This window comes from Diadema antillarum, unplaced genomic scaffold (assembly GCF_040938485.1).
Source record: "Diadema antillarum isolate AM-2024a unplaced genomic scaffold, OU_Dant_1.0 seq00000912_RagTag, whole genome shotgun sequence".
Classification (NCBI taxonomy): Eukaryota; Metazoa; Echinodermata; class Echinoidea; order Diadematoida; family Diadematidae; genus Diadema; species Diadema antillarum.
The window spans coordinates 901026-973114 of record NW_027271768.1 but is presented as its reverse complement, the minus strand read 5'-3'; the positions used below and the strand labels follow the sequence as shown (position 1 = coordinate 973114).

The 72089-nt window shown below is 40.2% G+C and overlaps 1 protein-coding gene across 1 annotated transcript; it reads right to left on the bottom strand.

Annotated features, from left to right (window-relative positions):
* Positions 1-30070: 30070 nt before the first annotated feature.
* LOC139741272 (uncharacterized) lies at positions 30071-71878 on the bottom strand. The gene is made up of 4 exons (XM_071651868.1): positions 71707-71878; positions 57550-57975; positions 45221-45964; positions 30071-30372 (listed from the first exon to the last, which is right to left on the bottom strand). Exons 1-4 carry the CDS (start codon positions 71876-71878, stop codon positions 30071-30073), a joined length of 1644 nt encoding a protein of 547 aa, XP_071507969.1.
* Positions 71879-72089: the final 211 nt, after the last annotated feature.

The window sequence follows — 72089 nt, the reverse complement described above, 5'->3', positions numbered from 1 at the left end:
TGAAAATAAGATGAACATCTATATATTCTCCACATCTGATACGACAACTCAGCAGCTAGAACCTTTAGAATGCTGCTGTTTTGTATGTGCATGATGTACCGGAAAACCAGAAACATTCGCTGCATGAAATTTTCACGAATTGTAGCCGACGACCTTTTTCGCGGCATGACATTTTTTAGCAAATTGCCACTGGCATTCAGTGGATATAGTGCAGACAAGAACTTTTGCATGCACTTCAGTTCTGCGAATCTTCGGCTCCCTCAAAATTCGTACAAATTAAAATGCGTGCGAAAATTCTGGTTTTACAATACTCTGCTACTGAACCCTTGTACGCATGTACCGCTACCTGCATGATATCATTTAACCCACCCAGGACCGCTCTCTGGTGAACTTCATTGTATTTCTACATGTTTATCTTGTCTCTGGCTGTGACAGGCTTAAACACCTGTCGTAGGAATGCAGAGAATCCAGGGGATGTTGTTTATTTCAATTAAGGAATGCAGCACTTAATATTCCATCATTGTGATGACTCTGATCTGGCGGGATTTCATTTAGGGATTAGTTGTCCCTCTAATAATCTGGTTTAGATAAAGCCATAATGAGTCGAGTTGTTTCTACAGGGAACACTGGTGACCACATTAACCTTAAATCAAGGCTCAGCACTAAGAAAAAAATGTAATCAAACTTTGTGAATGAAAACAAATGCTCACTATCAGGTTCTACTGTGATTATTGAAACAGGTCTAAACCCTTGCTACTCCAAACTTGATTCTCTGATAGGGGGAGTCTATTAGAGCTGATCTCTCCCCATCAGGGGGGAACAAATGAATGATTAGATGCCATGGATTAAACTTGAGAGGGATTGAGAGGGATTAAATACCAGTCAAAGGGGGGCTATTAAGTGGTGGGAAGACCCCCCTTTCTTGAAGCGGTAATCACTTCCTGATCGCTAACCGGTGATGATGATGAAGTCTTGTCACTAATGAACTTACTCCTTGTACTTTGAGATGGAAGAAAAAAAATGCCCTCTCCCTCCCCCTCCCCCCCCCCCCCCCGCCCCTCATCCAGATGATGCCCTTTGAAAGAATTAAAAATTCTCCAATATTGCTCTCCTCAAAGCACAACCATTTCTTCTTCTTTTTTTCAAATGAGAATAGCCTTGTTAAAGAAAGAGCATATCTTTTGGGGAAAGATTATATCTCACAAGAAAATTAAATTTTCAAGTAGCCTTTTTATTAAATGTATATGTTGGTTGAAACTTTAATTTTGTTGCAATAAGAATAACCTTGATGTATCATTGTCATGTATCTGATTTTTAAAAATGTGCATATCAAAGATCATCGGTTGCAGAGTCTTAAGTCTTCGTTCACAGGAGACAGGCATGTGATGTATAAAGTCTATGGGGAATCATGATAACTTAAAGTTAGTGGGTTAAATGGCACCTTCTAATTTAATGATGTCATGCTTGGCTGAGTAGAGAGAGACCTTCAGATGCTCCTGTATGATGTGTAATGAATGACTTTGGATACTTTCCCCGAGGGATAAGTTTAGTTGTCATTTGCACTTGATTCTTTTAGTATTCTAAATTTAGTTTGAGATATGATTGAAGGAAGGTTTGCAGAACTTTGACCAAAAAACAAACAAACCATAAACACACTTCAAAGTGGCAGAGAAGAACATCTTCCAATATTCTCAACATTGATCAATATTTCAGCCATGAAGGAGCTTTTCAAAAGTGTCTATCCCAAGCCATGCCCTACTCAGTGCCCTGTGTAGTATAGGAAGAATTGAAATCAACTGTAGCTCTGCATTTGAGAGTATTTGGCTCATGTTCTGAATGGCTTAAAGGGTGTGTACAGTTCTGGTCGGGGTGAGGATTTAGCTTTTAACGTTTTTCGAGATATTCAGAAACCACTCTATGAGATGTCACAGAGCATGCATTTCTAATGGGTATCAAAAGTTTATTTGATGAAAATCGGTTTTGAAATGGCTGAGATATCCAAAAACAAGGTGAAACAAAGATATCCTAATAAAGGTGGGGCATGTCGCCTTTTATCATTATCACTTTTGGGGATATCTCAGCCATTTGAAAATCAATTTTCATCAAATAAACGTTGAATCCTTCTTAAAATCACATGCTCTTTCATATTTCATTAGAGGTTTCTCATTATCTCACTTAGGAATGTTCAAAACATGAATCCCCACCTCAACCACTACTGTACAGTCCCTTTAATGTAGTGAATTCCCATGCATTCCTAGTCCTGTAGATTCAGGAGAATTACAACGAAATTACTAGACTTTGCTGAGGATTATTCCCACTATAGAAGTGCCTGCATAGTTCAGAATATGTGTATCCTTGTTTCATAGTTATGATGATGATGAAACAGCATTTGTGTAGCTCCATTTATCTGTAGAAACATTTGATTGATGATGATGGCAGGCCAGCAAGGAGATAGTTGCAGAAATCCAGTCCAGATGATGTCAGAGTTATCACACTCTTCAAGTGATTTGTACATCAAAGTAAAATTCAGCCTGAAAGTAATTGTCTCATTCAAACCATTCAACGCAGGGCTAAATCTTTTGCGTGCTGGGCTAAACCTTTGATGAGCCACTTCCACTTCAGATTATGGAAGGAACCAGAATGGACTGAGGATCAGAAACGGGCAGGCTTTGAACGATCCTCTTTAAAGACTTATACCCGGTTAATAGAGCTCTCTCCATGTTCATTATCATGGGCAAATGTTTCATGGACTTTGCTAATTTGTGTGAAACAAGCCAAAACATGTTGTGGCCTTAAGATAGATGATGGAGCTCCTCCCCCACCCCCACCCCCCTTCATTAAGGGTTTGATCTGGGATCACTCTAGGATTAAGGTTCTCAAGCAGTATACACTCAGTATTACTGGAGATTAGAAAATGAAAGTGAAGACAGGAGTACCTTAGGAAGCTCCCTTTAAGAAGAAAGAGGGGGGGGGGGATGGGGAGAGGGAAGAGAAAAGGGGTCTATTAAGTGATTATTTCCTCTCACATAATATGATAGGCCCCTTATTGGGCAGGTATGGTGAATGCTGCTGGTAGTATATGATGACAATTCGCCTTGGTTTTCCAGGATGTCCCAAGCACATTAGGCATGCATGGAGGTGTTGTGCCCGCGTGGATGTACCTCCTGCATTAGATGTGCGGGCCCTAGGTTCAAGCCTTGTTTTGGCCCTTTGTACAAGATACTTGAGCCATGAAACTCCTCTCCCTACGCAGATTTACAACTTTAGGAAGCTGAACGTCCTTGTAGAAGGATTTAAAGGCAAAATTTAGCATTTGCAGATGAAACAAAAACCCGGCATTAGTGCGTCAGTATAGTTCTAAAATGTGAGTCAGGGATAAAAACAACCAATGTAAAAATTTGAATCAGTACAATTGATGTTAACTATTGTTACATATGCAAAATGTGAACAGTAGTTGTAATAAAAATGTTTCCAGACTAAACCATCTACAGTTATGGTTTATTGAGAAAAATAGTGATATCTCCTTTTATTTTAGGCTTCACTGAAAAAAAAAAAAAATCCTATGGTAGCATGTTTTGTGATACAATTAACCTACACATATGCATCAAATGTGATATCTTGGAAAAATTTTTGAATCACTGCTCCCAAAGGTAAACAGGACCTTTAACCCTTTCTGTGCCAGGGACTTTATACAGTATGTACAATGCTGTGGGAATTTGATGTGCCAATTATCACTCATAGCATACAAAGGGTTAATATGCTTACATCATGAATTGTCAGTCTGGCTGGAATGCTCCTCATAGTGTATGGAGAGCAAACTGTACTTCAGGGTTTGATTCCAGTGACTGGGATAATGATATGTTGAGTAATGAATTTTCTTCAATTTGTCTCCCTCTACAAATGAAACTTGTAAGATTGCAACTGCTAATCTGTAAGTTAAAGGGGAAGTCCGGACGATTATCAGCCGTTTCGTGTGTAAAGAACAATATTTCATGAACCTATTACCCTTTTCCCGACGAGAAAAGACCATCAGATACATTTACTATGATTTTTTTTTAAAATAAGGTAATTCTTCATGTTCGAATCCGTCGCGAGCAGCCCTTCGTACTATCTGTCCCAGGATGCATTGCGCGTGACGTATCAGGCGCAGTTTCCTCAGCTGAGAGCACCGCGAGCGAAGCCCAGCTACGCATCGATCTCCCATTGCACTGCTGACTGCGGGCGGTATCTGCATGCCTGCATAGGTGTGCCTTGTCGGCGCTACTGCAGGAGACCGTACACCGATTTAGGAGTGCTGTTGCCAAACGCTGTATTCCTTTATTCAAATAATCTTCGTTATATATCTATATAAAATCTTCAAAGATTAATGTAAAATAGTTGCAGTGCTATAACATTTTCGTTTAAACTGAAATATGTATGTATTATAATACTGCCGTACTTATTAGTGTCCACCCCATCACTTACAATGCATTAGCTGTTGTCGGGCTGTTCAGGCATACATTTACGTCTGCTGCTGCCAAGTGCTATCACAATCCGCGATCGTTTTTTCGACTTCTGAGTGTGAACAATCTGAAATCAGTCTGTCAATGTCAGAATTATTGCCTCTTTTGTTGTCCGAGACTGTTGAAAAGTGTGTCTGACGGTGATAAAATACGACAGTATACATGTAACTTGAACCGCGGAAGAAACGCCAGCGCCAGCTTGGTACCGCTGCCGCGCCGCGCCGGTAACTCGACCAGCAGCCCAATACACACAGCGTAATGGGGCTGCGTGTTGTAGCATTCAGGATCATGATAAGGTAGTGTCGTGGATAAATATCAATTTAAAATCGAAATATTTCTTCAATTTGAAGACTTACTAGTAAAGTTGAAGTATTGACAACACCCTAACACTTGACACATCAGCATTTTTTTAATGAAGCAATAGATCATGCCGCGTGCATCCGCTGTGTGGTCAGAGACTGTTGAGCGGTACGCTACTACCGCTTGCTTGGCCCGTATCACCGTTGCTCAAGCAGGGCTCCCCCGAGCCAGCTGACGCTCCAAGCAAAAAGCAATGTGAGGAGGATACGTCACGCTGTCACGTGATCTTTCTTGCCGGCGTACAGAAATCGAACGGTTACGATTCAAAATTAGTGATGCTAAAAAATCGATTGTGGCGAGTTGGGAGGGTCTTTTTCAATGAAACTTAGTCATTATGGTCCTTTATTTATGTAGATTTTGGTTAATTTTTTTCAAAATCGTCCGGACTTCTCCTTTAACATACATGTTGGAAAAAATTTTTCAAACATTTATCACACGATTTACATGATCTGAGCAAAGCTTGGAAGTTTCCCTTCAACATCGCTCTTTACATGTCCAAAGTAACAAAAATCTATTAAAAGTTACGTAGATTTGAAAAGAAAGGACTGTTTTCCCAAAGCATGACTACTTTGCTGTGTCAGAATAATGTGTAGCACACACGGGTGTTTACACCATGGCACATAAGGAGTTAAAACATTCTGTAGTCCTCACATTGTGAGGTTTGCCCAAGAAGAGATTCTGGCCCCAAAGGAGGCCAAATGGATGGACTGACCATACAAAAAGGGGGCAGAAAGAAACAAACAAAAAGTGAACAGTTTAGGTGATTACATCCTCACCTGATAATGTTTATTTGTTTGGGAGGCAACAATATTTTGTTTTGGTTTTTAAAAAAAATGAGCATTAAGGTATTTGTATAAAATTCCGGGGGTAGGTCATTGGTGTGTGTATGGGCTATACATGTTTTATGAAATATGGGCTTTCAAGATAAGAATCTATCAGATTTTGTGCTTAAATAGTGTTGCCATACACTAGTAATCCCGGATGACTCCATTTCTTCTATGTAAGGACCACGTGTTTGCAAAATAATGGCTCTCAAGGAAAATCATCCAGTAGGTTTGTGCTTTGGTCTACTTTCATTAGAAAATGTTGCATGATACACCTTGCTGGTAAGCACTTTCTGAGAATTTTTTTTTCTCCAATTTTACCTACCTCCAAAAGATTACCATTTTGGTAACGTACTTGCGGTTGTTCTCAAGGCAGATGGGCTATTCTTCTAGATTACAACTTGATTCTTGGTCAGGGGTGCTTGAAGAATAAGAAAGAAAGATAGAAAGAAAGAAAGTGTCGGGTGCCATTCAACATAGCAGATGACATCGTATACCAGATTTGTGTATCGTAAATGAGGCATGACACTTTTTCATGGGACCGATTCTGACGAAATGTTACATAATTGTGAGGAGACGAGCACCGTGGAGAAAGTACCTGCATATTTGTCTGTCTCCCTCTTTGTCTCCATGGGTCTGTCTGTCTTTCTGTCTGTCTGTCTGTCTATCTCTTTCTCTTCTTTACTCCCTGTTTATCTTTCTCACTTTTGTCCCACCAAATGATACTGTCTTACAGAAAGAGGGCGACAGATTTTACGCAATAGTGTGCGTATAAATTTGATGAGGTTGTCGTTACTGTCGGGAACCTGTGTTGCGACACAAATTGTCGCCCCGTCACAAATTGTCGTCTAGCGACATTTTTTGATGCTTGTGCAGTTCCCAATTTTTGACCTTGATAGCGACAATTTGTGATAGCAAAAACAATTGTTGCGACATATATTGACACCCCGTCAAAAATTGTCGCCCGCCATGCGCTGTGAATTTGATGTGGTTGGGGTGGTTGCTCCAGTGTTATGCTTTGGTGGGATGGGTATGACTGGTAAGTTATGCACGTGTGTGTGTGTGTGTGTGTGTGTGTGTGTGTGTGTGTGTGTGTGTGTGTTTGGAGTATAATAATACAATATGTGGAAACTGCATGTGTGGTGGTTGTATAGTGGTAGTGGTTTGTTTGTCTGTGTGTATACGTGTGCCTGTATGCATACATGTGTCTGTTTGTGTTTGTGTTTTGATGTTTGTGCGAACTAACTTTTTGAGCAGCAGGCACTACTGTGGCAATGAAAATGCCTTCAACATGTATGAGCACGTGTTTATAGAGTTCACAGCGGCGTTGATTTCAAAATAGTATGGGTGTGTCAATTTCAGCAGTGAGGCGGGCTAGGAGAGAGAGGCTGAGAGAAAAGGCATACGAAGGAGGTACCCTCCCTAAATGTTATCTGTCTTTGTTCATTTTTTTTTTCACTACATTTATATTCTTCCATCAGTCTTAAAGGGGACCTCCGGATGTTTTTCAGACTTTTACATTTGAACAACTATAAATTAGTTATGCCGAGTACAGAGTTTCAGAATTTGTAGTGATTGGGTTGAGGAATAAGAATGTTTTCAAAATTTACAACAAATTGCAATGAACAAGGACGATGACATGGCAGCCTCACCATAAGAATGCGAGAGTTGGGGCTCAAGGAAGCAGAACAAAAGAAGATGGCATGCATACATTCTACACAGGTGAACTTGTTAAGCAAGTGGTATTGTAATGGAGTTACACTGCTACATTGCTAAAATATGTGAGGCTCCTACGTCATCAACATTGTTCAGTGTAATTCGTTTAAGATTTTTCAGAGTATTGTTTCTCTGCTCAAGGACAACAATAAATTCTACAAATCTATACATGGAGCCGTTGATTTATGTACTACTTGATGTGAAATTATGAAAATCGTCTGGAATGCCCCTTTAACTACAACTTCCATATCACTATTCTTTGTCCCAGAATAAGTTTGGCATGCTTTATGCATGAGCGAATGATTTTGACACGCTGTAAATAATTTCTCAATCGTTAGTTGATTTTAGCATAAACGAACTGTGTGAAGTTCTTTCACTCACCTTACTAATGAAGACGTGATCCATTCTATTACGAAAGACTAGTGAAGTTTAATAGCGAGCAATTTTTTTTTTTTTTTTTTTTGTCAGGTTCTACTGTATTTCAATTTTGTAGGTTTTTCTCTTTAATTGGATAATGCACAACTTCAGCTGCTTTAGTCAAAGCGCAGTTTACTGTGAAACTGATAAGAAAGTTGGCCACTAGAAAACTGCATTTTTAGTAATGAGTTTGTTTTTTACATCAGTTGTAATTAACCCGTTGAGGATGAACTGATTTTGCTACAACAAGCATTTCCCGTACACACCTGCCGAGTATACTTGGGAATTGTCCTCAACGGGGTAAGTTTGTGTGAAATCAATCACAATTGACTACAATACATCTCTTTGAAACAGTACACAGCAATGTTACCTCTGGAGAAAACCCCCCAAAACTTTCATATTTTGGGAGACAAGTACTCTTTGTACTCTGGTCAGGAGATACTGATTTTTATACAAATTCAATATTCTTTACTTTTCAGCCAAATAACCTCATATTGCAGTTACCCGAGCTTGAATGTTTGTGATTTTATCAAGGTGCAAGTAGCATGGTGGCACCTTGCAAACTTCCGGTCTACCTTCCAGCCGCTTCTCTCACCTGTGGATAACCACCCACATCCCTACATCGTTACGTATTTATGGGACTACAGGATTGGCATGCAGCCATTTCCGAGCTCATTTGTGACATAAATCTGGCGTCTCTGATTTCGGAGCCAAACAACGCAGGGGGTGCGGACACTCAATGATTCAGACTTTATGAAGAATTAATCGGGCTGCAGATGAAATATACACGACGCTGAATTATGCATCCCGATCTGGGAAGCGTAGAAAGAAATCAAGTTACTTTTGTCCTCTATGGTACTTTTTTTTTCATGTGTGTGTCCTGTAATTTTTATTTTCCTTTTGAAGTCCGGTAGTGTCAAGGAAGTGAGAAAGGAGGGCTCTCGGAGGAAGATCATAAATTCAGTCAGAGTTAGAGAGGAGGACTGACCTAAATAATATGCATACATTCCCCATTTTGATGCTAAATTCTTTAGCAGTACTGTATTCCTTGTATATTTACAGTCCACTGTATTGTTTGCTGTGTATTGTTAGCATGAAGCATTTCTTCTTATTGAATTATTTTACTTTCAATTTTTTCAGAGGACTGTCTTTCACCATTACAAAGAAAGGAAATTCTTTAATTTGTATTTTTCAATTATAGGCTCAGAACAGAAGTGTAGTGTCCTTATCAGTTGGAAACCAATTTATTTTTTTTTTTTGGGGGGGGGGATCATTTCATTTCATTTCACTTCATTTCATTTCATTTCATTTCATTTCATTTCATTTCACTTCATTTCATTTCATTTCATTTCACTTCACTTCATTTCATTTCATTTCATTTCATTTCATTTCATTTCATTTCATTTCATTTCATTTCATTTCATTCCTTTATCAAGCACAGCACATGCTTCAGTCCAGAGATTGTTCTTCTGCAGATACATGCGGATAAAATACAACATGAATATATGAGAAATGAAAACAAATCTTGTACATAAAAACAAAAACAAAAAAACCAAAGAAAATAGATACACATTGATGATGAGACTGCTATACACATTATATATGTGTTTATCTTTACCCACTTAGCTCAATTTGTTACTTATGAATCATACATATTTCTGGTCAGTTTCCCTTTGTTTGAATTTATTTTATGTCTTGAGAACACACTGGCCATACAATTTTTGTCCTCAAATAAACTTCTCAATACCTGTGCATAAGGATTGCCTGTTTTCAAAGGCCCTTATTTGGTGCCCCTAGCTCCTCCCCCCCCCCTATGATTCTTGATCTCATACAATATTTTCTAACCAGAGTAAACATTTGTTGATGCACAACATACATCATGCACTTGATTTTCAATTAGGAATCTTCTTTGATTGATTCCAAGACATGTATTTGTCTAAAAAGTTTGTTTATGAGTTTATGAAGTTACTACTTTATGAATAGATGGATGTTACCCGTGGTGGATATTAACGTACCTAAGGAGGGGCGTGGTTGTCTTTGACATGTCACACTGCTACCACAATATAGATCCACATCTTGAAAGTGAGAGAACTGAATTTTGACGAAAAATTAGGAATTTGGTATTTGTTCGAAAAGTCCTCAATTTGATAGCTTGACTGTCCCCTGAATTCCATGTTTTGAGAAGGTTTTGAAACTTGAAGACTTGTTTAAAGTTCTAAATGAAGCATGCTACTATTGGGTTTTGCATTGAAACATTGGAATGTGTTTAAATACCTAATTTCCAATATATGTCAGTTCATCTTAACTCAAAGCTTATTTTCTCAAACATATCTGTGTGTGGTTTCTGGTCTCTTTTCCATTTTCTGTTGGGGGGTTTTAAGAAGAAAAGTGGAACATGGTATTCAAATAATTATTTGAAAGCATAGAGGCTTGGGAAGTGAAAGATACCGAAATTAGGAACTTAGATGTTATGCGATTTCATCTGGCTTTGGCCATTGTTTGAGCACTCAAAAGCAAACGCAATGGTACTGTATCATATTGTTTATCTGTCCTGAGGATCGCAACTGACAAGATGGATTCTCTAGATCCTCACCAAAGGAACTAGAAGAAAGTTCTTTGGAGCTTCATGGTTCATTTCATCAATTTAGCAAAGTTCGGGTGACGGCTGTTCGTGGTGCATTGTGAAGGAGGACGGGAAGAGTTTCAAGCCGTGTATCATTCGTTGATGTTTCCACCCAATTTGTCACAAAGTGAATCAGACCTGCTCCTGCACTGTTACATCGCTAGGGAGACCCATCAGTGGCAGAAATATGCCTGCTGCAGTATTGCCGTATGATATCAAATTGCTGTTCAGAGACAAAGGTTGCCTTGTTTGACATCAAACGCACTTACTGCTGGTTGACTGCAAGATTAAATTGGTGTTTAATTTGGGCATTCTTTCTTTTTAATGTCCTTCTTATGAATGACTAAATAAGGGAATAATTTATCAGTGGGAGAGCAATGTAAATGAAAATTGGCAGAAAATAATGAAGAGGGGGAAATAAACTTGAAATACTAGGAATATTGAGCATGAATTAATTTTTTCCCCACCTGTTTAATTTCACTTTGGAGGTCGTGTGATACCAGAAAGTTTGATTTTTGTAAGTGATGGAATGATGTGATGGAATCAACACCTGCAATGCAGATGGTTAACTTCAGTAAAAGTGCTGATGTTCGTGTGTGGAGTCAAATGTGGTCTGTTCTGTTCATGAAAGTTTGTGAAATATCAACATAAATGTGCACCAGTTTCTTCTGCATTTTGATGATCAACTCAGCAATGCATCACTAGCTCATGTATCAAAATGTAATAGTTACATTGTTGGGTTTTGACCCGAACTTGATTCATTGGTATCTAAAAAAAAAATTATGTCTCATTCCGATGAACATTTCACAACGGGTGTGTTGTGATCATTGAGCAGTGTTTAATTTGTTATTTAAGTTAGTTCTATGTCATTTGAGACTTTAAGATATTTCAGCAAGCTTTTGAAATAGGTAAAGAGAAATTTCAAAATTGCTTTCAATCTTCATGAGTTTTAATGTACAAGATGATAATTTGTGCTAGGTTAATTATGCAATTGTGCCAAATATGGAGAGAATGTGGTAAAAAGTGTGATGTCTTAGTAAAGGGTGGGTAGGATGATGTGTGATGGCTGCTGCCTTGTACCTTAGGGGTGCTGGGATTATTGAACCACCTAATTCTATGTGTACACCAGACTCACCGTATGACAACACCTTCAGTGTTAACACTTTACACCAGAGCTTATACAGTGACTGTTGAAAATTTAAATCAGACTGTGCATTTTGTGTTTTTACACTGTGGAGCTTTTGATAACAACACCATCATCGCTCTTGACAACACAGAAGATGATGACAGAGTATGATGTAATAAACTGAAGAAGTGTATATCATTGGAGTGGAATACCACAAGGGCTTTAATGCCAAACAGAAAGAGCTGTTGGAGTTTTATGCCTTTCTGCCCCTCAGCTAGTATTAACGATGTACATTGTTGTCTCATAATATATGCTGTGTTTTATCCACTCAAAGGAAATCCCATCAAATGTCAGGTAAAAAAGGTTTCCATGTTTCTGCCTTTTGTCACATATATTTCTTTGGTGCTGTGGTCTTGTTGTAAAGTACCTTGCTCCATCAGTTGAGATTTTAAAGGTTCAAGTCCAAGCTGACGCGATGTCACTGTCATATTCCAAGCGAGGAACTATGTAGGCAGGCCACATGGTTGCACCTTATCTATAGGAGTGTTGTCCCTTTTCACAGTACCCAGTACAGCTTTCTCAGAGTGTTTACTAGGAATTAAAGATGGTGCACTTATGGTGTGCTGACATAACACCGTATAATACTGGTAGTCAGGGCAGATTATTCTGTAGTGTATTTAGAAAATTACTAGGAAATTACACTGTGTTGTCATTATAAGCATTGTCCTTTTGTCCAATGCATCTTTAGTGCCAATAGAGATGTTTATATGCATTTAGTCATATGATTATTTTTTACCTGAGTGCGATGGATGCTAGAATTCTACAGAAGGAATGTATCATTTTCTTCTAATATTCAAGCACATACTGTAGGAGTATATCTCTATTAAGTGCTTCTCTGTTTTGCTAGTTTAGGGCAGAGAGAGGTAGTAAGTCTTCAAATGCAACACAATCTGAACAGGCTGATACTTTATACAGCAGATATTCATTGGTTGGATGAACATGAAAAGTCTGTATGGAAACAAATACATATCTCTCTTCCTCTTCCTTCTCTCTTTTTTAAAAATCTCTTTCTCTTGTCCAAATTACACTAATATGCATATGCATTATGCACAGCTTTCTGTATATATATATATATATATATATATATATATATATATATATATATATATGTATATCTCCCTCTCTTTTTCTTACTATCTTCCTGTCTAGCTCTCCCCTCTCTCTCCTTCTCTGTCTGTCTGTCTTTCTGTCTCTCCATCTCTTTAATTATTATCTATCTCCTTCTCCATCTCTCCCTCTCTCTTCCATTTCTACATCCATATATCTCTCCTTCTCTCTCTCTCTTTCCCCTCTCAATCTCTCTCTCTCTCTCTATGTCTTTTTGTCACTACCTTTCTACATCTATATGTCTCTCCATCCCTCTCCATCCTCATCTCTCTCTCTCTCTCTCTCTCTCTCTGTCCGTCAGACTTTCTATTTGTCTCTCATTTCACATTTATATATATATATCTCCCTCCATCTCTCAACATCTGCATATATTATGTCTTCCCCTCTTAATTTGTTTGTCTTCTTCTCTTTCTCCACATCTATATATCTCTCTCCTCTCTCCCTCCTCCTTCTTCCAATCATCCTTAACTATCTCTATGCTCATCCTCTGTTGACATTGTAGTATACCTGTTCCTGCATTCTGCACATATCATGTATCTAGTCCATGAAATCATGCAGAGAATACAAATCCTCAGCCTGCATCAAATCTCTCTTCCCCTCCCCCCCCCCCCCCCCATCTTCCACTGGATGAAAAGCAATTTATCCAAAGTCAAAAACCTGCCCGATCTCCAACTCTGCGCATCAAGTCAAAAGACGGGAAGAAGGAAGATAACAGGGAATCAGAGAGACTTCATTATGAACACAGTTGACAACTGGCAACGGTTGGCTCCCTCGGGAGGGAATTGGGGTAAGCTAATTTCTGTAATTGCAGACAGATTGACAGGGTGATTTTCTAATAACAAACACCGTCACAGCCACTGGGTAGAACCGACGAGGCCGGGGAAACGACTCGCGAAGGGCAAATAATTCTGTGATTTGCGATGCGTCCGGGGGACTGTGTGGAGGAAGAGGAGGAGGGGTTGCCGTGCCGACGGGGGAGATGGAGATGGTATGGGGGGGGGGGGGTTGTTGGTGAAAGGATGAGGGGAGGCTGGTGTTGGTAGGGGATGATGCTATTTGGATTGAATCGTGCAGCCACTGTGCCCGGGCTACTTCACTGAGCCACACCCGGCAACAATATCCAAGGCAACAGAGCGTGCAGTGAAATGCTGTGAAGCGTCACAAGTTCTAATAGCCAGGGAGACAGGTATCTGTCACGGGGTGTGTGCAGTGGGAAATGGCGAACTTCTCTTTCCCCTTAACAACTGCAGGGTGTTCACACCATTGCCATCCTAGGGGGACTATACCGGTATAACCCAGTTGGGGAGGGGTAAAGCAGGTACCATTTCTCTCATCTTGGCTCATTCCAAACAACAAATAACCCCTTCCCTAAGGAGCCTAGACGAGATATTGATGTCCGTGGATAGAGGGGCTACTCTAATACGGGTTGCTCTTGTCGCAATTTGCGTATGCCATAATTAATGCAAAGGATTTTAATTTCCACTCAAATGAATTTCCACTGGTTTGAGTAGCACCCCACCAACTGTATCCCATCATAACAAGGGTTGTGGGCTGATTTTTAGCTTTAAAGTCAAAGTTTATTTAACTTTCTTGTGCAAGTTTTGTTTCTTATATAGGGTATGGTTTCATTGCATTTTTGTTCTTTGCTCTGTACTTTTCTTGACATAACTGACAAATATTGATATTCATAGCAGCATAATCAATATCAATATCTTATTGTAATCAAAATATTTACGAGGCTTGGTGATTCATATTTGTTAGCTATCAAGTATACACTATTACCAAATGAATATGAATTCATCTTATGATGAGCATATCTGTAATCATTTGAAAATAGCTTCAGTGTTGAAACTAGCAATTATGTAGGATCTCTTGTTTTGGATAGAAGGCTGTAATATGTGAATATTCTTTTGTAGCAGAGGAAATATTTCAGGCATGGGATGCGGTAGCGGTCTGTCAGAAAATGAGCCAGGAGCGAAAACCAGAGAAACGGTCATCTTCTTTATGCAGTGTGAACAAGAAGTCTCAGTCGGTGGTCCCGTGGGTGAGATTGACACAAGTAAGGCGTATCAACCATTCTCAAGTCGGCCGGAGCACTCAATCTGACAAGCCGGCCCGTGGGACCGAAGGGGGAAACCAGGATTGCAAATCAAAACGCGGGGCTCCCTCGACGGTCGCAGCGACAGTGGCGCTACCACCGATCGGCCACCCCGTCTCCCGCCTCCGCTCACTTTCCTCTCTCTCTCGCTTCATCCTCTCACGCTCCCTCTCCGTCTCTTCTCGCTCCTCCGCCGTTCCGCCTCCGTGAGCAACGCCATGATGCAGTCATGAGGAGAGGATAAATAGCGGTAGAATTTCTCATCAGGGCAGCGGTCTGAACACATCTCTGCCCCTCCCCCCACCCCCTTCCCCACCCCCTCCATGTGCATATCACACACACTCACACACTGTCTACCGTATCCAGCCCATTTGGGCTCAATCTTGCGCTGAATTCATGGCAGAACAATCACATCAGTCCCACCGCGTCCGCTTTTTTAAAAATGGTCCCTGAACTGTATGTTGATGTTATGACTATGCATGTCATTAACTTGGCTGTATATATTTTATGTGTGGATGTCCATGCTTTTCACATCCAAGGTGCAGCAAGAGAAGATTTAATTGTCTATTCAGTTTTTGTCTCAAATCCTTCTTAAATCCTGCATACGGTGTGGATGCAGTCGATATGCGAAGGAGAAATTGTCCAGGATGTGTCTGATTAGGATGGTGTAGATATTTCAGATTCCCATACATTTTGGACATGCGTGTGGATCATCAAATAATCAGCAGCTTCATCAAAGCTTGCTAAAGACTGGTTGTGCCCAAACCTACTGATGTGACCACCAGGAAACTGTTTTTTTTTTTTTTTGTAGGGATACCATATTGGATCTTGTTGATTTACAATTTGCAAAATCCATAGATGTAAATAATGATAATGATAATATTAGTGGCTACTTGTATAGCACACAGATCCACCTTTCAATGCTCATGGCACTTCAAAAAATTCAAAGATAGATATGCATGTTCAAACATGACAACAGAGAAGAAAATGGCAAACAACAAACAAACACGTATCAGATAAAGAATAAAATCATAACAAAATATAACAAAACATTTGAAACGCAATCAATGATATGGAACAAAATGAGTCGGAGAAGACAGTGCATCAAGTCATATTGCCTTGCCTGTCTTGTTGACAAATATCTCTTGTTTTGTGTTCAGTTTTTTAATAAAAAAACTCTCTTTCTGATTTCTAGCCTAACTGTAAATATAAAGCCTTGATGCTGTATTGTTTGGTTTGTATAGAGGAAGTAACATCATCCTGTAGATCAAAATATGGCATCAAAAAGTATGTCTATGAGATTCACACAGTTGAAATCATCTGTAGATTTCAATTCGTGGACTTATGTGTAAAATGTGTATCGTGTAATGTGTACAATAACATTTTCTAAAAATTTCCAAAATGAACTCAATTAGAAGAAAGATAAAATGAATGCAATACAGAACCAACTTATTTGCAAAAATAATTATTCTAACCAATTTTCAGGAATTGTGGGTGAATTGTGCATTACTCTATAAAGAATTAATTCTCATCATTAAACATTATCTTGCCATATATACTTTTTCACAATGTCTCTTACAAAACAGTTTGTGTCCAAACATGACCAAAACACTAATGCCATTTCATGAGGGTTTTTTTATGTATTTGTGAGGAAAAACTGAGCTCTGCAGTAGTTGATAAGTCAACATCAGATGACTTTTCTTTTGCTTTTAATCGTGTAGAGTATGCAAAGCACTTCATTCATGGAATTCCTAGTCCATGCAGCAGTCGCTTTCTTTGTGAAATTGTGCATGAATGTGAAGGTGACTCCCATCCCATCCTCCCATCCAGGCAAAGTGATGCGTTGCCATGGCAGCAGGATGGGAGATGCATACAATCTCCTCTCGTACCCTCCCCTCCAACAATCCCCTTCACTCCCCTTTCCATGATCGTGGCACAGGGACGTTAACCCGTTGAGGACGGTTTGATATTGCTACAACACGCATTTCCCATAGACGCTTGCCCGAGTATACTCAGGACTCATCCTCAACGGGTTAAGGATTGTGCCCAGGATTTGCTCTACACTTGTACATAAACCTGACAATGTATCTGGAGATTTGAAGTGTCGAGCATCTCGACGTCTTTTCTTGGGAATATTTGCTCCATAGTCTCACTCCCTGTGTTTAAGACCCCTCCAAGGATGTTCAGTTTTGATTCTCCACGACAATCTGAACGTGCCCTGGAGAATTTTCCCCGGGTCCTTTCTCTTTGTGCGAGTATTCTTCAATGCATTTTCCCATTGCGTACAATGTATGTCTGGAGACACGATTAATACCATCTTGGTTATGAGTTTTCTTCTTATTGTCCAAGTCATCTTTTGTCTACTATCTGATAGTTACGATCCCCCCTCCCCCCCTCCCCCCTCCCCCCCCCCTCCCCCCAACGAGCATGATGGTCTGATAGTCAGTAGGAGTGTGTTCGACCTTGCCCTTGATATCTTTCATGCTCTAATCTTCGAACCAGACTGATGTTAATATTGCATGATTCTGTTTAGGACAGAATGTTATTCACATATACGCATAGCTGCCAACTGTTAATAAAAGTTTTATTTTGTAATTAGCATATGACTATTGTATGGGCCTTGTAAAACCCTATGCATTATCAATGTACCGTGTGCTTCTATACAAAACAAGCCACGATTAGTTATTTTCATAAAAATGTGTAAATTGTATACAGGTATGTTGGCAGCTATGTATACATTGTACATCTTTTCTTTCTTTTTTTAAATTCATCAAATGTCACTGTGGCTGGTGTGTAATATGATTTCTGCCATTTGCCAACAGCAGAAACAAATCAGTAGTTTAGCTGTAAGATGAAGTAAATGTGTAGTAACTTCGTGTAACAGATATAAACAGACTCTGGATAAATGTTTGCCAGTACTGTATATGCCATATATTTCGCGAGGTTTTTATTTTTGCAAATTTCGCGAGTCCGGTGCCATTCACAAATTTAACAACAGGTCAAAATGTTAACACTGTTATTATTTTCATTATTATGTTTTTTCTTGTTTTCATTGTTTTTGTTGCTTCAATACCATTGTTAATGCTTTTTCAAATTGTTCATATATTTTATGTTGCATTGATATTGTTTGTGGTTATGGTACATGAGAGAATTTTAATGATATTGGAAATGCAATTTGAATTGTTGGTAGCAGTATTAGTATTAGCAGTAGCGGTAGTAGAAGTAGTAGTTATTGTTATCTTATTAAATATTTCATCACGACTATCGATATTGCGATTACTGATGATGTCATTATTACCAACTGATGCTTAGGCTTGTCAAATCTGCTATATTGTGATTGCTTGTCCTTCTCATCCTCTCCTTTGTGCATACAGTGTAGCTGTGAAAGAGGCGGCCATTATGGAGGCATTGCAGTCACAGAGCAGCAAGTCATTCCTTACCTCGATGTTCAAGCAAATGGACCTCGATGTCGGTATCATCGAGGTCATCATCAAGGAGTTCAGACAGGGGCCAGTGGACGGTCCGTCAGCTGCAGACGTTTCATCTTAACATTTTCATGTTGAATATTGTATTTTGTTAAAGCGTCAATATTTTTGCGCAATTATTATTATTTTTTGTTGTTGTGCCGAGCGGCTCAAAAACATACTCACAGGTTCTTGAATTCGCACTGTGCAATTGTCAATCCACTCAAGCTGTGCAGATAAAATTGTGGAGATATCTGGTTGTAGAATTCACTCTCGCCAAAAGTAACGTCAAATATGCAAAAATTTATGTAATGCAAAATTTCTGCATTTACAGTAGTTAATTCTATGATAATTCTGCTCTGTCAACCCAGTGCGGATGGGCTGGTTTTGCTATAACACGCATTTCCCATAGACACCTGCCCGAGTACCGGTATACTCGAGACTTGTTCTTAACAGGTTCACATTGTTGTATCATTTTTTAAGTGTGTCTTAATCTGGTATTTTTTGTACCCATGTGAGTAGCACATATCAGGTTTACATAGTACCAAAATTCAGAGAAAATGATTGGAGGGGAATTTACCTCAAATAAACATGTGAATTTAGTCAATGCAGAAATATTTGATGTACAGATTAATGGAGTTTGGGGAAAAAAGGGGACAGTCCTTAAAAATAAGGTTTGATTTTGCTAAATCCATGGGCCATCATTGAATATGAAAACTACAGCAATTCACAGCAATGCAACAATGTAAAGAAAACATTAAAAGAAACTTCCTCAGAATCATATTTTAATGAAAAATACACATTGCTTCGAATTGTTACTGAAATGATAAATGTTAACCCATTGAGGAGTAGCTGATTTTGCTATAACATACATTTTGTACAGACAACTGCCCAAGTAAACTCAGGAGTAGTCTTCAATGGGTCAAGGGTAATATTATTCCATCTGCTTTCTGAAAAAGATAAGTCAAGTCATCTGTCATTATGCTGGAAAAGTGAAAATATAAGCTGAGGCAAGGGTCTATGATGAAATTCATGAAAATGACAAATAATGGTCAGTCTGAATAAGAGACTACAACCTACCATTCATCCATTACCTTTGTTCCTGAGGCGTCCTAGAATGATAAGTTGTCTTTTTGTTCAATTGTCTTGTCAAATTTTAGGTAAATTTGACCATGTGTTCTTCCACTGTTCGATGAGCTCCTTTATCTGAATGTTGAGACAATGTTGATGTAACTATGAAACAAATGTAAATTTCTCATGTAATCGTACGGTAAAAGTATGGTTTTATTTCCATTTTACTTGCCAATGCTGGTTTCATGTTTATGGCAAATATTTTAAAAAGTCATCATACTACATACAAGGAATATTCTGTGCCAGCGTTTCGTTGCCATCATCAGTTAGCAGTAGATCTTCTGCACTGGTTCTTATTGTGAGTTCAATCCTGTTACATTGGTTATGCTTAATAATAATGCAGGCAAATACAATGTAGTAGCTTGCCACAAACCACTGCAGTATACGTCTGCATTGGTCAGCATTGAAACTGCGGGTTTTCTTTTCCTACATGATCTGGTGAGCACCTTGATGTGAATGAGCATGAACATCTGATACTGTCAAGAGGCTAAATTAATGCCAAACCGGGCCTGTAGGAGACACAAGGAAAGCAACAAATGCACATTATGTATGATGTCTTTGTGGCTGCTATACTTAAAAAGACAAGGAACATTTGTAACAAAAAGAACGGAAAAGAAAAGACACAAGGCCTTTAAAAAAGGAACAGCTTCAGAATATGAATATGGAACATGCTGCACGCATGATTACATCATGATTTAGTAAGACACAAGCAAGGACTGTGGGGAAAAACAAATGCTAAGCAACACAATACCAACTCTTTTCGTACTGCATCAGAAGTTGCTTTATAAACATATTAACATTTTGCTACTGACTGCCAACTTGATGCTATCCACAGTCAGCTATTTATATGTCCAGTCTGTAGGGACTGGGGAAGAATGTTTAGTTCCTTTAATGGTCAACTGACATGGCATAAAGGACACAGGCTTATTACATACCTTGCTCTGAAAATCTATGGGGACTAAAGGCTGAAATGTGCGACTTACACAAATTCAGCTTGAGGCAGAGTTGGCTGTATTTCCTTTATCCATGCAAGACTTCGTGTGATGAGCCACTACGTAGTTCTACTTCGTGCATGAGCAGAAAAAGGTCATTTGTGTAAACAAGCATGTTGGTTTTTTAAACTCCCTGAAATAAACATCTGTGAGGTAATGATTATTCATGATGTAATCCTTTAAAATGTAAATGGTGCTTGCCAGCACATCCACCTGACAGCGATAAGAGTGTTCATTTAAGCCTAGGATTCAGCAATATTAATAGAAAAAGGTTGTTAATGCATTCACTACAAAACAATGAAATCGATGCTTTCTCAAGTGTAAATTGATGGACCATTGTAGTCACCTGGTCTACGCAGGTTCATTCTTTGTTTGAACATGAATTCCATGAATTGTTAGTCAGTCAAGGTTATGCATTATATCGCTTTGATGTGTGAAGTGCCTTGCAAACTGAGAAAAAAAAACCAGAAAGGTCATTTTCCCAATAATATGCACATGAGCTAATTACAAACTGGTGTACTGAAGCTTGAACTGACTGCTTTAAAATCCCAGTCACATAGACATGCTGGATCACCCCGGATCTTATCCGGGGTGATCTGGAGAGAGATCCGTGTTGATGCCTTGGGCATCCTTGGACATCCGGGATGCCAACACGGCATCTTTTGATGGTCAAAAATATATGGTGTCATCCGGAGACTGCCATGTTGGCAGAGCAATCCGGGATGGTCCATGTGGCTGCTGTGTAGCTACCGTATTGATCCGTGTAGCTGCCATGTTGATACAGTGTGTACAGTCATATCAATGCTCGTCGACGCTCCATCGAAGTCAAAACTATCCCGGAACATCCCGGATCATCGTGCAGATCCTTGAGGATCCATGTTTACATGTATGTGACTGGGGCCCTATCAGAAATTGAATTCTAATACATGTATTTAAGTAACTGTGCTCAGGTCTGAGTGAATTAGCAATTCAGATATCCTGTTCATGCCATCTTAATCCTCTGCATCCTACATGAATAACCTGTCCATAGGTATGTGTGTGACATTTTGGCACAGAATGGGTTAAAGGCATGTCAAGAGATTTCTTGCTTGAATGTTGATTCTTCATCAGTTTTGGGCAAGAAGGTAATTGTTGTTGTTGTTGATGTAGCACAGATTCAGCAGCCTTTTCTCACAAGAGGCATGGGATGTAAGCTTCAAAGAATCTGTCTCTCTATTTTTTCTGTGCGTCACAGTGTGTGTGTGTGTGTGTTTTTTTTTTTTGCCATAATTCATGAACATACATAGGAATTAAAGGTCGTGTTTACCTTTGGGAGCAGTGATTTAGAAAATTTTCAAGACATCACTTTTGATACATATGTGTAGGTCAGTTGTATCACAAAACATCCTACCGTATAAACTTTTTGCAATAAAGCCTAAAATATAAGGAGATATCACTATTTTTCTCATTAAACCGTAATTGTAGATGGTTTAGTCTGGAAACATATCTGTTATAAGTATTGTGCCATTTTGCGTATTTAACAATACTTAACATTGATAATGGCGGTTCAAATTTTTACATTGGTTGTTTCTATCCTTAAATTACATTTTAGAACTATTTTGAAGCACTAATGCTGGGTTTTTGTTTCATCTGCAAATGGTAAATTATGCCTTTGAGGCAATTTTTTTTTTTGTAACATGAATGGAAGATGTCTCAAAAACCTGTTGAAAATTTAACAGCATTGCGTGCCAAACTGAGAGGCAGTTTCAGCTCAAATCGAAGAGGTGTTGAAATAAACCCTGCAAGAAACTGACAGACTGACCAAATAAATAAGCTCTGTGTCTTTGACGTGTGAGTTGGAGTATTTTGAAATGATACATGTAATCATAATGACAGGATATTCCTTGTGCTTAGATATTATTTTGAACAGTTGCTTACACAGTGCTTGTACCACATTGGCCAGCCAAGAATACCACCCTACACTAGAAAGTTCATGCAAACATATGGAAGAGGACACAGGGGATTGACAACTTAGGTGAATTTTTAGGTGTTTTTATAATTATTGTTATGAAAATATTCACGCACATAGCCAATGGTTCGTATGAATCAAAGTAACTTTCAACTCAAACTTTGCATTTTTTCCTGCACATGTTCTTAGATTAGATTGTAATACAATGTATATAATTTTTCATATGAGAATCGTAATAAATTTTTATGATCATTCCCAACATTACAATTCTGGCATCCATTGAATGATTTCAATGTATTGAGTACTTATACATTCCTTTATGACAAAATGCTTAAAAATAATAAACTAAAACGGTAAACAGGATTTAGTCCTTCACATCAAGATCTAACTTTCTTAGTTTCTGAAGCTTGTGATCAGTCGATATGTTGTAATACCGTGTTGCAGTTTTAGGTGCTGTTGTGTGAAATGTTGATTGTGCTGGATATAGGTTCAATGTTTGCTCAAAATATGTCCCAATAATAATACACGCTATCTGTGCAAAAGAAGATTCAGTCTTAGACAAGACACACAATAATGCACTCGAAACTGGAAGTAGCAAGGGAACAAGATTATCAGCCCCGGGAATCCGCGGGGACTCTTCCCACACTCAAGATTCATCGATTTTGACTCAAAACGCGGAGAGAAGTCTGTAATTACTACTGGGCCGCATTTGCATAATCCTCTCATCTCAATCTTGTGCTTCCAATCCCAAGAAAGTATCTCCCCCTCGCTCATGAGGAAGACGAGAAGGAGCCAAAATGTGCCATAATAGAAAACTTCTCGGCAGGATTCTTGTCGTGGCTTCCTTCCCGTCTCAATAAAATCTGATAATGGTCGCCTTTCAATTATGAAGGAGTCGTAAAGGGCTTTAATTGCCGCTATTACATCAATATTTTGACTGCTACAGAAGCGGGAGTGCTTGCAGAACCTTTTATGGGAGAAAACACTGATATTGGGTTTGTTTTTATGGCGGTTTTGAGAACAATTCTGCGGCTAAATGGTAAATATAAGGAGTGATTTCGTGAGCGGAGGAGTAAAATAATCCGCGTCATAAAAATGAAAACAAATGAAAATGAAACAAGCCAGACGGTAAAGACGGTAAAGGTGATGGCTGTTTGTAGCATCGTGGAAGAAGGGACTCTGCCGCTAGCTTCCCATCTATATTTCATAACATTTAAACAAGCAATTTTTCCTCCTCGCCTCTCCAAGGATCTTGGTCTTTTTTAAGATGAAGCAAAGCAGAAGACACACTTGGAAGTGTCTCAAGCCAAGCATGCTAAATAAAAAGAAAAAAAGAGGATTAAAACTTACAAGGGACCTCTTATAGAAATTAACGGTTTGATGGTTTCTTGTTGTTCTTGTTTTTCTTTTGCGAGATATTTTGTTTGTATTTATATCAAAAGGTAATTTTACCGGTCACCCACCACTTTTGCCTTTTCTCTTGATGAAATTGATTACTTCCCCCAGTCTTGTTAATTCACTTATTTCTTATCTTATATCATATTGCTTTTGTTTTGTGTGTGTGTGTTTTATCTTTATCTTTGTTTTTGCTGACGATAAAATGCTAAAATGAAGAAGATGTAAGGAAAAGAACCTCTAAGGATACGGCCTTTCTTCAATCTGCCTCCGCAGAGATACAAAGGTTAATATTTTCGCTGTGCTTGTACATTGTCATTTACAGTATGTCCCCAAAAAATTTACAATCGGATTTTTGCATTGATAACACCAAATGTGATTAAACCATCGAAATGCTACCTTATGGTCTTAAAATATAACATCTTAGCTCTATTTTGCAGAAAACCCCATTCAATTTGGTTAAGCGGTCACAGAGAGATGTGGATTGTTGTAAATCATGTCGTGAGTCTGATTCTTTCAAGTATAGCACTTGGATGCTCTTGGAACTGCATATTAATGTGTGAACACAATAGACACGACTAGGAGGGATGAGATTCCTGACATGCCCACAAAATTCCTCATTTCTCTTTGACCACTGAAGTAAATTGAATGGGGTTTTCTGTAAGATGTGGGCAATGGAATATAGTTTCATACCCTGAAATTGTGTTTGGATTGATTCCTTATTTTTAAGGTTATCGTTGCGGAGGGTACCGTTGTAATTTTTTGGGGGACATACGGTATGTATTGCGTGATCTAACTCATTAATTTTTACGCACGGGATGATCGCGGATTGGGGAGATGTTATATAAACAGAGAGGTGTTACAGATAGGATGGAATCTCTTCGCACTTTGTGAAAACTTAATGCTCAACAATTTACTGGATTTGATGCTCCATGCTGCTAGCCGCTCTTCCATGGAATTTGGAGATGGCGGGAAAAAAAGAGAAAAAAGAAATAGCCGTTGCCTGACAGAAAATGCTGCAATCCTGTTCGAACTTGGTGATTATAATTGTAGGAAAAAAATCCTTAAATTTGTCTTCAAATCTCCATCTTATCAATGCCACAGGACTTCGAAAAGGGTAAATATTACATTTGAATATATTATTGTGCACTTTTTATGCGTAATTGTGCTCCCCGGGTTTAGCACTTGAATGTTAAAACTGCCTATGATGTCGTAATTGGCCAGTGGGTGATACTAGCATTTACAGCTAAAAAAGTATTTTTAAAACCGATTTTTCTTCGCGCTTCTAGTCTTTGGCACACTGACTTATTGCTGTCGACAATACTGAAAGGGACAATCAAGTTAATGAACTGCTGATCCCTAGGTTTGTTGTAATTTGGAAATAACGCACACTTAACTCGAAGTAGGCCTATACTTTGGGTCAAAGCAATTTATTCATGCCAGCGATAGAGAGCATCACTTTTTCGCAGCAGGGAGAATAGGTATACAAAAGAAAAGTTATGGTTTCTTCTCTTCCTCTCACACCTACTTGGTATAATCCGTAATGAGACATCGCCTCTATGGGAGAACCTGGTTAGTCATGTACAAAGTCTACGGGTTAAACTTGCTCCCCACTCATCATAACCTTATAGGCCTACTTGAGATTGGGATCGTGAGTTACTGATCTAGTGTGATAGTGATCTAGTGTAATATACTAGAAGCATAACGTGAGAAGAAGTATGCGTTATATATACACACAAACCCACCCACACATACACACACGCACACACAAACGAGCCCACACACACACACACACATGGTTTACATGTAGAGCCTGAATATATGTAAATGGTCCTTCACTCTCAAAAAATGAAATGGTAAATCAACATAGTATTCCTCCAGCATTTTATTAAATGTTAGATTTTACACTCAAAACGTTGAATTACCATTTCAGAAATAATACGTTAAATATCTTATCATAATGATTTAATAAATCTAGCATTAACAAAAAGGTTGGAGGAGTGACAACATTTAAAACGTTGATTTCACATTTCATTTTTTTTTTTTAGTGTTTGTGCAAGTCTTCAGTACTTATTTCGACATCAACGCGTTAACTCAACTAAAGCGATTTGAATGTTTTAGAGAACTTGCATAATTCCCTCTCTGAGTATACTTGAAAAGTTAAATATGTAGGTGGAAGACGAATAGATGCAAATGCTATTCGTTCAGAAATTAGCCTTTCTTGTTGTAGCTTGTTCGTACATTGAGGCCAAATGCACACGAGGATAGTCCACATTGAAAGGCGCATCTACGACTGCGTTGATGATAATGAATGACATAAATGTGTTTACACGCGTGAGATCGTGTGTGCGCCAGGACTTCCGCGATTGTGCGTGTGTATGTTTTTTATTTTGTGTGTATGTGTGTGTGTGTCTGTGTGTGTCTGTGCTTAACTGGATGAAAACTGTTGAGTATGTGCATATTTAGTTCTCCTAAATTTCCGATGTTGGTGTTCCATACTGCCGTGTTATTTTTTCTGATATGATTTATTTACTTTTCGTTGCAGAAGCAACTTATATACTCCAGTATTCCTATTCAGTTGTCTTTCCCCCAATGAGACACGCAACATTCCGTGCAGTAACCTAGACACACAGTGACTGTATGCATATTTGCTATACATGCTCGACATGTTGTTGACGTCATGATAAATTATGCATTGTCACGAATGAACAGTACATTATTATTTCTTAAGCCGGCAGCATTGCGTTGCATACACACACACACACACACACACACACACACACACACACACACACACACACACACATATATATATATATATATATATATATATATATATATATATATATGTATATATATACATATATATATTATTATTTATTATTATTATTATTATTATTATTATTATTATTATTATTATTATTATTATTATTATTATTATTATTATTATTATTATTATACATGTAGATTATAGATTATACACGTTGTTCACGATAGCAAACTGTCCTTTTTTTTATCTTAACATGAGGAATTCCCCCATCCCAGACAAACCATAATACGCTTTATGTATCATAACAAGTAACACATGTACTTTTATGCACTATTCTAGCCAATATACACTCCAGAGCGTATAATTCGCCCTCTCGCAATTCTATTTCACCTCATTCTTCGGCCTTCGTGAATCTTTATTTGGGCTAATTTTGCATTTTCGTGTATTATAATTTAGTAGAGTGCAAGCAAGATCATGAACTATTTATATAATTATCGGCAGAATTAACATCAATCGCGCAACCAACTGCATTTCACTCTCAGTTCAAAACATCGCGAAGAACATGCAGTGTTTACACTTTAATGACATACCATTTATTATTCATCGTCTAACCGTCATGAAAGAAACAAAGCAAGGGAATCAAATGTAGTCATTTTTTTCGTCTGTTTATTGTAATCACACATCTGTTCTCTGCAAGCAAATAAGATACAATATCAAACAATATGTACACACATTGTCCAAGGAGTCAGATTCAAAATCCATGTTTGTTTGCTCCAAACTCTACAATCAATTCGAACACACAATGTTATTCAAGCGACCAGATGTCAGGGTGAGAAATTCGGCAAACTTAAAAATATTGTACATTTGCTACACCAGAAAACACCGGAAGTAAATAAATAGTGCTTGGAATCGCTGTGGGCGGCGTTTTTTTTTTTTGCTTTTATTTTTGTTTTTGTTTTTTGTACCCTGATGGCTTATCATAATAGTGTTTGCACTTGATGATATATACTTACGTGTATACCCCTCCAGACTTTTTTTTTTTAACGGGAAATGATTCAAGTTGGAATGTGAAAGGAATACTCTTAAAATGAAATGGTAAATCAACATTCTGAATGTAGTTACTCCACCAACTTTTTAGTTACATTTTGTATTCAACATTCAAAATGTTGAATCTAACGAGCAAAATGTTGAATTACTATTTCAGAAATGGTAAATCCAACATTTTGAGTGTTGAATTTACCATTTATAAAAAAAAAAGAGTTTTGAGCAGTGAAATTTAAAATGCTGATTTATACCATTTCATTCTTTTTAGAGTGTAATAGCACAGATAAATTTGATTCTTTGTTCGTTAGTGTATTTTGCTTCTCTTTCATAGCTTTGTAAGAATGGATATGCCATATTCTCAGGTAACGCCGCACAGAATGAGGTAGGAAATGAAAGAATTCTGTCCTGCCATTCGGCCCGGAAATATTCAAGTATATTACACGACGCACTGGAATGTATTAAGTGTTGATATAGTGTAGTGACAAAGTATAGGTGTATGCAGTATTGCACAATTATTGCATGTACTAATCGGATATACGGACAACGAGGTCATTTGTTGTCCCCGATGAGGGATTGCACGTAGTTTAACCATGCATGTTAACTGTGGAATTGATGAATATTGAAATAGATGTTTTTAGGTTATGTCATGATTTCTTGTTGGGGACGACAAGGCAAAACATTTGCCAAGTGTGTGTGTGAGCTTCTTTCAAGATAGGCCTGCTTAGCCACTTTTAAAGATCAATGCCACTTGATTGCATTCGTGTCGCCTGGAAATGTCTCACTTGTCGTATACTTTCAATGAAGAATGTGAATTATATCAAAATAATTATGAATGTAAAACAGAAAATGATTAATGAACACAATTTACACAGCAGGTCGGATTAAAATGATAATTAGAAAGCAAAATTAAAAAATAAAAGAACACAACTATGTGGACTATACATTAGCTGCATACAATCAATTTAAGTATTACAGTGTATTGTTAAAGGAAAAACAATATAGAATAAAACCTGTCGCCAATTCGCATTGACTGTCACGCAATCCTTGGAACATTTTTCTTTGCGCCTCATTCAAAATTGTTGACAAGCAGAGGAATAACTATTTGTCCATTCCTCAGCCACAGATAAACTCAAGATTTTAAAAAGAAAAAAAAAATCAGTTGCACTCAATCGGCCAGTAGCACGCGAAATGAAATTGACGTATACAGATGTACAGTAAATTCAATCAGCGTTATTGCGATACAAATGAAAGTGCGATTGGTTAATAAATGTGCCACCAGCAAAATGATATGGAAAACTTTGCCATTAAAACAATTTAATTACAGAAGTCACGTGGTCATATTATGAAAAGTTTTGAATATGCAGAAAAAAGGAAACACATGTGTCTGTACAAACACATTTAGCACAAGGAAAGGTAAAGCAATTTCGAAAGGAAATATTGCACAAAACAGATATTTCAAGCAGAGTGAAGTTTCTTGTACGTAAATCAATTTTCGTTTCGTAACCTCGTTTTTGTAGGTATTATTATGTGTGTCTCGGGGCGATTACTCGACTGTGAAAATCCTGCATGCGATTGGAGGGGGGGGGGGGGGTGAAACAATGATTTATGCAGCACACCGCTGAAGAAATCATCAAGCATTATTTAATGCAGACTGAGTCGTAAGTTGTTGCCATTACAACTATACTATGGTTCGTTACTACCTAACCATTTAATAACAACATCATTACATGATTACTTTCGTCGAACAGATTATAAGTAATTCAGGAATATAACCCTTTTTACGGATGGATTGTGGACTATAGAACAACTCGGGAGGGCACAAATCAAAGATTATTACAAAGCTAGGCTCTCGCGCTTTCTGTGACATCGCAAGACAGCGATAGATAAAGAGACAGAGAGAGAGGGAAAATACAATGTGTGCTTTATAGTCATGCTTTGATATGAAGCTTGTATTTATGATTTCTTTTTGGCGCCTAAGAGCTTCACTGTCTGTTGTATGTACGTGTCACGGTGTCAAAACACACTCCATGATTATCTGCTTCATTTTGTGTGCTGCCGGTTTTCACCACCATGACGATGACATCGAACAAGTCCCGTCGTAAGCGATGATGTCGGCAGAAAAAAGAAGAAGACGTGGTTGAGTTCATTAAGCCTTGCTGAGCAAAGCGACTGCGTTGGCCGTTGAGAGTGACGACGCGACTGCGATCGGATTTCAACCGTCGCAATGCACAGGCGGCCCCCGAGTCCGATCCGAGTCCGATCCGATGAAGATGTGAACATAGCGCGTTAGTCGTCGCCCTGCACCGTCTTTGGGCATCATGGCATCTGACCCGTTGCCAGGTGACAAGTATCATCATCTGCCGCATACCTGCCACTAGGAGGTTAACATCTACTCAATCAGACAGATTGAGCAATGTAAAGTGGCGTTAGATTCCCCCAGCCTCTCAAGATATGAAAGAGTTACTCGCTGTTGTCCCACTTTTCAAATAGCCATCATGGGTAAACCCGCGTGTATCGGTGACGTGCCGTGGTGCGGGGGACGGCGATGGGTGTCGTGGCCATAGTCTGCGGGTTGGCCCGGCGGGGGCTCAATGGTGAGTGTACGTTGAGCATCTTTTCGTGTTCGGGATGCTGCGTCTCAAAGTGCCGTCGCAGGTCGACTTTCCGCTGGAAGGCCCGCCCACATATCTTACAGCCGAAGGGTTTGTAGCCCGTGTGCTTGCGACTGTGCGTGATCAGGTTAGAAGACTGACTGAAGGCCTTTCCACACACCAGACACTTGTGCGGCTTTTCGCCTGTAGAAAGGGAAAGAAAAAACAAGAAGAAACGAGATGTATAAAGATTGGGTGTAAAGGGTCATGAAAATCAAACAAAAGAGCTCTTGTACGGAAGACAAGTCATATAGCTTACATCAAAGTGCATATTGCTATTTCTTTTAAGATGTTATGGCCTAGATAATCTTTTGAAAACATCATTTGCCATTATCCACATAAGATGGTCTCATAATATTTGTGAGTGCATGTGTGTCTATGAGGGGAGGGGAAAGAAGTGTTTGTTGTGACGCGTTCGCGAAAAATTGAAATGAGAATGCCTATTTCACGCTACAGCTGGCATGACCTGTTACGACGATTTCCGTAATGAAATCATCTCAATGATGCGATGTCTATTTCTTTCTTTTTTTCTTTAAGGTCATACACGCATTTCTCTTTAAACGAGGTATCATTAAAATGCTCGCAATCTGTTCGCTTCTGGCTGTAAAACAACCCTGCGGCTGGAAATACAAAGCACTTAAGGACAAATCTTTCCACCGTGCAATCAAGATCCTCGGATCTCTTGTTCGCTCTAACACGCAGATTCAATAGTCAGAATTTTAAACGGGAGACAGACAGCAGCAAAATAAAGTCCACGTCCCTTTTTCCCGCCATCTTTGGGATGAAGACATCATATTTTATCGCTCTCGCGGGAGCGCGCAAATTACCCTAGCCCAATCATTGTCCATTCGCCGCACGTGAGTGCGCTTTCGTCGACGCGCGCTCGCTATTCAAAAATTCATAAAATTCCGTCTCACTCGCGCGAAATAAGTGTTCCACAAACTTACACCCGTCTTCTTTAAAGTACAGCGAACCGTTCATTCCCCGACCAGCGCCGACTGGTGTTAAAATGATGCGCAAGTAAGTGTTTTGCTTGATTGCGATTGGGAGGGGGGGGGGGGGGGAGAAGGAAGGGGGCACCCCTTTGTGTGTACATACAATTCGGGTGCATTATAGTCGAGTTTCTTCGTGTGTGTGTGAGTGTGTGTGTGTGTGTCGGTTTGATGACAAGCAGGGGTCGAAAACGAAAATTGCGTCGGCTTGGTTTGGGATTTGTCGTGACGATGAGGAGGACGAAAAAGAGGAAGCACTGTGTGTTGTATTATGGGGGTGTATTGACACGGCTGACGCCCGGCTATGCACGACTGGGCACGGGGCGTGAAATCGCGGCCGGCTCGTGGTGGCGGATTAAGTCATCGTTGCCCGGTCGACAGCTCCATGATGGGGCGCCGAGCTCAACTCGATGCCATAATCGAGCGGGTGATCGCACGCCGCAATGAATCTCGGACCACAGGGATTACAGAAAGACAGATAGAGAGAGAGTGGGAAAGTTATAGGAAGAGATAGAGAGGGAAGGAAGAGGGATTATAGAAATCACCATCTTTTAGTGACCACATCAAATCCAGAAAAAAAATCATCAATATCAGCTCAGAATTTGAATCACAATCTGAATCATCATCATGTTTTCATATACATTTGCCAGCAGTGTCCTCGAAATTTACTAAACTTCACTATTTAAGGTCAAGGAAAAGAAGCATACAAGCATTTCCACTCATAGCTTGGGTGACACTCTTGCTGTAATGCAGTCCGCAGTAATAAAGCTGCGTTCATTACTGCTGTATCATTCCTCGGCGAATCACACACACATAAAGCGGAGGCCCTTCGCTATAATCATTTTACCACGCTCGGTCTCCAGAGGCTCTAAAGACACTACTTAAGTCGGATTCCTGCTATTTCCTTTTCCCTCTCTTTCCCTTCTTCCCCTTCTAATTCCTTTCCTTCCTTTTTACTCTTTTTTTTTAAAACCGATTCGCCGATTGCTCGCAAGAGGCAGTTGTCGGGCAGAAATCGCGTTAAATTTTAATCACCAATTAATATTCTCAGGGTGGAGAAAGCTGCGGTCTCGTGTCCAAGTCGCTGTGTCGTATTTCTTCCCGATAGATATGCGGAGGGCCACCGGTAAGCAGAAATGATCCTCGCAGATTCGGCCGCAGACCCTCTCAGCTATGCTTGGCCGGTCAGTGTATTTCAATTTGACCATCATATACTTATTATGTTGGCGTTCTTCTTCTCTAACCACACTGACTCACATGATTTTGATGTCTTCTTTCTATTGGCTTTGTATATTGCTATCTACTCATTCTGTGCGTAGAGACCATTTTTGAATGTGTTTTTGTTTTGTTTTCTTTTAGGGGAACGACAAAATTAGAAATCACATGAAATTATACTATAGATGATGAATGTGAAAAGGGATTATAGTGGCGCCGTATAAACTCAAACAGGCAGGATATCTTGCATATTTCTGATCTTTGTGTCGTACCTGCTTCCATGGACTTTGAATACCGCTATCTACTGAAGATCATTCCTTCAAGCTGAATACATTACTGCGTATACTATACGAACCAAAATAAAAACAGCCCAACTTACAAACACAGATTAATACCAACAGAAGTAATAACATTATGAACCAACAGTAAAAATGGCAGCGAACGTGGAAGGGGTTGGTTTACCGCGCAGTCTCCGTGAATCGGAAGGTGGCAGCAATACTAAAAATGATTGATGGCTTGAATGTACCTCAAAATGTGCTCTGATTGGAAAGTATTTATTCGCCTATCAGATTTCAGGAAGAGCAAAAATGTAGGGGAGCGGAACTCGGACGTACGAATATAGGTCGTTATTTATTTTCTTAATACCATTCGAAAAGAGGTGGGGCTGGGGTCGCGGGAGGTTGTTAGGCTGGGTGTCTTGGAATCGCGAGGCCGGGGCATAGACGGGCGGATAGGTCGAGTCGAATTTCGAGCGACGAGAAAAGGAAAAAGACAAAATCGAGAAAGATGAGGGTCTAATGACTAGCGCAAACAGAAATATCGCCCTTAAAGCCGGGATGTCTTGTTCTGGAACATTCGAAGTGGATCCTATCTCATTTTTTTTTTATATGATTGTGGTCATAGTCAATAATCAAATGTGTATGAATAACTTTAAAGGGTGTCTTTATTGTTCATTATTAGTATGGTTGTTTTCGTTCAGAGATTCATCTTGATCGATGCGTGACGTCATTTCTGCAAGTTCCTGCCCACATGGGAAGATCAGTGCTGGTAGAAGCTAATTGTGATTGTGGTGAACGTGAAACTCGGATTGTTTTCAAATAATATCTCTTACCATATCTCAAGCCATTCTGTGTGGAGGGGAGGGGGATCATCGGGAATCTCTGTTCCAATTCCCTTCCGAAATTAAAGCATATGCTTGGGGGAAACTATGCTGCAGTTAGCACCTTTAATCCAGAAGAAACCCGCTACTTCCTTCACCTGCGTTTCAAGCTTGCCCTACATTACATTCATCCTCCAGCATTAAACCCTTTCTTTGCCATTCAGTCCAGGATGGACAAATCTCACACACACCCCTACTAGAATATGGGCAGGTAATAATAATGTGGCAAGCAAAGGGTTAAAGAACCATCACCCACCAGGATAATATGAGACGAGACTCCTGCGTCAACCGCAATTGCTGCTGGGCTGTGTCGGCGGGGGTAGGTGGTAGTATTATACCGCTGGATTTCCATCAAGGAAACGGGGCTATATAATACATCCACAATTTCTTTGTATTCCGGCAGTGAGCCAATCAGAGATGCATTGTTTTTTCTTGTTCTGATTTTCCTATTTGATTATTGTTGTGATCTGTTCTGTGCTTTAAGTTGTCTGCTTGCTGATATATATGAAGCCAGAAAAAGAAATGCGAATTTTTTGGAATAGTTTGCCATAGACGCCACAGGTAGTCAAAAATAGCATCAGCTGCCCCCCCCCCAAAAAAAAAAAGAAGAAGAAAGAAATCAATATATTATATAGGACACAGTATAAACATCGTGAATATTTCGTGTATTTATTGTTTTGTGTTTATTTTGAACTGTTGCACCAGATATGGTAATAATAATACCTGTGAATTTCTGCAGTGAGAACTAAAGGAACGAGGGTGTGTTATCTTACCAAGTACCACTTGGCGAGTGTATGAAGTAGCTGTCTATAGTGGAGAACCCTTGTGTTTGTGAAGAGTGGCGTGTAATGAATACCAGTCCTGTTATTGAAGTTGCGAGGGAACACTCGGCGTGCGTCTCGTATTGCGTGACGGAATGCTTTGGGCTGCAAACTTGGCGCACAATTTTAAACTCAACGATAGAGGGAAGCAAATATGCCGCAAAATATGCGCGCTTGGTATAAATCGCGATTTTCGTGATTAACAATCACTAACGATAATGAGCGATTTTATGACGCTGAATCATTGTCCAGCGCAGAATTCCCTGATGGATGTAAAAAAATAGTTGTGTAGGCCTAGTTTGTTTGTCTGTACCAAATGTAGAGCGACCATGATCTTTCTGAAACCCATCTCAATTACACACCCACCGATCTCATCCTTTGAAAGCCTCACACCCTGTGCCATTTTGCCGAATTCTGAATGTCAAAGTTAATAATGCTATTACAACCACCCACACCTCTCTGCGAAACCGAGGAAGGAGTCGGGTCCATCAAGCTACAAGGCGCATCATCCTGTCAACATGGGCTGGTATCCCCCTCTCTCATCCCTCTTTGCACCAACTAATCACCTCCAAATCGTTTCTAAGATTGCCCCCCGACACTGCCTCTCCCCGCTCTCCCAAGATACACACAGCCGGCGGTACACTCCAGCACTGGCTACTCTCACTACTGTATTCGGTCTGATCGCCTCCTCCGCGCCAAAGTACATGAAACCTCATATTTGCTTTCTCACTACGATAAGTGACGAAATCCATAATCGTTTCGCGGAGATGAGGGGGGGGGGGGGGGAGCTGGGTGCGAGGACAAGTCAACAACTCTTGTTACGCACACTTGACCTCGCTTTCGGACCTTCTTCACTATCACTGTCATTGCTACCTTCTTCGCCTTTCCTTCTTCTTCTTCTTAATCTTCTTTCTCTCTTTTTTTTCTTCTAAATTCATATTTTGTGTATGTGCGGGGATCTTTTCACACCATCATACCCCCTTTGATGACACCAACCATCTAACAGCGTTGTTGCGTGTTCGCCTGATTGCAAACGGTCATGTATCGCCTGCGACCCACTTAAGCGCGGGAATGGGCCTGGGTGAAAAACTGTGAGATTCACCAGCTTTGACCTGTTTCTTCACAAATAATCCGTAACGACAAGCCTTCCTTGCCAGAAATCCTCATCCCCACACCATCAAGACCATGATTACCAAGTATCTCTTTTTTTTTCTGTGAGTCTCGACAAGTCCAATTTCTCACCCGAGAGTGCCAAAGCCCATTGCGTTTACCTATCACACACTTCATAGAAAGTCGCCTCTTGTAAGATCTTCATTTTCGCGCTTAAAGTCCACCCTGCATGGGCAGTGTCCTCCTATACTGACAAGACATCGATGGACCATGAAGATCGCCCCCAATTTATTTGGATGAGCCACTTGAGCTCGGCCATTACCTCCACGTCTATACGATTACTTTGGCAGACGACAGGTCACCAGTGACAGGCGATCAACCCGATATTCCCGATATGACGTCATAATCAGCGTTTCCATATTAAAGGCACAAACAAAGAGAAATCGTGGTCTGCTTCAGTACATTAACTCCGTGATTACCATCGGCAACTTGTTTCAAAACGTGTATTGCTAGTGTCATTTTGAGATGGCTCTTCTTATTACAGGAGAGTTCAAGAGATTCTCACACACCCAGGACATTACCCTTACACAGATAACGATTTGCTCCTGTTTAAAGAAGAGAAATCTATTCAATCTTTTCGCTTGTATTGCGTTTTAGTAGTTTGGCTCTTTCCTATCTAGTTTGATGTCATCAGATCGACAGAGTGCTTGATGCGACAAGGGGAGGGAGCCACATCTGGCCGGGATAATTATTCTTTCAAATAGTCATAAAATATCCAAACAATTCTCTCCCCCTGTACACGACGTGACATCGGCTAATGGAGTTGGGGTGTCGTTCACCCTACGGCCGTGATGTGTGGGGAGTGGAAATACTTTTCCCACCCATACTTAGGTTTTATAGTACACAGAAGAATCAAAGCAACCCTCGATCTCATTTTTTCATCATTTTTCTTGATATTTGAGATGCGAGACCCTTGCGCTTTCACGAAGTTCAGCAGACACGCGTTTCGCAATCTCTTCCTTAACTTTCTCTTTGTTTTCCTATGACATCAAATTTACCATTGATTGTCGTAAATTGTCATTCATATCTCCATTTCATCATTATTGCATATTCCAATTCAGAAAGCAATGATCATTCCACTGCCATAAATGCACATAATTTTATAACAATGTTTCATGAGTCATTTAATATAATGATTATGTAGGTCCTTGTGTACATGCCTATATTTCATAACATTATTCTAAAACCTATTCCGATACATATAGGCCTGGTGTAAATTTCAAATCACACGATCTGAATTTAATTCACTTTAAGAAAATTCATCTTTCCGGAAGCAGCGGTATCTAACCATAAGCTCTCTCTCCTATTCTTCCTTGTGTGTATTTTGAAAGCATCGGTTGTTTACTTTTACCCGTACAAGATTCCTTTCCCTGAGTCATTGGTTTCTATTTGTGGGAAATAAAAAGAGACATCTCTTTTAGGAAATCGCCTAATAGTTCCTCTTAAATCACCTTCTTTGTCCGAAGACGAACCCACAGATTTCGTCTTCCACCGACTCTGACGCAACCACTGAAATCTATTCTATCCGGCCACCTATCAGAGTGAGATAGAGTATATCCCACAGCGTTCATATAAAGATACTAAGCTCCTTCAATAGCACAGTGTTATGTCATAGAGTTTAGCGATTCTGTTTCAGTTTGAAACACTGACTGAAATGCGAGATCTGATTTGCTTCTTGCGGTGAGATGAACAAAACAATGTATTGTATGAGAATAAATGCATTTGACTGCAGAGATTGAACAAGGGATAGGGGCACAGTTGCATTATTTGCCGGAAGAAAATGGCCGTTGATTGGCTAGTGTCGCCCTAAAAAGTTGGTGTTTTTTTTGTCGGTGAGTGGCTCCCCCCCCCCCCCCCGTATATATCATATAGCAAAGGATCCAGTTGTAGACAGTTAGAAGTAAAGACTTTGATTTCAATTCAAGAGATACATTTCACATACTATCATTAATACGACAAAGGGGGCGTTTTCTTGTTAACTGTCGACAGGAAGAGCTTAGTATTTATTCCCGTCTGTGCTGTATTCTGTCAGGTTGGCTTCTTGGAGCCTTTCTCACGTTGTCTGATTAAAAAAAAAAACAATATCTATTTTAGTCTTTAAATCTTTACGGGAGAGACCTCAGCATAATATGGGTAACCCTCTGCCGAGATAAGAAAAGCACGCGTACTTCTTCTGAGCAAATCTTTGGCGAGTTAAAAATCTCTCGCTGGTTGTATCAATGCACATGTCATGAAATCATGGGAGTTTGGCTATGAAGAAGAAAAAATAAATAATAAAAGAGAGACGCCGGAATAAAACACCTCCATGTGTTCGATTTGAGACAGCTTTCCACTTTATTGCATTCCTTTCATCACCCAGCGTGCCTGGCACAAAAGTCATGTCATTTACAGCTCCAACGCGACGAGATAATCACTTTCCTCCAAAAGCTAACATTGATTATTTTCTTGAGTGCAATCCAAGCTTACAACATCTTGGGCGTTAATTCCAGACGAGTGTTGCGGGACATGTACGCAATTGTTGGGTGCCCGCTTTGTTTTCCAGCGAACGGAACCCCATGCTCGGCGCGCGATAGGCAGTTCGTGCCTGAAACTAGCGCTCGTGCGTAATCATGCACTGGAAATTGATGGAGAAAACTTTCGCGCGCGGCGCGTTAACAATCTCTAAATTGCTCTGAGCACAAATCTTGTTTTCTAAAACATTCACTCTGTGAACAATTTGTTGGGTCGTGGCGCTGCTCAAGTGGTACTAGGGCTTATTGTGCGTAATATAATTTTGTGGTGACATATTTCGCTGAGAGAAAAAAACGAAGAAAGAGAAGAACACCAGACGACGTGTGACTGAGAACAATAGAAATATACTGGTACGGCTTCGATTTATGCTGGGTAAAGCAATTCACTGTTCGCTTATTGATTTAAGCACTCCACATATATTTTACGACCCTATCACGGCATTCACACACTGAATGACAGAGTACTGTGTCTATGCACTTACAAGTACTATGTCATCGAAAAGGTCAAATTCTGGAGACAAAATGGCGGAAGTCTTGCCTTATGTAATTTGACAACATTATAAAAGATTGCATACTGAAAACAATGTCATTGTGTACAGACGCAACAGAAGAGAAATAAGAAAAACAGAATGCACATTATTTCGCTGTCCTTCGTAACTTAAGATTTGTCATTGATTTATCCATATCATTGGTGATGATCACTACATGCAAACATTCAGCCGTAACTTGGCAAGCTTCATCTCTTGTTATGTCACGTCAACAACGCTATACCATCACAGTCTATAGCCAGCGCCGCGAGTGTCAATGAGAATAGTCACCGTTATCCTTTGCTGATGAGTGCGTCTGCAGAAATTAGCCATTTCTCATAATTAATAATAAAGCAGAAAACTCGTGCGTCATGTCCGTGTTTCCAAAATCTAGTGTATTTACCATGTTTATTCCAAGATTTGCCACCAAACCTACAGATGAGCGATACTCGCGCACGCGTCTCAGATTCAAAATAAAGACAGCGAGAAAGTTTTGTCGTAACATGCTACAACAAATCTGGTTTCTTTACCATGGGTACAGAAGTCATCCTGCTATCAGTGGTTGAATGTTAATGTATGCCGTGATGTTTTCTTTCTGCGAGTCCTCGGTTGACATACAAAACAACAAACAAACGCACACGCAAGTAATCAAACCCCATTATACTATCGCATACATGCACGAACGCGCACAAACAAAACCTCCAGCGCTGCAATGATTTAGAAGCTTACGTAAGAGTGTTATTTTCCTCCCCCACCCCGTCACACTACGCGCACACCTATCCTAAATAGTTATCTGATTGTCGCTTTTATATTTCTGGCATCTTCTGTTCTCATGTCTTTTGTATTGAATTAGACAGGCTCAAACCACACATTATGATTATGAAGTAGATGCCACACCTATTGACCACATTCGATGCCCGCGGCATCTTTTTATTGATTGGTTGAAAGAGGATGTATTATTCACGAGTTGATTGCACGTCACGTGACAGTCTCGATCAAAACACCGTTTCATTCGCAGCAATCCATCCATCATCGATGTTTCGTTTTGTTTGCGTCGTTTCGTTTCGTTTTTTGTTTGTGTCACATTTTCCTTTTTTTCTGACATGACATTCTGACAATGCAAGCGCAAGCGTGTTATTGACAGTTTCACACGGCAGGGATGGGAAAGGGATTGTTATTGACCAAATCTCAATGTGATTGGTCATCCAATAGGATCTGAACAAGGATATTGATTTTTGGATAGTTACATATACTTTCATCATCATCAAAATCCTGCCCTGCATTTTTTTTTTCATTCATTCTATGCCAGTTGTAAATCAAATTAATGCTACTCCGGTATACAAATGGGACTTGGTGATAAATTACAATAAGATATTACACCAGGTTTGTCATTTTCTGAGGAGAAGAAGAGGGGAAAATCCAATTCGGCGACGAATTGACTTCACAATTATGAAATGTGGTGAATTGCTTGCATTTTGAACAATATTGTTATCTGGTGACTCGCGCGAGTTTATGCGCACGCCACTATCCCAACACTTACGCTTAACAATATTTGGCCGAACAATGAAATCAATTTACAATATTGGTTGAAGCAGGGTTGTCCGCATCTTCGCGTATAGCTTTCCAAGCGACAATACTCTAATTGTCCTGTGCCCTACTCATCCTACAGCTCACAATCATTTATTCATAAATTCTGATTACTCGCATAATAGCTTGTTTTGTCCGGACAATTGTAATCTTTTTATTTTTTATTTTTTTTCTTCTTTTCGGTCTATGAACTCGCTCGTTCGGAGAAAAGCGTGCGGAAGATTCGTTACGTATTCATGCAGTATAGTTTAATTTATTCAGATTCACATAATTATGATGTCGGGTTAGCGACTGAGCAGAGTCGATGGAGGAATTCTAATAAATCATACTTTCGAAAAGCAAATCAGCCGAAATACCTAAGCGGTAAACCGGTATCAGTCATTTCAGAAGGGATGCACTTTTCAACAGATTGGTTGGGCATCGCATGTAATAGATGTTTTTAGACCAGAAATTTAAGTGCACACTTCTCAGCCGTGTTTGTATGTTATCACATCATTTAGAAAACATGTTCAAATTTCGATGAAGAATTCTCTGCTCTTTTGACAGTTTGGACGTAACCCTTGCTCAAATTCATTTCAGCGTAATTTCATCCCCAAACGTCAATCCTCTTAAGGGATTTGCGAAACGTTATCATTTTATTGAAAGCACTTTTCTGTGAGACGAAATTCTGAACAACAACAGCAGAAAAAAAAAAACACGGGGTTGGAGAGCTTTAATGATTTGGAGCTTATTCAGCGCGCATCCCTGTGCTATGTAATCTTTGAGACGGACAATGTCATCGTTCTTTGAGCGCCAAACCAAACGGAAGGCCGAGTTAGACGGAAGGATAACGCTAGCAATCGCCGAAGACTAGCCTTTAGAAGGTGAATCAGAAGAAGAAAAATGTATCCGCACCATTCTAGCTAACGCTGCTGCAATGGTTCTGCGAAAAAAAGGTGGGGTTGACGGTTGAATAGCAGCAGCCATTTCGGGCTCTGGAACTCTCCCCGTACAAGTTTACCCTTTTCTTTCAAAATAATAGCGCGCGCAATCATAATACGCTAATCTGATTTGTAACCGGGGTATTTACATCTCTCAGGAGACGTAAGGATTGTCATCTTCCAAGACACGCCAGATTCTGGCTCGATTGGCTCTTTCATACGTTCTACAAATGCTTGTGCTTGTCGCAGTTGTTTTTATTCTATCACGTTGAAAGTGTGTGTTTTGTACGGGGTGGGGGTTACTCGATGTTGTAAAAAAAAATCGCAAAGACAGCCTGCTTGATTTTGTTTCCTGCCTTATTCGCTTACGTGATATTGTGTGCTGAGCACTTAGCTTCGAAAGTGGAGGGAGGCCAGATGTAAATGAATGGGTGAAGATCGCTAAGCAGCAGAAAGATACATTATTTCTAGTACATAACTGTTGATATGATTGTCTTTCCAGTCACGCGAAGATCTGTATGGCCTCGGTCGTCTGCCAAGATAATTTTCGACATTTTATTGCGCGCCCTTTTTCTTTTCCTTTTTCTTCACCTACCCCCTCTTTTATCACACAGGCTTGAAAATATTTCCTTGAAGGTACCTTGCCACGTTCTTTTTTCTTTTCCATCACGATTTGGTGGCTCTCAAAAAAAGTGATTTGGTAAATTTTACTGGTATGATCCTATTTCAAGATTGAGGGTGACAGAGTTTTCATGTACAGCGATCGCACGCTCTGACCATGCCGTTGCTTACATGGATAAGCTGAATTCCTATAACATGGCCAGTTTGCTCGTGGTTTTGTCGGAGGGTACACATTGTCTTTAGCCATGTAAGTGCACTATGACAGATGTTCCTAGAAAACTCAAACTGTAAAAAGGCAACAAAGATAAAAAAAAAGACTTAAAATGTTCTGTCATCTTCTGACCTGATGATTTCAGTTTGTTTAAGTTTGTGCGTTTGAATGCTTACCTAAACTATTTTCAGACGCAATTTGACGCATGCCTCTAATAGCACACAGTGTTCATGATATGGTGACACAATATTGTCATCTCAATAATGTATTCACGCAATACGTACTCTTTTTTGTTTTTCCTCAGCTTCAACAGTTGTTAAACTATGGCTTGCACTGCTTTAATGTCTATGTTATTCTCTTTCTTTGTTGAGAAAAAATAAAAAAAAGAAAAGTAAACCCAAATGGCTATTACACTTATGCTGTGCAGGCTCTATTTGTATTTGATTTAAAGGATGACAATCTGAATTACTAGCAATAAAAATACAACAACTAATGTTTTGTAGTTATAGAGGACGTCAGAATTCTTTGGCGGGTAAACTCCACAATGACCAAGCGACATTGGGCATGTTCGTCAACACACGGAGCTTGAGTTACTCTGGTTTTTCCATGATCATTTCTCACTTTCAATTACAGAGCTCTCTTGATGTTTTGCCGCCACCATTTTTCAAAAAGGGGAAACGGATCTCTGTACTTTATGTGGAAGCTTTCTAGAGGTTTAATCTGAGTGATCCACACATTTCTATGCCTGCATTTTCGCAACGTTTTTAACTTTAAGTCTTCTGAAAGCTCGGGTAGAGAAAACCTTTCCTCCTCTTTTATGCTTTCGGCTTTGCTGGTGCGATTATTGCAATCTCCTAAGTTGTAGTCATTATCCTTAAATCGGACTACAAAATCCGATCAAATGCACCAGCACGGCCAGAGTGACAAAGTACTGATTAGACCCGTGTTATGAGGTCTGAAGTCTAAAGTTGGGACAACAAGTTCCTTTGTAATCTGGGAATAACGCATCTGTCGTGTTTTGAACCGGCTGCACGTTACCCACGTCTCATCCCTGATTACTATAAGATTTACCCTTTTACCGACCCATCCAAGAAGGACGGGGGGGGGGGGGGGGGGGGACAAAAGGTTAGAGGTTAATGTTTTGTTGGATTATCATTCTTACACTTTCTCACATCAGCAAAGGCAGGGATCTGCAGAAAGGGGTGCGACGAATTGCGACAATAACATACGATCAATAATTCGTAAGCTCTTTTAAGATTGTTTTAATAGGGAGTTTTGCCGCTGCGCCCCCCACAGGTGACTGACAGTGTATTGAAATTGAGGGACCTGCGAAAAGCTGCATTTTTTTCTTTTCTCCCTTTTACTGTCAATAGGGGAAAGCCTGATCGATTTCTGACAGTTACTATGAGATTTGGCTGCGATAAACCGTATTCACTGATCGGCCTGTTACGCCACAAGTAGTACTGAGTGAAAGGGGTTTAGAGAGAGGCGAGGGGCTTACATCGATCCGAGACAAAAAGAACCATTGTGAAGACGAGAGATTTATAATATCGGAAAAAGGATTTTAGAGGGTTTGCATTGATGAGAGAGAACTGCACAGCATATACTCCAAACACGCAAAGAAACACGCACACATACAGACTTATATACACACACGGACATGAAACAGAAACTAGCATTTCTTTTCCCTTCTCCGTACAAGTTTCTTTCCACGTGAGAAAGAAAACAGCCTGACAGATCGATATCGTGCAAAACTTGTTTAGTTCACGATTACGAAAGCAGACAAATATGATGTGAGGTCAGAGTGTTGCCGAGCGCCGGAATGAACGTTGTACAAAAAGACTTTGTACGCAATTCTAGCTTTACTGAAAAATGAAAACAAACAAACAAACAAACAAAACGGGAGGAGAAATTAAGGAAGTTGTTGTGTTGAAGGTTGCTGTTGCGAGTTGCATAATGATAATCTTAAAGGTTTAGATGCAAATGCTTAACTGACGCCCGACAAACTGCTTTGAGACTGAGAAAAAAAGAAGAACAGATATAGGCCATACAATAATGTAAATGTTGGAAATGAGAAAATGAAATCATGTGTACGCCGAAAACAGCTAAGGGGGACGAAAACAGAAAGATAGCGCCGGGGTGAGGGAAAGTTTATCACCTTTTTTGGCGCCAAGGAATTTATCGATCTCCGTTTGGTGAAATCGCAGAAGGAATCGATACAACTCTCTTGTCAACAAGGAGATTTTTTTTTCTACTCGCGGTCCAAGTAACAGATTAAGATTTCGCTTATTTACAAATCTGCTTAGCTCCTTTTTCCCCCCTCTTATTTTTTCTTAACTTTTATGACCTCTTGAATCGATCGATAACGTTTTGAAGCCACGATCGATCAGACTACCGGGTTATAAATTGTGTTTGCTTCATGAAAGATTGATTTTTAGCGATCGAAACAGATTTAGCGCAGTCATTGCCTGGCGCGGGATAAAAAGCTCGTCGAAATAAGCCCCAAGAAATTGTTTTGGCGACGACGCTTTTTCTTTCCCTCTCAACATGTGGTATAGAATCCAGTAGGACAACAGAAGTTGTCTCTCACCATTTCATTTTTCACTTCTCTCACATTATTGCCAATCTGATGTTAGTGATGACTTATGCCCCATTTCCCCCGCATTTTCATAACACTGTCGGTAGCGTTGAAAACTGAAACACATGCCGTATTTTGACAGGATTTTCAAAAGGCTTCCTGAAAACGCCACGTCGTATCATAAACCTACATGCATATATCTCACAAGGCCATTACTTATGAGACGGTTCCAAGTGCGCGTAAACAAGTCGGTGCGATTGTGTTTATCGCTTCACACTATTTGAGTCAACGTCTCTGCGAATCTGACAATTGTGTTATGAACATGGTGAATGAAAACATTGTAATAAGCTACGACTGATGTCCAAGATGTTACTGATTAAGTTTAAGGATTAATGTCCATACTGTAATCCATCGTAATATACATCACCACCAGGAATAAGGGCGCACAGTTTTGCTACGACTACGACTTAAGTATGACAGTATCATTACAGAGCGTGGACTAGCAAGGGTAATTGCAATTTTAGACAATGTGGAAAGTTCAAATTGACAAATGGAAAACAGATTTTGCAGCTATTGATTCATCCATCCATCGCCATCCGTCCGTTATTACATTCATTCATTCATTCATTCATTCATTCTTTCATTCATTCATTGATGTTTTATCCATTCCATTCTCCTTACCTGTGTGTATGTATGTGTGCTTCTTCATGTCCGACTTCTGGTGGAATCGTTTGCCGCAGTACTGGCACGGGTACGGTCTCGTGTCCGAGTGGATCAGCATGTGTGTCGACAACGTGGATGACCGCTTGAAGGTCTTCCCACACTGTTTGCACTCGAACGACCTCTCTTGCGAGTGCACGGCTCGATGTTGACTGAGGCTGACGGCGTGGCCGAACGTCTTGTGGCAGATATCGCAGGCGAAGGGACGCTTGCCGCTGTGCGATCGCCTGACATGGACCTCGAGACCGTGCGGCGTGCTGAACACCTTGCCGCAGTCGAGGCAGTTATAGGTGCCGTGCGGCTGGTGATTCGGCGGCGAATCGAGCAGCTTTGCGTCGCTCACTTCGTCGACTTCCGGCGAGAATCGCTGCAGGCGATCGGGCATGCGGACTCCCGTCGGTGAAAGCGGAATGCCTCCGCTGCCTCCGACGCCGACGCCTGTCCCGGCGCCGGCGCTGCCGTGGTGGAGGCGGTGATCGCGGAGCTTGCTTCTCGCTATCGCCTTTTCGTGCATGAGCGAATAGGGCGAGCGGAAAGGAGCAAAGTTCGGGATGGCGAGCCCAACCTTGGCGTTGTACCACCGGAGGTCCTCGGGGGCGAGGGCCACCATGTCCTTCTCAAGCTGGGCGAACCGAGCTCGGTAGACGTCGGTGTAACTCAGGCGACCATCCTTCAGTAATTCCGTCATTTCGCGGTTCAAGAGACCTAGAATGAAAAAGATAAAAAATTGAGCAAAAAGAATTAAGTGAATAACGTTTATACTGAAATGGGAGGTCAGATATAAAAGAGTTGAAGCACAGATACGTGCATTACTAATCTATGGATTGCAAATCCATATAACATTTTTGGTCGAAATCCCCGTAACCATGGAAACTGGTGTTAGGTAAGTTCTATTTCAGGGATATAATGTCACAGGCTATCAAATACTGCTAAAATCAGTTGCTAAAATCAGTGCTGTAATTTGTATGAATTACACAGATTACAAGAATAACGTTTAACTATTACCTGGTATTATTTTGATTAAACATACACAAGACAATATTGACAGAAAAACCCCTACGTGATAATGTTGTATTTCACTAAGATTCATAGTTGTGAAACTTCAATAGTTTCAACTTAAATTCATCACGGTACTTTGATACATGCAAGGTTGTTGACACGATCGTGGCAAACACGGTCATTATGAAGTTGAATGTTTTCGGCTCTTCGCCCCTTTCTCTGTTTAATTCTAATGATGATGATAATGATGCTGAAGAAATTTACAAGTGATGCAGCAACGTCATATTTGATTTTTCTTCACATTTTCTCTACCACTGAATTGTAAAGCAAAATGGTTATTATCCGATCCCTAGAGATAGTCGGTGAAATAATAGAAGAAAACTTAACGGAAAATTTCGATTGTAACCGAAGGATGTAATCGGCTTAACGAAACTAATAGCCTGTTAATATGCGGACTGCAAAGCTGTGCTGAGCTTTACTCGCAGATCTGATTACTTAAGTTCGTTTTCATATCTTATATTGAATGTTCGTCTTTTCATCGTTCAGTAATGTTAAGAACTTTTATATAAAGAGAAAAAGATGACTTTGTTGCAAACTCTTACGGTGCTAGGAAGGGTTGTAACTTAGATTAAAGGGAAATAAACACAGGGGAAGAGAGAATGAGGGAGAGAATATTAAGATGATTTAGACAGAGATAAAAAAATGTTTTCGAGTTACATCTAGCGGAAAATTGCAGCGAATAATTATTTTTACCATATGCGCCAGTGACCTATAGTCATGAAAAAAAAAGATATGTAGGGAAACGCCCAAACTGTAACACTGATGGGAGAGAGAGAGAGAGAGAGAGAGAGACGGTTGGGTGGGAGATAACCCGGTGTGTATAGATATTGTTTAATGTTAAACTTGTCATTTCATTTTTCTATTTACTTGAAAATAAAGTCAAATCATTTCTTTTTATCCCCTATTTACAGGGAGCAACTCTGACATGCACCAAGCTCTGATGTTGTTTAACCATTTCTGTGCGAATGATCCAAATACGTGTATACACAAATTTTACACACTTATGGACAAGATTTTTAATGTGACACGCAGAGATTTAACATTGGATTTAAGTGTGACGGATGTTCTCTAAGACTTCAATATTTATTTTTCTATCATTATGAATGCGTAATATTTTGTATCTATAAACTTACAGAGAGCTAGAGGGGACAAAAGGGGAAAAAGATTACGGAATAATGATGTGATGCACAATGATGAATAGACCTTCTCAGGTGATTGTGGTAACGAGGAGCGAGATTATTTTCTTCTTTGTTTTAACATTGCGCGCACTCTTTTAAGAAGAAGCTCAAACAAACATTGTAAGGTAGGGCCTACAAGGGTCTGTTTGCTGTCTAATATTAAAACATATCCATAGATATCGATTAAGCTTAGATCTGCATCTATGAACATGAAAATATCCAAAATTCACTGAATAGTGAATTAGACCAAGCAAAGTTGATAGGAATCACCACACCTTATGTCAAAGACCATAGAGTAGGTACGTTTTTTAAGACCCTACACGGATATGACAGTGTGGGGCCTATCTTCGTTCATAAACTAACTGTAGGCCAGACTTGCGGAGGTGTTCATTGATGTTCTATGTCAATGCAGGGAGGTAGGTCAAAGACTGCGAAGTAAAAGACAAAGACTTCTGATCGATTTTTTCGAGGTCCTTTACCAAATGCAATTGTCTCTAAAAGACAGGATGTAATAAACGTTTGTTGGGGAGACATTTACCAATATGTACTCACTATTTGACAGAGAACGGGAGTTAATGCCCCGAAGTACAAGTAGTGATAAAATGTTAGAACCGCACATGATATGCCTATGCATGGCATCATATTGTTTTCTTGCACGCAAGGCTCATTAACTAACATACGTTTACTCACGGAAGATCACAAAGCTATGGGACTGATATGGCTCTGTACTTCTATAGTGCTCTTACAAAGCAAAGCGTTCACACATGAGCAAAGATGAGCCAAGCAAAGGAAAGGATGGAAGGATTTATTTTATGAGTAAGAAGGCAGTGATACCATGTTTGGATTTACCTTTTTGTTTCTCATGAGAGCATTCACGCTGACAACACAAGTGCATGAAAATTCGCGGCAAAATGGCTACTACTATAACATACATGATATCCCAGTCACTTTAAGACAATCTTCCATGTTCGGGATCGTGTGTATAGTTACATTAAACTGCATTTTATACAAAATCACCACAGAATATCTGGTTTATTTGTCAACCACACAAAGTGTTTCCTCGAAGACAAATTCACGTTGTTCTAATCAAACAAAAGAATAAGGGTGCACTTTGGCAGAATACACGTTTTCCAAAGTAGGCTTACATGAAAAAAAAATGGCGGCAAATATCTTCCGCTGGACGTGCTGGCGCCATTGAAGAATCGTATCAACATTTACACCTTAAGATATGCCTCTGTGTGATGTACACTGTGTGTGTTTACCGATGCTTCAGCCATTATCAGGCCATCTGAACGTTTTGAAGGTTTTCATGTTTTTATGATGTTACAGACCAGCGCATATACACATGTTCGCATGTCCACTCGCGCATGGATATTGCAGGCGAGCAAGTGCTGATAATAATTATGTATGAGTGACATGCAACTTCGGACAACGAATGATACGTAATCATGGTAAATGGCAAGTCGTGAGCTGGAATTTGTAACAGTTATAGTGTTGCATCCTAGACATAATCAATGTGCTAATCTCAGCGTTTGATGCACAGTTTTGGCCACTTATTCCGTACCACGAGGGAAGCTTTGTTTCAGCGCTGTCTATACCTTTTGTCAGGATCTCCCTTCCGACAAAGACAAGAAGAGGAAATAAAGGTTATTGCTTTTTGAAATCAGACGCTGATCGCGACTTGCCATCGTCGAGATTGGCGAATTATTAACCCGCGGCACGCGGCTGGCATTGCGATACACTCGGATGGTGAAGATAAGCTCTCAGATAGACGTACTTCAGCAGCTTTTCCATATTTTTCCTCTTAATAAAACAAATCTTTCTCCCCGGTCTCTCTGTTTTTCGCTAAATCTGTAAACAGAACGGAGAGAGAAAGAAAGATAGATAGATAGGTGGAGAGAGAACGAAAAATCGTGCACCTGTAGCTTTTCTCATACAGATTGGTTTTTAGTTACATTGGCAGGGATTATAATGTCTATATTTACCCAGCTCTTTAGTCGACAAATGAATCGGTGTACCAATAAATGTCAGATGGGGGGAAAAGGACAGAAACAAAGAGAAGGGATGGGGGGGGGGGGGGTGGATGGGGCTGGTTGGAGGGTAGTTGAGATCGAGGAGCGCTTAAATACATTCCGCTGGAAAATCAATTTTTTCCCGGCATTTAACTTGGTGTAAAATCGTGCTTTGCTCTCGATTTGCAGCTTCAATATTTGCCACAATCGGGCACTGATTGCTGCAAACATTGTAACCTCTTGTGCTGGCGGGGAAAAAAATGATACGACAAATTGCCGTCACCTGTTCAATCACAATGGAATATAACATTTCACTTTACCACACAAAGGCGAGGAATGCAAACGTAGCCCGAAAATGTATGAAAACACGCCCGCGATCACATTCTTGCTATGTATGTGACTGTTGGGTATTATCACGTGTAACTGACAAGATCTACCAAGCAATAAACATGAAAGTAGTAACCTAGGTGATATTTTTGTTCTTCAGTTGCTTTTAGTTAATGAATCTGTGTCTCGCTTTCTTTTAATCCAGCGTATTTTGCAAACAATTGAATATGAGGTTGTGATTGTGAAGCGGTGAATATCGGTTGTTTTCATTTAACTTTTGAAGTGATGTCTATAAAATATTCTAAAGTCGTTTTGAGTCGCATCCGCAGTCAGTGGGAATAGGAAAGTCCTCCAAAAATGTCGTGTCATTGAAATGGATGATGATGATGATGACTGACCGCGATTTAAGCAAGATTGTGCTTCCCTCGTTCTTCCATGCAGTGCTGTGTGTTGTCTTTTGTACAGTCTTGCGGCCTCCGACGCTTTGTTTGGGGGTCGAGTTGAATCATGGCAGCATTAGTCGCACAATAGCCCCTGATGGAGACGTGTGTACAATTATTACTTGCATCGAGGTGACAGTCAACATTAAAGGCCTGACGAGTCGGAATACGATTGCCATTTCTTTTTTTTTTCAACTTTCGACGGTGACCGATTCCGACCCCGCGGAATAACTTGGTTGTCTGCGGCATTTGCTTGTCTGCTTTGGTGATGTGGAAAGAGTTCTTAAACTATTGAAAAACTTACAGTTCACGTGTCCCCTTTGCAACTCTAACATTAGATTAATTTCATAAGCTGGCATGTTGTATATTCATGTAGGTTATTCGGACCTTTCCTCATAATGACTAAACTGGAAACGTCTTTATGAAGGAGGGGGAGACAGCATTATAGATTTCCAGCGAGTTTATTCGGAGACCGAAAAAAAAATACAACTGTTCTTCTCGATACGAAAAGGGAGTGTATTCTCGAGTTACATGGCGTTTGTTTTTCATCTCCTTATTAAAAAAAACAACAACAACTCTGACGTGTATTACCGTAAGATTCCATAGATGATGTTGGGAGACACTATTCTCCAACTATGCAAGTTTTTGTGACTTTTGCAAAAGGGATATACGACCTTTAAAGCACACAATCTATTAGCATTGATTAGTGTGCATCCTATTGTAAACTGCAGCTTCGGAGGCAACGCTGTGATAGTTCATCATTTTTGGTCGGCTTTCTTTCTTAAATGCGATGTAATTCTTAAACTCTTTCATTTTGATAAGCATTACGATGGTGGAACGTCGCCATGCAATCTCAGCGTTTATTCGGAACCGCTACACGCATGCAGGAAAACTGTGTTAAGACACTATCAGTGTCGCCATATTGTACTCAAGCTTCTACAATAGTGCATGCGTATACGCGTATCATAGGTGGATTCGTCAGTTGCAAAACGAATTCCGTTCTATTGCCAGTCGGTGAGGTCGTTTTTGTTTTCTTGCTTTCTTTGGAAAATGTCTATTTTATTCTGTTAGTCAGTAAATCCTGGGGAAAGAGAATGCCAAAAAAAAAAAGCTGCCACATATATTATAAAAGACGGGAGATGGCTGTCTGATTTCTCCACTCTGCATTTCTCTATCTCCTTCTCTTTTTAACCCCCTCTCTCTCTCTCTTATTTCAGAGTGGGATGTATAAATGATGAGGAACGGAGGGACAACGCCATGATTGGAGGCGGGAACGTGACACGGGTAGACCAGATTGGCTCGGCCGTAATCGCGGGGTATGATTTTGAGGGGGTTTCGGCGAATTCTGCGTGCTTTTACGAGCCTATAAATCTTGTTTTTGCCATGAATTATACAACTGTTGGGGGCACTTTGGTTCTGATAGCTCCAATCTCCCGCCCAACTAAAATTCTATCATTCCACTATGTTTCTTTGCTTGTCCTAGTTTCATTTCCACTTTCGTATACGAGTGCAGTGCGGGTGAACTCCTAGTGTTAGTGGTGTATTAAAGTTCCTACTGAACTCTTTGTGTCTGCTTGTGTGTATGTGTGTATAAAATATGAAGGGCTTATTTTCAATGCATAGCAATGTCACGTATCTCTTAAGTTTAAGCTTCATCACAAACTTTACGGCAAACTTAAAACATAAAGGTGAAATAATAAAGTACGCCATTCGTGCGTCTGGTTTATTGTCTGTGTGAATGATGTTTGTGTGTATGTACGTTTGCGTGTTTTGCAGGCATTATCTACCGTCTGAAGGTATACCGCATTCATTGTAAAACTGCACAGGCATGCAGAGCACACGCGCGTGCACGCTTCCCCACGTGTAGATATGAAGATTCCAAGCCACCCGATGGGCTACGAAATCATCACCATAGGGAGCCGATCAGTTAATGTAATCGTCAAATGTAGCTGTTGCGTGTTAAAGACAAGAAGATGCGCTTTCTACATTGTTCTATTCAACATCTGTGGCTATAAGATTAAACCTCCATTTACTGCGTAGAGCGGCTAGAGGTTGAAAGGTCGACGACGCATTATCACGGGTGGTTATCTTAACCCCTCATGTACCAATGACTGAAAATTGCACATTTTACACACAAACCAATGGATAGGAAATGAACGTGACACACAGAGAGTTAATGCCGATTTGAGTAGAGAGGCAGCTTGGCCTTTACCTTGTGCTGTATTGTCGTCTGTGCGGGTTAGGTGCACAGCAAGAAAAATAGTACTCGTAACTTTGTTGCATATCACAATCATCACTGCAATTTCGCAGCGCGCTTAAAAATTTATGTTATTGGAATAGACTTCATCAGGGATAGAATTATATTTTGCATGGTATGTCTGTACACGTTCACTTTTTTTACGATGCGTTTTTTATTCACTATCTATTAAAACTCGATGCATTATTACCATTAATAGTCTTGTCCTTACAGCGATACAATTTAATTACAAGAAATAAATAAGCCCTAATTACGGGGTGCATAATTAACATGGTCTAGAGAGCTCCCCTGCTAGACAACGTATTTGTCCTTTTTTTGAGTGCATGTACAAGACTGAAACACACTGCTATGGTAAACATGTGACTGTCGAATAGTAAGCCGTACCCCCTCGCAGGGGCTTGGATTTATGAGAGTGATTGCATTACACCTTCATCTTCTCGTACGTACGACGTGTCCCGAATGCCAACGATCCGCCACGGTGATTGCCGAAAATTCCCCGAGCGCGCGCTTGCAATTTATACACTGATTCACTTAATTAGGATGTAACTTTCTCTGTTTTATAAAATTGCCGAGGGGCAGCGAATATGAATCATGGGGCATGATCGAAATGAAGAAATAGCAGAGTGTTTGCGATTAATATTAATGCGTGCCTGACTACAGCCGTCTGTCGCAGTCGTTGCTACCGCGTCTTCCAATCGCCCAAACTCCAAGCAGTGCGAAAAAGACTCTGGGCACGTTGTTCTGAGTGGCACTATTTAATATCATAGCCATCTAAAGACAATAACAAGGGGGAATGGATGATGATTGCTGAAGTCTAACATTTAAAGAATCGCTTTCAACGAAATGATTCCGTTATTTCTCTATTGTTTCCCCTTCTTGTATAGTTTCCTTGAGAGTATAGCCCCCCTCCCTTCACCCCTTTCCCTCCCTCATTTTCTCCCCCTCTTTCTGTGCCCTTGTCGAGGGAGAATATATCGCTAAGGAGAGAGGAGAAAATGTCTGCAGTGATATATATCACACACTCATGAATAATAGATGCGTTTCCCGCTCCCTGCATCTCGAGATTGTACACGGGCCGTGGGGAGATGGAAATCAGGAAGATGAAGACCCGAACTAACGAATCAATTAATATCATGTCTCATTGATCTCTCACACCGGAGAGAGAGAGAGAGAGTGAGATAGCGAGGGAGAGAAAGAGACGGTGGGCTGAAGAAAATAGAGATAGGAAGAGAGCAAAATAGAGAGATAGAGGGAAAATAGAGGGAGACAGAGAGAGAGGAGGGTGCAATAAAGATAGTATAGACAGACAAAAACATAGAAACATAGCGAGAGATAGAAAAAGAGAAAGGCAGAGAGGTAAACAATAAAGAGAGATTGATGGGCAAGAAACAAATATAATAAATAAACAGAATGGAAAGTATATGATAGAAAGAGAGAAAGTTATATAATCAGACCTATAAGGAGAGAGAGAAACAAACAAGTGACATAAAGAAATATAATGTACAATGAATGGAAAGATTCATACTTGAGCCTTCTAAGAGCTAGAAGGGCATAATTGTTAGGAATAATAAGGAATAACGTTCTCAAGCACTCAGATGGAGATATATCCCCTGCATGGCGTCCAGAGATTTCGAAAAAAACAACGAATTGTGATAACTTCTGATAGGTGTGGCGACTGAATGTCAGGATGTGGGAAATTTGAGAAAGACTGAAATATGGAAGGGAAAATGAAAGCTGCTACAACTTGAAAATGAAGTGCATGGGAGAGAAGGAGAATTATTAAGAGACGAAACAGAAAACGAACGGCGGACAGCTGCTGTCAGACAGACTTGAGTAGGCGCCACGAGGAGTCTACAGAGGAACATCAACTTTTGCCAACCGACTGAGAAGAAGAAGGACGCAAGACGCTCATGATCTCATCTAATCTCATTGGATAGCATACACATTGTATATGTATGATTATACATTCATATAAGTAAATATATATATATATATATGTATGTGAGTGTGTGTGTGTGTGTGTTTGAACATATATACATATATGTTTGTGCTGTGTGTGTGTGTGTGTGTGTGTGTGTGATTCTGATATGATAGGGTACAGAAAAGGGAAAAAAGATAGGGAGGAGGGAGTGCAACATCTCACACAAGTCGACGAGGCGCCACGATCAGAAATAAGAACATAATTATTCGCTTGAAAAATAAAAGCAAGCGAATTTAGAATGGTGGAGTTGGAGAGATGACATGGAAAGTTGGTGAAATGAGGAGAGATAGTGAGAGATAGGGAGAGTGGAGAGAAAGGGGAGATATATATATACTGTGATATTGTGTGTGTATGTGTGAATGAGAGAGATGAAGAGATGGAGGGAGAGGTAGGAATGTAGGGTGAGAGAGAAAAAGAGAGAAAAGGGAGATGAGAGAGGGTGGGGAAAAAAAGGAGAAAGATATTCTTTGACAGGTAGTGGGGATAAGTCAATCTAGGACCCCGCCACACCATGCGCGAGCAGCGGGCCGGAACGGCCGGGCTGTCAAGGTAATTGCGCGGTGGCCGGTTCACGATGTTTTTGATTTTGTTTTTGTTTTTGCCCCCGTCTTTCCCCCCATTGTCTTCCTTCTCCCCACCGAGAATGGTAGGCAACACTTTCATTTAAAGGACCACGTATCGATCACAATCTCGGTCCCTCCGATCGTCACTGCTGCGTTGGAACATTAACCTTGGAATTTACACTGGTATCTCGCTACGTCATAAGATGTGAAAGGATCGTACTTTTCAAGTCATGCTTCAGAGAGAGTGTTAAGTAAGGCATCGAGAGGAAGATCACTGCTAAATCACAATAACATGGTCTAATACCTGTCAGACAAAATCCATTATCACATTGCTCTTTTGTCAAAAGCTTACGGTAGATAACTTCTACATCACCTTAAGTGTCTAATTAACAACAACAGCCATACAGCTAGAGGCGCGGGAGAGTGCATGCATTCTTACACGGGCTTCAAATGCTGGCACGATGAAGAAGAAATATCGCCGCTTGTGTACCAACGACAAGTGATGCGGAATTGTATATAGCTTCCAAGCTAACACACGATCAGAAACAAATTCTATTGTGAAGTAAGAACAGTGAAATTTAATCTGGAAAAGGTGAAGAAAAGGTAAATTATGTTCATTATTTGTTTTATACATGATATATTTATCATGGAGGGACATTGTCGTCAAAAACCGATTTCAATAGGACCCTACTACTGACGAAGTCATGAAAAAGAAAACAGATTGACGATAAGACTATAGTATTACACGAGTCACCTCACGATTATAGTCGATTTGAACTAAACAACATTGACACCCGAGGATGAAAATCTTCCTTTTCCTTTGCATTTTCCCCCTTCATCTCTGTTTCCCCTTTGCCCTTGTAGCAGCAACCACAGATAATACTCACTTCAACAAAAACCTAATCTGTGTGGTAATGACGTAGAGTGGATGAATGAATGAATGATAATTCATCCGATGTTGTTCTTGAATATCAACATGTCATCGCTCACCCGCGTCCCCACCACAATACTGCAGGCACCCAAGCCCTGGCGGAATGGGTGACCATCGCGGGCTTGCAAATCAAGAAAAGTCTCTTTCGCTGCCTCGCTTTGGTAATCGTTGTGCTGTGACAAACGTCCCATCCGGTTATGCGGGAGGAGGTTGGATGCTTGAACCGACGCGTGAAACGCGCGCCGTGAAGAATGCGTGATTGTCTATGTGTAGTGTATGGATGTAACTGTTTATGATAAGAGGTTGAGGAGGGAAAAGGGGAGAGAAATGGCTAGGAGGTGGTGAAAATGGGGGTAAGTAGGGAGTGGGTAGGGAAGTCGGAGGGGCATGTTTCCATTGTATTTAGGTTGGAAACAATTACCGGTGACGCATAGCGGATATAGACTTAATAATGCTGTATCCTGCTGTTGATAATTATCTGTTAGTTTATGTGCCAAAATAAGCGATATTTCACTGCCAGGCCTATACATTTGATTGTATTTCAAGCATTTAATTGATTAGCTTTGAATATGAATGGATGATATGAAAGGTGTGCTTTGTTGTGCATTCTGCTTTTGTGCCGAAAACTCGTTCCAGTGCCTCAAGATTTCAATTCATTTTCCACAAAATGTTGAATATCACACAGCCATATCGCCCCACCTCTGCTCATCCCAAATTTCTTAGATTATAATTTCTTAAGGACGTACTATACACCCTTATCATCGTAGCTGTCATCACATTAAATTCATTTTGAACAAACTCATTACGTTCCTATGAAATAACCCCAAAGTGACCCCATCTTTTGCTGTGTACATGTTTTGTTTATCCTATGTTCTGGATTGCCTCCTGCACTTTTTCCCCTTCTCTTGACCTGGAAATGACGTCACAGTTGCGTAAGGCGCATGCTCACTGCAGCAGATATCTCCCCTTCCCCTTTCTCTCCCTAATGCGTCTAATATAATATTGATGATTGACAAGAGGGGGGAATAATCAGCCCCCATCGCGGGATCAGACCCGGGAGAATTTAGTTGTAATGACGTTAGTCTGATTCTATTGTGCTGCTAAAATATAATGTCTCGAAAGTCATTTACAAAAAGTAAACAGGGTGAGGGTGAAAAGGAAAATTGACATGTATCCGCACTGCACTTGTCAACAGACAGAGAAATCTGACTTTAATGAAAAAAAAAACAAACTAAAACACCCACAGAGAGAGGGGGAGAGGGAGGAGATGTGAACAGCTGGTAAAGAAAATCACTGGTCAAAAAACATAATATACAACTCTCTTCCAGTGAATATGATAGTTATGGTTAAAAAAAAAAGAATATGCACACAAACAGTTGCATATAAGTACTGAAAAGATGACGTCATATTTCATGACACAGAAGACAGAGCAAGTATTAAAGTCTGCTGTCAGTCCGTCCAAGGATCATCATTAAGTAAATTTGTATCGAAATCATGTTTTTGGGACCTCTAGACAAACTGTGACGATTACTCCGTTCTTACCGTTCGAGGGAGGTGAGGGTATGTCGTAGCTTGATATCTCGCCCTGGAACCGGTAACCGTGACGAGTCGCGCCGACATCGGTCACGGGGAAAGGTGCGATTTCGGGACGTAGTCGTGGACTGCCGTGAGCGTGGACCTTCGGGACGGTCAGTGTGAGCGGCATGGACGAGATCGGGACGTCCGCCGACGCCGGACGTCCGGGCAAGGGACTGCCAGCCGTGGTGGCCGCCACGGGCAGGCCGGAGGGGCGTTTGATTGGATGAGTGAGATCGGCCAGCCGTTGCTCGATGCTCAGCGTCGGGCTGTGCTGCTTGGTCGGCACGGCGGCCATGGACGAGTCGGTGATCGGGAAAGGACGTGGCAGTCCGATCAGATAACGACAATGGGCGATCTCGGTTTCGCTCGTCGGCCTCAAGTCAAGAGCATCTGCAAAAATAATAATGATAAAATCACAGGTTTAAAAATATCGTCTAGCTGTAAGCGATCAGGAGTGACCACGGTGTTAGGTGATTCGTATTGCACATCTCACATTTTTTAAACTTACGAAGTACATCTTACTGATGGACTTGCAAGTGACAGTGGCTATAATCTAAATAAAGAAGTAGAAAGTGGCAAACTTGTTTGCATGCTCTTCCTCCTGTGTATATTTACAGAGTCTATTCATTCACTTGTTTTCTTTGGGATCTTGAATATCTGTTATTTGAAGGGTATATGTTGAGTTTGACCAACTTCTTTGTCAGCTAATCTGTAATCTTGTTTATAACTTCAACATTCATGTTGATCACAACACATCGAAAGAGGCATTAATGTGTTTTAAAAAAAAATCAAAATAAAACTCAAGGACGGCAGTTACGTAAATATGGATAAGAATGTCATCATTGCACAAAAGAGAAGCCAGATCATTATGCCAAGGAGGTACTGGGCTAGTACCTCCTTGATTATGCATCCACTGACATTAATCCGAGTTGTGACGGCCAAATTGATTTGATTTCTTAGTCGGTAGAAAAATGTCCATAAGTGCTGCTTATTGTGGGGGGGGGGGACACCCAACAAACTCTGAAAGTTTCACCGGAATTAGCTTCCTAGTTTAGATTGGTTCACTTATCGGCAACAGAAATTTGACGGCAAAAGAAATTGAACTTTTCGTCCGTGGTTTCCACTGTGTGTGTGTGTGTTTGTGTGTGTGTGTGTGTGTTTGTGTGTGTGTGTGTGTTTGTGTGTGTGTGTGTGTTTGTGTGTGTGTGTGTGTGTTTGTGTGTGTGTGTGTGTGTGTGTGTGTGTGTGTGTATTTTCCCTTATTTGCTATTGTGCTTTGTTTTCTTTTCTGTATGCTTTTGTATACGTTGCGCATTTACAGTAGTCGCGAGATTGACAAGTGTGGCCGATTATGAATTCATTTCTTCCGGCCAGTACCGGTGCATATAAATTCTCATTCCTTTATTTCTCAGAATTCCTTTGCATTGGTGGGAAATCATGTCCCAGATCTGGAATCCGTTCAAGTGGTCTCAAGTGTTTGGGAAATGATTGAGCATTTGAGGAAGATTTTCAATCTCAAATCCCCGTCAGAATACGCCTGCCTTTCCAAACGTTACATGCAAGTATTCTTGTATGCTTCGGGGGAGAGCGAGCCAACGTATAAAAGGACAGCCAACGTTATTTTGACACGTGTGGGACTGGACGAGTGATCAGCGCGGTGCGCTGGAGAATTTAGATTATTGATTAAACTAATTAATCTAGATCAAAACCCCTTAATGGCGATATTCCATCATAATATGAACAGATAAGAATGGATCGCCAAGATAATGAGGTCATTTACAATTTCACCCCCGGCCGTGCGACATAAATTGTGGGGCGAGAATTACTAGAGGGCAATAGAGCAGTTTGTGGCTCAGCGGTGATACGTCTTTCCTAAACCACCATTCGGCGTGCTCGCAAAGAAGAGAGAAAAACAACAAGAACAAAAAGAAAGAACAACTCTTTATAGGTATGCACGTTTCTTTCGCCTTTGTGGAGTAGAAAAGACTCCACTTTTCAGTGTTGATTTTGCGTGGCTAACTTTTGCGAAAAGTTAACTTTGTGATGAAAGGGGGTGGGGTGGAGGAGGGGGAGGGGTGGCGAGTACAGGATGAGAAGATGAAAGAAATTGGCATCTTGTGACACATTTAGCCAAGTCTGGTTTAGCAGTGAAGATGTGGATGTGTTTGAGTGTGTGTGTGTGTGTGTGGATGTGTGTGGGTGTGTGTGTATGTTTGTGTGTGAAAGAGAAGGAGAGAGGGGGAGGGGCAGCTCATCCAAGTTGTATGGATTCATCACAATGTACATTGAAGACGGTAACAGGAATGGGCAGGACATTGAAAATATTACAAACACAAAACAGAATAAAACAATACGGGGAGAGATTGTTCCGCAGGGAATTCGGAAAGGTGGGATACACGTATGATTTATTTTGATGCAGCAACGTTTCTACGCAACTGTTCGGAACTTATAGTTTATTTTGTCTATCAAACCATCACAGAGAAAAATCTAGTACTATCTTTTGGTCTACAACTTCATCCATTTATCAGACTCTTTACCAGTGCAGAGTTTACTGACTCCTCAACGGTCTCTTTGCGTCATTTTGTCACACAAATAGCTTTGGTCTCAACCGTTACGTTAACCGTGAAATTAGCCCGCCACAGTCTGCTATTCGTCCGAGGGAATCTCGCAGAAAATCAAGGCGTATAGCCTGCTCGATTTAACGAGGCGCGAGCCCGCTGCTTTTTACCACTCCCCGCACGCATCTTGATCAAACACGGAGCAAGGGGTTTAGAAAACATGACAGTGAGATCATTTATTTGAAGGGGGTGATTTTTCACCCTCTGGCAGGTGGAAAATTCGAATCTGAAAGCAAGGAAGAGAGGAGAAGAAAGAAAGGTGGAGGGGGTTGAGTAGATTCAGGAGGGAAAAGGCTCCTGAATAACACACTCGGATGGACTCGGAGTCAAACAAATCACATGGCGCGCTCACATTGCGGTAAAGACGGGGGAGATGGGAGGAAGAGGCGGGAATAATTAATACCCGATTTGATGGATGTTGGGTCCAAATACTGTCATCCGGTATTAGAGGGCTGATTGCGTTAACCACTCCTAGCAGATTGCAACGGGCTTGTGCCCCGGACCCGCTCCCCGGTCATGCGTGGGAGAATTCTCGGCGGGGCGGATGCAGTCGAGGGCTCGGTATGAATCAAGGAGGAGTTTGTTGCCACTTAGGAGGAGGAGGAGGGGGGGGGGGTGAGTAGGGTGAGAATGTTGGCGGGAACTTGGCGGTGTCGAAGAAATATTGTTCTTGTGATTAGATTTCAATTAGCTCGTATATCTCAAAGATGTGATCGGCAAAGTTTTAGCTCCGTGCCCTTCCTTGAATACCACATTACCTGCTTCATTCCTTGCGTTTGAGTTAGTTTCGCATTATGTATGTAGCCACGTCGACTGTGAACGCGACCAGGTTTACGGTCGTGATTCATGTTCTCATCAAGATATGTTACTACGTGAAAAACAAAACAAAACAAAAGTATGATGCAATTGCCTCGGCACTGCTACAAGAATAATCGCATGCAGAAAGCAACCAAATAATTATTAGACTTTGCTCTCGCATTAACACAAGATGATATCGCAGTACGCGAGCGAAAACTTGAGATGTCCCAGTTTATACTCGCGCGTGCCACTTTGCCTTTGTCGCCTTTTGTAGTCTCTTAAAGCCGCATGAATGTAGTTAGGACCTTCTGCGTCTATAAGCGCCTCCTCCCTTATTCTATCTGCCCCTTGAACCCCACGTCCACCCGACCCACCGCCATCAGAACTCGTGACTGTCGTGGACGACGCCACTTGGCGAATCGCATCGTCTCATCAGGTCGCGTGTGTTTACCGCGGGCCATGTATCATGTCACGGCCTTTGATATCATAGCAAACAACGCTAAGTATAATGACTCGCACACGCACTCGATATTTATGGCTCTGCGGACGCGATGAACTTGCACGTTGAAAGGAGAGAAGAAAAAAACCGCCCTCTATCGCACGTCGCATACATGCCACCAACCTAATCGAGAATTCGTCTCCCTTTATCTTTCTATTCCTTCTCTCTCTCTCTTTCTTTTTGTTTCAAACTGAACACCTCTACTGATTCCACCAATAAAGATTCGGTTGGTATTTTGTTTTAATGCTGTCTATATTTTGTGACATTATATCTGTTTTGTTTAGGCAAGATCTCCACACATTTTCGACACCTCGAAGTTGTTTGTACTGTTTGTTTTTCCGAGATGGGCATCTGTACAATGCAAAATTCACTTGTTTGTCTCCGAGTCAGCTGAGATGAGATTTGACTTGACAACAGTAAACTGATCTTGTCATTCTCTTTCTGGTTAACCAACCCGTAAAAATATCTCTACCTCTTTAGAGGTCAGTAAACAAGGAAACGACAATCTTTACCTGGCTCGAGACAAATTTATCTTCTGTTTTCATCACTATGGCATCTTAATTCCCGGGTCTTTTAACTTTCATTCGACCATTTTCTATTCATCTTTTCTTCCGGATGATGTGGTTTCCTTTACCACACATTCAGTAAAGTACTCCGCGATTTAAGTTTTACCTCTCGTAAACGACGATAGTATACAACTAATCGGATTGGAAACGCTGACAAAATCAGCGAACAAATTATCCGTCTGTGTAGCATCGTATGCTGCATCGTCTGTTACAATACACAGTCATGTTGACGGCATCCTTTTTTTTTCATACGCGTATACTGAAGTCTGCACCCACCGATTCCCTGTTGCGCTCTATCTTGCTACAAGTACAGCATTCCTTTTTCTACATAATGTTGCGTGTTTAAAATCTCTTATAGTATATATCTCGTATAGTTTCCCTTTCCTGCGACTGATTTGTAGAGGATTTTTAAGGCACTGAGGTGCGGAAATGTTCTCTAAAATTTGTTTTTTCTTTCAGCCCCCCCCCCGACAAAGGTACGTAACCAACCTGCTCACACCATCACTCGTGTAATAGGAAGGCCATATTACATTAGCATTTTAGCATTTTATCGAATCCACAATGGAGACAAACTGAACACGTAAATTATGATAAACATTATAAGTGTATGTATTGGGAATGTATGTGGTAAGAGTAAAGAAGAAAGTGAAAATTTTATCCACGCACCTAAATACCAGAAGATGGCAATCCAACACATTATGAACTACAGTGTACCTTCGTATAGATAAAGAAAGACGGGGCGAGAGAGAGAGAGAGAGAGGGGGGGGGGATCAGTGGATGTGATTGTTGGAGGCGGCACACGCCGACCTCCCCAGACTATAGGCATGCGATACGAGGCTTTGTCAATAGCTGTATTTCCCGCCATTCATATTTTGTTGTCAGACCTCAAGCACGCGTGCCCGTTTTGAAAGCTGCAGCAGACACGAAATTAGGGAATCACAATTCAAAACTATGCTGATGTGACTGTTCCTTTCATTCACGACTCGAGGAAAAAAATGCATTTCTGAATGACTATTAATACAGACAGGGTTCGAAGTTATCCATGTATACATTCTTTGACCTGGAATGAATAGGGCGGAGGAGAGGGGGGGGGGGGGATTGGTGGGGTAGCAAAGTTTGATAGATAATAGGTACGCCCCGTTTTATATTTCTGCAGACTGAAGGTTTAAACACCTTCCTGGCTGGAACAAGCAAACAAAGCAGCCAAAATCACTGCTGTATTGTGATATATCATAATAATACGATCGAAGTACATGAAGTACCGTGTAATATGTGCAGGGAAAAACTGCGCAGTGTACAATGTACTTCACGTGCGCATTAAAATGTGATGGAATAGGGACACAACGGAAAAGATGCGGGGGTGACGAAGCTTTCAATAGACAAGCGCACTGAATCAGATACATTCAATCTTCAGCGATGTACTGTGTAAAATAAATGATTAAACACAGAAATATCACAGGGAAATCTGAACCTTACACATTCTGACTTGCCTAAGCCACAGATACTATCAGTTATGGAAGGAAATTGAGAGTTCGAAATTGAAATCGAAGAAGCAGATCAGATTATTAGCTCTTCGCGAAGCACTAAAACAAGAAAAATGGACAGAATTGAATCGAGGGGGTGAATGAGGGTGCAAATGTGGAGATTTAAAGACAGAAATAAGCAACATGAAAGATATGGGCCCATAATGAAACAGGATGAGAGGGGTTGGACTGTGTAGCCTCGATCGCAATGTCACGTTATTAGTGTTTCGTAGGTGCTTTGAGCAAAATAGTTCATTTAATTTTCGAAAGATTGACCCAAGTAAAAAAGCACGCACGCACCGGGACACTGAGCAAACTCGGCCTCTCTGACACCGCCTGCACTAACTCGCTAATCTGCGCCAGAATCTCCGCCCTATCGTCACCTGCACTCGTGTATACACGCACCCATCACAATGAGATGTGTCATTATTATTAATTGTTAGAAGGGCCGAATGCATGTGTCTTTTTTTCGTTTTGTTCTGCCGTAAATTGAACAAATAAACGAGCTCTGAAATGAGCAGCACGAGTCTTCTTATAATCTTGAGACGCTTTGGACTCTTTTGTTATTGACTCAGCTCATAAATCAAAATTTATCAACGAGGATGTGTAAGGGTGGACTCGTCGAAACATTATCGCGTCGAAGTCATAGCTGCACAAACGAGGGGGAAAGAAACCAGGGTTATCACCTGTTGTTCACAAAACCCACAGAGATCGGCCCCTAGACCGTACCCTTTGTCAACAAAACCAGTTGAGAAATCAAAGTTAACGGCACCGATTTGGAATCATTTGCATGAATCAATAGATATATGTGTACCCGCTGTCGATGTGTGGACACATTTTGGCGTGCGATTGAATGCCCAGCACGTACGCCCGCCATGCAGATCCACCCATCACAGGACCGGGCTGGCTAAACTAAGGGAGGGAGGGGGGGGGGGGGGGGGGGGGCGACGTGCGATATCTCTCGCGTGTATCAAACACCAACCAAGCTCTTTGCCGCGTATCAATAGCATTGTTTTTCCCCCTCGTGCGATATTGGTTATGGCGGGTTGGAATTTGAGTTGCGGGAACACCTGCCTGTTATGCACACATATCAAGCTATCAATTCGAGATAAGGTGTGTCGTCGAAAGAACGACGAAAAGAGAAAGAGAGAGAGAGAGAAAAAAAATCTTGCAAAGGAAGAAAGACAAGGCTTAGTATGGCTGTGCAAATGCAACTCTGCCGAGATTAGCAAATAGAAGCATTTGATTGGCCATCATGTGTAAGCACACACGACCTACACGCGAACGGTTTAGATAACTCTCGAAGATGGATGTCACATTAGTCTTAATCTGCAGACCCAATTCAACATACACCGTGGATATCACAATCAATACAAGCTCATAGCCAAAGTATGATGCACAGCGGCCGTTGTTGCATTTTGCCGCATGCCATAAAGTGCAATTTTTGCTTTTTTTATTTAGAAATTTGAAGCTACAATGTTTTGAAGGGTTTATGAAGGCCGATAATCAGCTTGAGCAGTCTGGAAACAAGACAAGCAGTAACGGGCGCCACTAACACCGTGTAATGCGGTGCTGAGCGAACTGCTACACGGCATATGCGTCGAACAATACGATTTATCTTTTCCTTCTTTTATTCCTCATCTGTATATTAGCGGTCGGTTTACAGGGACTTTTTGAGTCGTTTTTACAACATTTGTTTCATTTACTTCAAGCGTTGAGGCTGTGAGATGACGACTTCCCAAAATGTCTGGTTCTTGTGGAGAAATAATGTGGGATTTCCCCCTTTCCTGGGTCTACCTTCTTATACGGTTAGTTTCGAATTTGTACAGCCCTGGTGGAATCGTAAAACGCACAGTTATCGTGATTTTTAGGGAGCCTGCACAAACATTCGCTGCCCACTGGTTGCGATAGTCGCCAAGTAATGATGCTAATGATAAGAAGCTTTTGGAAACCATTAGCATTGTGTTCTGAAAATCAATTGTCCACTGTGCATGTATTAGGTTACAAGAATCTGCAAGTCGAAGAAGAAAGTTATATGGGACGAAAAAAACTCGAATAATAACAATAATTATTATTGTTATTGATATTGATAACAATTAGTGATGATAATGAATAGTATTGATAGCCATTACGTTGGGGGGGGGGGGGGGGGGAACTGGGTAATGGCTTAGAAAGCAGAGACCGCCATCTTAGATCACGTGTCTGTAAGTTACCAGCAACATTATGTTTCCCACACAATCTTGGGATGTCCGGTGTGGTGAAGTGACCACGATGATGAATGATGTCCACCTTGTTCTAATTGATAATGTTACTTTTCTTGGTAGCAGTTAGATTTGTGTGGTTGACGAGTTTGTGATCACTTTTAGCATCTATTTTCTTCAAGGTTATTAGAGCGTGGCGTCAGATAGAAATCGATAAAAAAAGAATAACTTTTCCCATTATGAGTTGTAAAAAATCCCCAGATCATTCAACTCACAGTAAAGCAACGAATAGCACGACCTGACCTGGTTTGTGTTGGCAGACTTTCAACCACGAAGGAAAAAAAAAAGATAGAAGGCAGTTTCTGAGAATGTTTGTCATTTAATATCATTGATATGTTCTTGGTACTAAAGCTGCCTACAATGAGTGTGTTCTAATACATACATACATTACATACATACATACATACACACATACATACATGTTTGTGTTATGTATGAATGGTAGGTATGGATGAATGCATAATATGAACATTTAAGTATGTGTATACATAATTATGTGGTTTTATGTATGTATGTATGTATGTATGTATGTATGTGTATACATAATTATGTGGTTTTATGTATGTATGTATGTATGTATGTATGTATGTATGTGTATACATAATTATGTGGTTTTATGTATGTATGTCTGTATGTATGTGTACACATAATTATGTGGTTTTATGTATGAATGTATGTTTCAAGAACTCTCTCCCCCTCTCCCACCTCCTTTGTCAGTCAATCTTCGAAAACGCCCTCTTGGTTGTAACTGCCATCAGTCTCTAAGAACCGTCTTTTTCTTATCTCTTTGTTATGATAATAATCAAGTTTGATGTGAGCTTAAATCACGATCTTTGTTTTAAGATTAAAGGAGGAATTCTTGTTAGGGCAAATTCTAAAATCATATTTGATTACTCCTTTTGTCATTTAAAAAGAAACTTGACCTTTATTCAATGACCTTTTAATGTAATCTCTTCTTGTATATCAGGGGACCATCTCACATGAAGACAAAATCCGTCTTAGATTTAATGCATTCATGTACTAGCACGATTGGCATAACAATTAGTATACTTACATAGGTATACAGCTTACAACTGTACGGTATGTTTCTATGTATGAATGCCGGTATGCTTGTTATGTGCGCGTGTGTTGGGCTTGGGGGGGGGGGGTGCTTTGCACAGCACAAGCCATGAGTAACGTGCCTCAGCACAAAATTAACCCTTCTTGTGCCAGGGACTTTGGACAGTGTGCAGAATGCTACGGAATATTCTACGCCAATCGGCACTCAAAACACAGAAAAGGTTAAGTTACGGAATGTTGTCGGTTTCCTGCACTTTAAACACCTTGTCGATTCTTAAGAGCCCGCCGTCATCATTACGGTATGATTAGCTTGTGCACACACGTTAATGCTCTAAGTGTAAATCACGTGTAGAAGTGTTCAGGGCACACTTTGTCCCTTGGCGTACACGCGTTTCCTGCGCACAGAGACCCGCTATTACACGGTGCCAATCACCAAGACAGCTGGTGACATTATTATACACACAGCACGTCACTGCACTGTCGTTCACAGACACTTATCGTAGAAGGGCCATCTCAGAACACTGTCAGTTTGTTCATATTGTAACCATAGGTGCGCTTTTAAGTGTGAAGTAATAATATCTTCGTTATAATTACGTGTCTATTCTCAGGGCAAGACCACCACGGAATGAGTCTTCATCTTGTCGAGTGTTTCTCCGTGAAAAAAAAAATGCGAATCATCCCAAAATGATAAAGCCAACTTTGCATTGTTCTGCTTTGACTTCTTGTTCTTCTGAGTATTTAGGACAGTTGTAATTGGACACTGCTGACGAATATATATTACATAATAACATATATATATATATATATATATATGATATAATGTAATATATATTTATACATATATAGAATATATAGTATATATATATGTATGTATATATATATATATGTGTGTATATATATATAATGTATATATAATATATATATGATATATATATATATGTATATATATAATATATATATATATATATATATATATATATATATATATATATATGAAATGTATAACAAAATGGTTTATCATGTTGTGGCACCAAATCTGGCGGCTGCAATGATTTGATATCCACTGGACAGTTAATTATGAAGCTTGGGCAAAATATTATATCAATTGTTATAACATACAAACGGACACATACAAATACAAAATAAAAAATATGTGGAAAAGAATCATGGTTTACGTTAGAAATGAGAAATTGAACATCAAACTAAAAAAAAAACTAAACAGCAGTGCATCAATCTAAGGACACAATGCATGTATTCCTTTTACCACAGTAACTAAATGTAGGCCTGATATTTAGTGTACAAAATCTACCAACGTCATGCTATTCCCACTGGAAATATTCAGAGATTTCCAGTAAACAGTGTTTCAATGTTACAAAAAGACACTAATGTCGTGAAATTGACAATGGTGATTTAAAGAGGACTTCTACACGAATATGCGTAGTTTTGTTGCATTATCAGTCTGTTTTCCGTGTCGAGGATTCATAGGAAATTGTCATTTTATCAATAAAAGGTTTTGACCAGAATGTTATCTCTTGGTTTGATCATCAAATCAAAATGCTTGTATGATTATCGCACAAAGTGTCTCACGCATGTAGCTACTGACTCGCTGCAGTGAATACACGTTCTCCGTGGTCCCTCAAATCCTCACATCCTGCGAAGTTGTCAGTAAATTATCAGAGAGATTTCTCTTTGTGCGTAATTTTGCAAGTGAAACGCTCACAAGCAGATGTTTATGGGAATTAATTTTGACTATTGACGAGATAGAGATAGAGGAAGAGAGAGGGGGAGTGTGGTAACATGGGCTTTTTTGTGAGAGGGAGAGACGGAAAGAAAAAAAGACGTAGCCATCTATCCGTAAACGTCAATGTATTGTGGTACTATTTCAAAATCGGTTCCAATCATTTTGCGAAACAATAGAAAATAAATGTCCACGATGTGCGTATGCGGGGGGGGGGGGGGGTATGTTCCCATACGAAATGACGTTTACTATGGTTTATATCTTAAAAAGTGCAAACAACAATAGCAACAAGAGAAATCAAGCCTTCCTCATCCAACGACCAAAAAAGTAAAATCACTGTTTCAACAATAACAAACAAGCAAACAAGGAAAAAAATATATTTCCGACGTGTTTGCTTCGATGCATGTTATCTAAAAAACACTGTCTTTTTCTTCTCTCTTTTTTTCTCCCTAAATCACGTTCTGCGTTATGACGAGCGACGAGAAATGTATTGTGTTAGCTCATCAAACTGCATACACGCTTGGGTCCGTATACATTACACGTGCGGCGGCGTGGCGCTACGAGGGTGCGCTCACTCACTCGCGACTTGACCGCCGCGCTACAATTAAAAGCAAATTAAACCCAAAACGCTCCACTTGACAGTTTGTGCATGTGTGCGTCTGGGACTCATCCCCCTCCCTTTCTCTTTTTCTCTCTCTCTTTCCCTCTTACCCCTTCCCCTTTCTCTTTTTATTACTCTATCATCTTCCTCTCTCTATTAAATATATATATATATATATATATGTATTTGTATTTTCCTTTTACTTAAAAAAAACCAAAAATCATAAGCAATCGACATGTGAAGAAAAGAGAAAGCAGACGTTAAAAGAGAGACGATGGTTGAACGTTCCCTTCTTCTCCATTGTCCAAATTATGATGTGTTATACCATTGCCATTCTTTAGAGGTTGTCGGCAAATTAACTCAAGAAAATGAAACAATTAACGCTTCACTCAAGAACCAACTCGAGGACCAAGGAGAAAACCGCAATTAAATTGACCTCAGCAGTAAGGGAATTGCGCCTTTTTCATCGACAAAAGTCACGATCATTGTCGAGCTCGTAATCACGTCTGGACAGTAAGAAAAAAAAAGAGAGAAGTCTTACGTCCGCATATCTCTGTAACCTAAGTAGTGTAGCTTCGCATGTATAGCGCGGTACTGACAGCCCAGTTCGCGCTACCAGCAAAATCAGCGAAGCGTACTAACTTGAATCGGCGACTCTTGGAAGTAGACCCGCAAGACATCATTTATTTCTGGCTTGTTAGCATTGTGAAGGGAGCAGATTCCATCGCGAGAGTTCAGCATATTCTATACCAGATAGTGGATGGACGGAATGATTATGACACCCATTTTATTTATTACAATCCAAGCGGGTCGGAGGGAGCATGCGACCACATCAGCGTGGCGCGGGTCTCTCGCCGGGTTCGAGTGTCGTGTGCCTGCGGGAAGTCAGGGGAGCGATGGATTGTAATGCCGGCTGGTGGCTCGCGCTCCGCTGTCACAGACGCCTTTTTCCCCTCCTCTCCTCTTCACCCTGTTCTATCTCAGTGCGTAAAACCGCATTTTGCCAAGCGTGATTGTAATGATTTCGGACAGAATTTCCCCTCAATTACAATTAAAAAAAAACCCATCCGGAGATCACGGGTGGAATCAGGAAATTACATCTAAAATATGCATACTGAAATCCGTGAAGTAATCACACATGTTGAAAAAAAAAAACGCGACTTATACATATTACATCTCAATCATTGATCACTTATGTCAACTCAATTAACTTTTTCGCAAACCAAAATTCAATCACATTAATTTTTATTTCACAATTCAACCGCCACCAGAACAATTCATGCAGCGTATGTCGTATGTCTGTTTCTTTTTTTCCCTTTGGGAACGAGCGTGTCCGATATATATATAATACATAATATATATATATAATACATAATATATATATATATATATATATATATATATATATATATATATATATATATATATATAAATATATATATATATATATATATATGTATATAAAGAGAGAGAAAGAGGGTAAGGGGAGGCGTACGAACTTGTGCTTTCGATAGGAATCCATCGAGTCTTACAAACATAAGTTCAAAACATGTTACATTCTTGCGTCACAAAAACAGTAATATTACTGTTGTTAAATAAATGTGAATTGCTCCTAAATCATAACTTCATCCGTAATTGCCTAACATTCGGAATGCGAAGTATATTCAAGTATAAGGAGCACTCGATTAAATTAGTTACACTCGGTCTTGAAATTAAAACTAAATTCATCTGAATTATGTAGCGAACTCTAAATCCTGACATGTTTCGCAAACAATGTCATACTACTTGATCAATACTTTGGTATGCAAATGAAAAAAAAAATAATGGTAGAAAGAACACGAATGGATATGACACAGAATAGAAACAAAGCTTTGTGATAGATGTAACGATTATCGAATTTGTGTGATGGATGTCAAAAAAGGGACTAACTGAGAAAAGTTTAATACCTGTATAATAAAGAGTTAGTTTCTTCATGCTCCATGGTTTCTTAAAGTTGTTCGTTGACTTTGATTTAAAATAAGGCAAGGTGAGGTAATTCATTTTGTCCTTATAGGTGTCTGATGAGAGGTAAGCTTTAGAAAATGTTCTCTAAACTTTAAGTGCTCTTATAAACTTTACCAAGGTATATACCGTTTTACATGTATTCATATATATATATATATATATATATATATATATATATATATATATATGTATATATATATACTTGAATACAATGATCTGAACATTGCCCAAAGATGACAAATTGGTAGGAAATCAAATAAGAATATCAGAATAAAAGTTGGAGTTAAAGAGTAAACTGGGTTGTGCTGACCAAAATTGAGAGTGTTATATACTTCACAAGTATGTTTTTTTTTTCTGTCATAAGTTTGCACTTATATATTAACTCGTGACACGAGAAAAGGTATATAGATTATAATATAATGTAACAAAGAAAGGATGAACAAAAACTCCTCACCTTTCTTCTTCGGCGTAACTGGCGTGAACGCGCTCCCCATCCGCGGCTCGGCTGCGAGAGCTAGACCGGGGGACTCCGGGGAGGTCTCCTCGTGGTCGTCCGTCGGCGACGGGGCGTACCGCTGCGCCTTTTTCGTCGCCGTTTTGACCGTTTTCAAGAAGGAGCGTGGCATGATGGTAACCGATTTTCACCGCCTCTCCCGTCACGATGCCAAGTGGCCGCAGATTATAATTCAATCGCCGGACGGATCCAATGTCTCATAAATACAAGAAAAATCCAATAATGAGCGTGGGAAGCTATATCAGCAGGGGAACATCGGCGAAAAAGAGCATAATTCAGAGCGCTAATGTGGTTAGTCCGTGTCAGAAAAAGTTACGAGGACA

What these genes read in the sequence shown, in the direction of transcription:
- LOC139741272 (XM_071651868.1), bottom strand. Translation starts at nt 71,878, where the DNA reads ATGCCACGCTCCTTCTTGAAAACGGTCAAAACGGCGACGAAAAAGGCG. An exon ending in ACCCTCACCTCCCTCGAACG is followed by an intron (nt 45,965 to 57,549) that starts GTAAGAACGGAG and finishes TTTTCATTCTAG; the next exon opens with GTCTCTTGAACCGCGAAATG. An exon ending in GCACACATACATACACACAG is followed by an intron (nt 30,373 to 45,220) that starts GTAAGGAGAATG and finishes CCCTTTCTACAG; the next exon opens with GCGAAAAGCCGCACAAGTGT.